We start from the raw sequence: 72,089 nt of genomic DNA, 5'->3' as shown, positions 1-72,089 counted from the left end.
TAATATGCGCAGGAAGCAGTTTTACAAGTTGATCAGGCGCTGTCTGCACTCTAGTCCTTGGCTCCGCGCATCAGCGGTAAAAGTAAACATCATCCACCCATCTTCTCTTCTCCACACATGGGAGGGGCAATTTACACACACACTTGACATCAACTTTAACATTGGATAATAAATATAATCTTAGCATTAGAGTCATTTCAGACGTGAGACATGTTTCAATAGTTTTCTAATATTCAATAACACTTTTTAAACCTTTATTGCGACAAATCTGACAATTATCATTTACGCATGGCGCACAGTTGATATGAATTACGCGTAAAAGCTGCATTTATTCTATAACATTTTAGCATTCCATTTGATATTTTATTGGCACATATTAAATGTAGGCCTGTGCCCAAGGTTCAGAGTTGTCAGACTGCTGCTCGGCCTGCTCGCGACAAGACATGATCAGGGGAGATAGGACACGTACAGTGGAATGTCAAAGGGTTGCAGCACCATCTCCTGGTTATTCGTAAAGTTTACAGTCACAGTAGTGTTCCTTGGGGTCGTCTTGTACCAGGGGGCTCAATTCAATCAAACCCCCATTACAGACGAATGTTCGATTTTTTTCTCTCTATGATCAAAGCACACGGGTTTGGGTATAAAGGATACTATAAGCCTGAGAGTTCACAAAAGAAAACCGAAAACGTTTTTTTTTGTTGGCTCCATTAGTAGCTTTAGGATTAGAGTTAGATGACAAGGCACAAACCATTTAAAGGGCAACTCCGCCACTTTTCAATCTCATATTCATTATCTCCAGCGACAAGCCAGGGCCTATGTGGAAACAGCACGTTTCTTTGATCTGTGGTTAAAAAGATAAAGAAACATTTCAAAACCTGCAATGAGTTTCTAGCCAGAGGGACTTTTTTTTCTTGCTCCCCATATCACCACGAATCTCCTGGTGTTTGAAAATCACAGTTTTTAAACTTTTGATGAAGTCATCGATATAACTTTTTCATGTTATATATGTTTTCTACAAAAAGTAGAAATGTGTCGTTTTCACATGTGTAGAAAGTGGTTTGGTGCTGAAGATAAGGAATATGAGGTTGAAAAGTGTCGGAATTGCCCTTTAAACTATGAAGTTTAATCAACAAAGGTCCGTTTTGGCCAAAGAATCTAAATGGATATCAGAAACACAATGGTGACAGACACGTGACAACAGCATTTTGCAGACTTTCCCCCCAGAATCACCCTGATCAATAAAATGGTCAATCACTGTTTGATTAATTTGGCCATTATTTGTTATAAACCTTGAAGACCATTTTACGTTATCCAAGTAAACTTTGTACAACAATAATAACAATACGGTGTTATTACATCCTACTCTATGTTTATAAACACATCACAAAACCTGAAACGGAATTATGTTCTGCTGCACAAATCTTATTGACTACTCATTGCCAACTCAGCGGAATGATGCAGGACCATCAACTACAAACACGACGACCAAACCCTACATAACCCAGAATGCATACTGCAGCGCGTACGTCATTGCTTAATGTTCAGGGTAAATGATTTGTGTAGGTATGGGGGTGTGGAAGAACTGTTAGTCTTACTGACACCAGCAGGTTTGGGGCTACAGTCTGTCCAGTGAAGACAGTAGCGTCTCAACACAACGAAGACAGCTAATTGCATTATCGAATTGAAAATATTGCTAATAGGCGCCCGGCTGATAGAACGGCGCGCATGCAGCTTTCATGAAGGAGGATGGAGATAGAGGACAGGACGAATGGGTTCGATTACCCAGAGAGAAACAATACGAAGTCCGTTAACGGTACGTGCCGTCGGTGCTATCCTTGTTCCAATTCTATTGGGAATGAATAGTAAACATCAGCATTACATTTGACTACAGTAGTATAGGCTTCCTAGTCTAAAGGCTACATTTGATGAAGTTTATTATTTTTTTGTATCAGGTTTTATGCACGCGAATCTATTCATGTGGAAAAAACATTTACAGTCATTGGGAAAACACAAACATGCATATCCATTTCCCTACATTCTTGATATATTGTTATACAATTATTGTAACATAGTTAATAATGCTGTTTATAGGCTACTTAATATTTTACTTATTCTAAGTGGGGTTTGATAAGGTGAAAAAAATACAGTAGCCCACCTTGTGCATGGGCTGTCAATTGCCTTTCAAAATGTGTCTTACCTATGGGAATTATCTGATCATGTGGGCTCCCTGCCAACTTTATTTTGTTTGTCAGTGTTGATTCTTGCATATTTCACACTGTGATTGGTTTGAGTGTCGTTTGCTGAGAACCAAGGTAGGAATGTTTTTATTTGGACGTGAGAAGTCAGTGGTATTTTGGAGATCGTAAAAGGTGAACTTTTGAACTTGGAGAACGCCCTTAAGCTATTAGATTTAGTCCCAAAATCCTATGTTGGCCACCACAAAACATGGAAATTGAAATGTTTTGTGGTGGAGAGAGCAAAAGCATTGCGTTTTAACTATTAAATGGATCCAATTGATTGGAATGACTACTTGGCAAAATGTCTTAGATCTGTTATTAGACCACTTCTCAGAAGAGCGATAGACAGGCTATGCGGCATTGTTTTAAATCTAAAAAATATATTTATTTCGAGGCTATTATAGAGTAGCTATAGACCTATATTGTTTGATACATTTTGGTGAGAAGATTGCATCCATAATTGCACCACGTGTGACTGTCGTACATGTTGGGGACACAATTCACTCTTTCTTATAAAGCTATACATCATACATTTGGTTATATTTAGTTTAATAATGATTTCTCTCATGCACATTTATTTGACAAATTACAAATATCGACGCGTTATTTCAGGGGAGGGACATTACTGTCTCATCCATGCACCAGGGCCATGTATCGTGCCCCCGTGTGGGTGTGAAGATTTATTGTCATTTCAAGGATTACAATTCCTTACGCATTGACGAGGAATAGTAATTGAAAATGATTGATCGAAGTTAAAGTTTATATCACAGTGGACCGTCAGCTAATATATGAATCATATTTTGGCAAGCATAAGGCCACTGTGCATTAATTAATGGTTTAGCCTAATGCATGTTAAACCGAGTACTTGAGATTTAATCAGTGACATTTCTATAAGATTTGGATCTTTTTTTGTGTGCAAACATTTCAATGACAAATGTAGAGACTCACCAAATAGCCTACAATAAGGGAAAAAAAGCTCATTTAGGGCGGGTTCTGTGGCACTTTGATATACATAAATGTACAAATGTTACATTTAAGGATTTAACTTTATTATAAGACAAGTTATAATATGTTATTAGAACTTGTGCTTATAAAATGATCATAAACATTATTACATAGTTTGAAGTAAAATAAAGTAGCTCATTTAAATAAAATTAAGAAAAAACTAGTTTAAGGCATGTTATTCGTGTTCCTTTGATTAAGCATAGGCCTTTACCTCATAATAAATACACTAGTAATGTAAATACATGTACATTTTTACAAGTGATTTACAAATAGTTTTCCTATGGTTAATTCACTTTTTAATTATGCAAATGTCAAACACTTTTAACTGAGTATATCATATACTTTGAAAAGAGAAATATAAAAAAGGTGTCCAAAAATACATAGATTTTCCTGACATGTCCCTGTAGAATATTTTGTCCCTCCCTCAAATAGTTATTAAGATTTTTGGTTTCCTCATCAGAGTATTTGAAATGACCCTAAAGGAATCTCACATGTTATGTTATTTTACTTTAAAGACATACATGTGTGTGTTTAGAGAAAGTACATGTTATATTCCAGGAACATTTTCCTCTCAAATGAAAATAGAGAAAAGGAAATACTTTTGAGATACTATTCAGTTGCATACATTTCCCATGATCATAATTACTATGAATACTTAATTTTCGTTTTTTTTTTCAAGATTGTTTTGAAGACCTAATTTTGTAATTCCCTCTCATTTTCCATTGACAATTTCACACTAACACAATATTAGCCTACTGTCCAGTATAGAGCTACAGTGCTTTCAGAAAGTTATTCATACCCCTTGACTTTTACCACATTTTGTTGTGTTACAGACTGAATTTGTCACTGGCCTATACACAATATCCCATAAGGTCAAAGTGTAATTAGGTTTTTCGAAATTTTTACAAAGTAATTAAAAATGAAAAGCAGAAATGTCTTGAGTCAAGTCTTCAACCCCTTTGTTATGGAAAGCCTTAATAAGTTCAGGAGTAAAAGTGTGCCTAACAAGTCACATAAAAAGCTGCATGGACTCACTCTGTGTGCAATAATAATGTTTAACATGATTTTAGAATGACTACCTCATCTCGGTACCCCACACATACAATTTTATGTAAGGCCCCTCAGTCTATCAGTGAATTTCAAACACAGATTCAACCACAAAGAACAGGGGTGTTTTCCAATGCCTCACAAAGAAAGGCACTTATAGGAAGGAAACCGCTCAGGGATTTCACCATGAGGCCAATGGTGACTTTAAAACCGTTACATAGTTTAATGGCTGTGATAGGAGAAAACTGAGGATGGATCAACAATATTGTAGTTACTACACAATACTAAACTAATTGACAGAGTGAAAAGACAGAAGCCTGTACAGAATACAAATGTCCCAAAAACATGCATCCTGCCTGCAACAAGGCACTAAAGTAATACTGCAAAAAATGTGACAAAGCAATTAACTTTTTGTCCTGAATACAAAGAGTTATGTTTGGGGCAAATCCAATACAACACATTACTGAGAACCACGCTCTATATTTTCAAGCATAGTGGTGGCTGCATCATGTTATGGATATGGTTGTTTTTCAGGATAAAAAGAAACGTAATGGAACTAAGCACAGGCAAAATTATATAGTAAAACCTGGCTCAGTCTGCTTTCCACCAGACACTAGGAGATGAATTCACCTTTCACCAGGACAATAACCTAAAACAGAAGGCCAAATCTACACTGGAGTTGCTTACTAAGAAGACAAGGAATGTTCCTGAGTGGCCGTGTTACAGTTTTGACTTAAATCTACTTGAAAATCTATGGTAAGATCTGAAAATGGTTGTCTAGCAATGATCAACAACCAATTTGACAGAGCTTGAATCGTTTTGAAAAGAATAATGGGCAAATGTTGCACAATCTAGATGTGGAAAGCACTTAGAGACTTACTTAGAAAGACTCACAGCTGTAATCACTGCCAAAGGTGCTTCTACAAAGTATTGACTCAGGGGTGAGAATACTTATTTGAATGAGATATTTCTGTATTTCATTTTCAATAAAATAGCAACTTTTTCCAAAAACATGTTTTCACTTTGTCATTATGGGGTATTGTGTGTATCGATGTTGTTTTTTAATCCATTTAGAATTCAGGCTGTAACAAAACAAAATGTGGAATAACTCAAATGGTATGAATACTTCCTGAAGCCACTGTATGTCAGGTCCTCACTGTGCTGGCTATGCTGCACCTCTTGATTATAGTGTATATCCCTCTGGTCAAGAACCCTGTGGCACAACATGCTATACTACAGTACTACCAGTCACCACTGACATGAAGTGAAGAATGTCAAAATATACTTATTTACTGCTTATCTAATAGCTTGGCTTATCTCTAAATTCATTCCATGAGAAACTCAATTTCCATTGATCTGTATTGACCAAGTGTCAGGACTTCTACTTTTGCCTCTAATCAATGGAACAGGTCTGTTTTAATGTAATTGTCTTCACATTAAGTTAAATAGGAAAATATGTTTGTGTGGATCTGTTGTGGTTTAGCCTCAGGGTGGTGAGAGAGCCTGGTAGCTTTTTTTCTGATGCAGTGAAAGAGAGTGCTTTGTCAGCCCTCCACTGTGGTAAAGGCCGGGGGTGGGGGGCAAGGGACCATGCGGCTTTCTTTTCTCTGGGGGTCAAGCTGTGTTGTGGGTGGAGATGGAGGAAGGGCAGGATACGATCCCTGTGGTGCTGCTGAATGATGATTAAAGAGTACAGTAGAGGAGGTGGGGTAGCAGAGAGGGGGAGAGGGGCACAGCAGGCAGATGTGATCCATCAGTCCTTTTTACCAGAGAGATTTTTAACTCGACTCCAATATCTTAACTTCATCTCCAATCTCCCAATCTATGTCAACGCCACCATCACAAGACACAAAACGCTGAAACTCCCTCTCCCTTTTAGTGTATTTCATTAAACAATATATTTAGCTATGAGTCAATATCAAGAAGTGCTCGATTAAGAAATTGCTCAGATTAAGACTAATTAGAATGAGTCTTCACAGAGATCTGAAAAAAATCTATGTTTAGGGCAGAATTATAGGAAAGGAATGACAGAGTGTGTTACATTGTTTGGTACAATGGAATAAAACAAAAGGATTGAAGTAATTAGAGAAACAGATCTTTATGAAAATAATGGGCATAATGGGCATTTGCTCTAAGGGAGATCAGCTACGTCAGTGCTTTATTACACTGTTAAATGAGATTTATGTGATATACTATGTAGAAGATTATTTTAGAAGACACAATACACATTTAAAGTATATTTGTGCATAAATGTGAGCAATCTACCTTTTGAAATGAACAAACACCACCAAAAATATTTTCAGCAACTTTTGAGATTTTACTGATATTTTACAAATATCTAGAAATATATTTTTTGCTTCAGTATTATACAATACTGATCATGATATGAGCATCACAATCTGTTGATTCTTCACTGTCTTTAAAGAGGATGCTTTGGCAGGAGATAGCCAAACAATGACAGTGACCCAATGATGACCATGTACCGCCTCAGCAGAGCTGTTAGGAAGGACACAATGTAATGCTGCTCTCTTGGGTGCTCCTCCTGGCCCTGGGCACTGACAGTAGTGCCGTTACCAGGCAACACATTCCTCTGGTCATCCCTGTAATGATGCAGAGAGCAGAGAATAGGTCCACATGCATCAACCAGCAGCCCTCATGTATCAACACCACACACTAGTCAATGCAATACACGTACCATACTGAAATCACAGGACACACCATAGTTTGAATATGTCAATCACAGGACACAATCAAGTATCATTCTGCGTGATCTGCATCTGTATTGCGGTCAACACACTGGAAAGCTAATTTATTTGCACCTATGTGCAGGTACAGTACTTGAGTTTATGGAGATATTAAGAGATGAAGCAAGATGGTGAATTTTAGGAAAACGCTACCGAAGTTCTATCAATACATTGACTGTAGTACTCGCGCTGCTAAAACACTCGACCACTGCTACTCCATTTTCTGGAATGCCTAGAAGGCTCTCTCCCGCTCTCCCTTCGGCAAAAAAAGATCATGACTCAATTTTGCTCATACCTTCCTATAGGCAGAAACTCAAACAGGAAGTACCCGTGCTAAGGTCTATTCAATGCTGGTTTGACCAATTGGAATCCTTGCTTCAAGATTGTTTTAATTACGCGGATTGGGATACGTTCCAGGTAGCCTCTGAGAAAACCATCGACATATACACTGACACGGTGACTGAGTTCATCAGGAAGTGTATAGTGAATGTTGTTCCCACTTTGACTATTAAAACCTACCCAAATCAGAAACCGTGGATAGATGGCAGCATTTGCGCAAAACTGAAAATGCGAACCACCGCATTTAACCGCGGCAAGGTGACTATGGAATACGGTTGAAGACTTACAGTGTAGTTATTCCGGCAGGTAGCTTAGTGGTTAGACTGTTGGACTAGTAACCAAAAGGTTGCAAGATTGAATCCCCGAGCTGACAAGGTAGAAATCTGTTGTTCTGCCTCTGAACAAGGCAGTTAACCCACTGTTCCTAGGCCGTCATTGAAAATAAGAATTTGTTCTTAACTGACTTGCCTAGTTAAATAAAGGTAAAAAAATATACAGTATATATATATATATATATATATATAAATTCAAAATAATTCCCTCCGTAAGGCAATCAAAGAGTCAAAATATCAGTACAGAGACAAAATAGAGCCGCAATTCAAAGGCTTAGACACAAGACGTATGTGGCGGGCTCTACAGACAATCATGGATTACAAAGGGAAGACCTGCCACGTCGTGGACACTGACGTCTTGCTCCCGGACAAGCTAAACATCTTCTTCGCCTGCTTTGAGCATAACACAGTGCCACCGACGCGGCCTGCTCTCAAGGACTGTGGGCTCTTGTTCTCCGTGGCCGACGTGAGTAAGACATTTAAACGTGTTAACCCTCGCAAGGCTGCCGGCCCAGATGGCATCCCTGCCGCCTCCTTGCGTGTGCAAACCAGCTGGCTGGAGTGTTAAAGGACATATTCAATCTCTCCCTATCCCAGTCTGCTGTCCCCACTTGCTTCCAGATATCCACCATTGTTCCTGTACCAATTATATGCATATCCTAGCTTCTGGGCCTGAGTAACAGGCAGTTTACTTTGGGCACGCTTTTCATCTGGATGTCAACATACTGCCCCCTACCCCAGAGAGGTTTTAAGGATCATATCACCTCTACCTTACCTGACATCCTAGACCCAATTCAACTTGTATACCATCCCAATACAACCACAGACGATGCAATCGCCATCACACTACACACTGCCCTATCCCATCTGGACAAGAGGAATGCTTATGTAAGAATGCTGTTCATTGAATATAGCTCAGCATTCAACACCATAGTACCCTCCAAGCTCATCAGTAAACTCGGGGCTCATCAGTAAACTCGGGCCCCCGCCCTGTGCAACTGGGTCCTGGACTTCCTGATGGGCCGGCACCAAGTGGTGAAGGTAGGAAACAACACCTCCACTTCGCTGATCCTCAACACAGGTGCCGCACAAGGGTGCGTGCTCAGCACCCTCTTGTACTCCCTGTTCACCCATGATTGTGTGGCCACACACGCCTCCAACTCAATCATCAAGTTTGCAGATGACACAGGAGTTGTAGGCCTGATTACCAACAATGGTGAAACAACCTAAAGGGAGGAGGTGTGGCGTGTGGTGCCAGGAAAATAACATTTCCCTCAACGTCAACAAAACAAAGGAGCTGATCGTGGACTTCAGGAAAAAGCAGAGAGAGCACGCCCCTATCCACGGTGGGACCGTAGTGGAGAAGATGAAAAGTTTCAAGTTCCTCTGCCTACACTTCACCGTCGATCTGAAATGATCCACCCACACAGACAGTGTGGTGAAGAAGGCATAACAAGCTCTCTTCAACCTCAGGAGGCTGAAGAAATTCGGCTTGGCACCTAAGACCCTCACAAACCTTTACAAATTGAGAGCATCCTGTTGGGCTGTATCACTGCTTGGTACAGCAACTGCACTGCCTGCAACCTCCCAACGCATCACCGGGGGCACACTGCCTGCCCTCCAGGACACCTACAGCACCCGATGTCACAGGAAGGCCAAAAAGATCATCAAGGAGACAAACCACCTGAGCCACAGCCTGTTCACCCCGCTAACATCCAGAAGGCAAGGTCAGTAGAGGTGCATCAAAGCTGGGACTGAGAGACTGAAAAACAGCTTCTTTCTCAAGGCCATCAGACTGTAAATTAGCCATCACTAGCCAGCTACCACCCGGTTACTCAACCCTGCACCTTAGAAGCTGCTGCCCTATATTCATAGACATGGAATCACTGGTCATTTTAATAATGGAACACTAGTCACTTCAATAATGTTCACATACTGCCTTACCCATTTCATATGTATATACTGCATTCTATTCTTCTATATTTTAGTCAATGCCACTCTAGCATTGTTTGGGCCTCACGAGTGGCGCAGTGGTCTAAGCACAGCATCTCAGTGCTAGAGGTGTCACTACAGACTCTGGTTCAATTCCAGGCTGTATCACAACTGGCCGTGATTGGGAGTCCCGTAGGGTGGCACACAAATGGCACAGTGTTGTTAGGGTTTGGCCAGGGTAGGACTTCATCACAAATAAGAATTTCTTCATAACTGACTTTCCTAGTTAAAATATTTATTTTTTCTATATTTCTTAACTCCATTATTTTACTTTAGATTTGTGTGTATTGTGAATTGTTAGATGTTACTGCACTGTTGGAGCTAGTAATACAAGCATTTCGCTACACCTTCAATAACATCTGCTAAATATGTGTATGTGACCAGTCAAATTTGATTTGATTTGATCTTGAGGCAATAATGACCAAGTCTCTGGTGACCCCAAAACAACCCAGGAAAGTATTTACAACCTCCACTTGAGCCATGAGCTAGAGGAGAGCCACTGAGCCGGCCAGGAGGAATAACGAGGCAGGTTACTGGCAGGCGGACAGAGATGTTTTGTTCATTCATCCAGCTAGCAGCCCAACAGAAAACAAAGCAGAACCCTTAGGGGATGGACAGGGAACTAACAGCTGGTATTGAGATGCAGGGGGGCTGATGTGGGGTGTCATAAAGGCTTTTTGGGGAGGAGGCAGTACAGTAAGTACATCAAGGCAGTTGGTACAGTGACACCGCAGATGCGTGAGTCTAGGGGCAGGCTTTTGTCAGGGCTCTGTGATATTCAACACGTTGGCCAGCCAGGAGTCATAAACGTCTTCAATTTGAGTTTGAATTTGGGTGAAGGATGAGTTTACAGGGAGCTGTAAAACACTGAACTTGGTATGTAGAGTAGGGATGCCTTTCCTGTGGATCTCACAATCAGAGCCAGGGTAATGCTACAGGAGATAGAGGTGTTACTGGCGATGAAAGAGCAGCTTCCCCTGACTGATACATTTATTCCTATTAGCCCCTCAAACTAAGTGCAATCAACAATAGAGTAGTGACGGATGTTTGATATAAATCTCTGTTGATAAAGATACACTACCGTTCAAAAGTTTGGGGTCAGGCAACAGATACATGAACCTGTTGCCTGAACCATCTGCACTGATTTAGGACAGCACAGTATATTACTGACTCAGACGCCACAGTCATTTCACAATCAACAGCAAAGACACACAGTCACATTCCCAATGACTGTTTTAGCAGGAATCTGTTAACAATCTGGACTTTCTAAACTTTCGTCCTCAGCTCTCCTCATAATTTCACAATCCCCACACACTATTCTACAGTACATGGTTGGCCAGTGGAGAAGCCTGGAGGACTCAGAGAGGCCCAAAAGAAAGATCAAGAAGATAACATGTTCCTTATAGTGTCACATGGTTGATCCCATAACTTTTATCTTAGTTGTTCGCACTCATGTAATAAGATGGTTATTATCAGATGCCTCTGAGCCATCAGTGTGTGTGTGTGTGTGTGTGTGTGTGCGTGCGTGCGTGTGTGTGTGTGTGTGTGTGTGTGTGTGTGTGTGTGTGTGTGTGTGTGTGCGTGCGTGCGTGCGTGTGTGTATTTCGCTATCCAGCCCAGCGCGTGGTAGTAAAACTCTGACCCCTGTTATGATGAAAGGGAAGTTGATCCTTTGAGCGTGTCGGTCGACCAGCACTGAATGACCCCCCCACCCCCCACCCCCAAGATCTTCTATGGCCCTGACCAGGGCTTGACCTGAGAGCTGAGCTGAAGGGCCTGGCAGGATTATGGCAGATAAAGACATACACTCAGCACTTTCAACTAAATCACCTTCTCTAACAACATACAGTACATGGCTAGAGGACAGAAAAATGCATGTTGAAATGAGCTCGCACCTCTTTTGGGGGGACATTTTTATTCCAGTAATATAGTTTTTAGATTCTCATATCCACTGAAGACTGCATTTCATGGTAATGGGTTGTGTAACTTCTAATTTGTCTCTTAGCCCTAATATCTGTCTCCTACTTTAATAATAATACATGCCATTTAGCAGACACTTTTATCCATTGTGACTTACAGTCATGTGTACATACATTTCACAATGAGTGGTTCCAGGAATCAAACACACTACCCTGGCGTTACTAGCACCTTGCTCTACCAACTGAGCTACAAAGGTTACTGAACTTTAGGATCCATCTTAGACTGAGAGCTTGACTTAGTGGAGGATGCTGCTCTGAACTTGAGTCCCTGTTGAAGAGAGTGAGCCGTCCATCCAAGAGTAGCCCTGAGGGAGCAGAGGGGAGGACAGAGTAGACATTGTGCTGTGTGGTGTTACATACAGGGGTCAAAGGTCAGGTGTTGAGGTCATAGGAATGACCGCAGCGCAGCCTGTGGATCTAACACGAGTTCCTCCACAATCTGTCACATATATCCACTGTGTTCTGGTGAATGGTCTTAGCCTCTTTGTCGTGTTGGAGATGAAGGTGAGGGTGCTATTCTGGCTCTATGCCAAGTCCACAGTGAAGGGTTGTGTTGTGACTCCCTGAGGAGAAGGCAAAAATAAGTGCTTATGAGTGGGCATAGTAATTTGGGGATCCGTTGCAGTCTCAGACTAAGTGTTGGGTAGCACTCCTTGTAGATTTTGTAAGCACTATAGTGGCAGCAGGGTAACCTAGTGGTTAGAGCGTTGGACTAGTAACCGTAAGGTTGCAAGTTCAAACCCCTGAGCTGAAAAGTTACAAATCTGTCGTTCTGCCCCTAACCCACTGTTCCTAGGCCGTCATTGAAAATAAGAATTTGTTCTTAACTGACTTGCCTATAAAAATCAAATGTAACAGCCCCAGTCAAGTAACAATGACCCACTTCAGCCAAATTACCCTCTGTGACCCACCCCAATTTAGGAAGCACTGACCCTCTTAATTTAATGTCATGTAATACAGACTGAGACTACTAATATCAGGTAACAGTGTATCACGCTACCCATCTGCTTCTTCAAGCCTTTCTACAGCAGGGAGCTGAGGGCAAACTGAAACTCTCCTTAAAGACATGCTTCACTGTCTCTAGGAACAGGATGAATTGAACACTGCATACAGGCTATTGGTCTGTGACACTACACATAGCAGGTGATTCATTTGCACGTGTAATGTAGTAGAAACAAAGATCTATCTGTGGCTGCTTCCTCCCATCAATATCCTGTCACTGTGGGCCGACAGATATCACATTCAGCTTGAGGAAGGTCATCTGTTAGAAACTCAAGACATTTTACTGTACAAAGGGAAATATTTATTGTCCATCCCTTTCTGACATTCCAAGTTGGCCATGTAACTAAAGCACACAACTGTTTGTAAAATAGGAATGAAATTAGGTTAAATTGTACTACATCATAAAATATATATATATATATATTCTACCAAATTCGACTTAAATTCTACCAATTGTAATTCCACTACACCAAAGTTGGTAGAATTGAAGTCTAATTTTAGTAGAAGGTATCTGTTTTTCATGTAAGCCTCACTTCTGTTCTAGCTCTGGAATGTGATCTGTGGGGAGGCTGTCACTAGCCTGGTATAACCTAACATACTATAGCATGTATACTAGGCCAGTGACAGCCTCCCCACAGAGTGAGGCTAACAAGAAAAACAGATACCTTTATACAAATGGCCGTTCCTATGGACCTTACCATTAACCGTGCTCTCTTATTCCCAAAACTGTCTTCTTCATTAAAAAAACAAACATTCATCTTCATTGGTCAATACAAATTCAGTTTAAATGGACATCTGAAATATTACTGGCTTAAATTCAAAGAGGGAACATTTTTAATGAATGAATATAGGCTACATTTCCTAATAATATTGCAGGCCAATAGTTGCAAAACATATTGCTAAATGGAGTGTGTGCATGGGAGCCGTTAAATCAAATAAAATCAACGTTTTTTGTCACCTTACAGGCTCTAACCAACAGTGTAAAAAAGGTATTAGGTGAACAATAGGTAAGAAATAAAAACAGTAAAAAAAGACAGTGAAAAATAACAGTAGCGAGGCTATAACAGTAGCTAGGCTATAACAGTAGCTAGGCTATGAACAGGCACCGATTAGTCGGGTTGATTGAGGTATGTACATGTAGATATGGTTAAAGTGACTATGCATATATGATAAACAGAGAGTAGCAGTAGCGTAAAAGAGGGGGAGGCACACAATGCAAATAGTCCGGGTAGCCATTTGATTACATGTTCAGTTCAGGAGTCTTATGGCTTGGGGGTAAAAACTGTTGAGAAGCTTTTTTGTCCTAGACTTGGCACTCCGTTACCGCTTGCCACGCGGTAGTAGAGAGAATAGTCTGACTGGGGTGGCAGGGGTCTTTGACAATCTTTAGGGCCTTCCTCTGACACCGCCTGGTGTAGAGGTCCTGGATGGCAGGCAACTTAGCCCCAGTGATGTACTGGGCTGTACGCACTACCCTCTGTAGTGCCTTGCGGTCGGAGGCCGAGCAATTGCTGTACCAGGCACCAGGTAGTGATGCAACCAGTCAGGATGATCTCAATGGTGCAGCTGTAGAACCTTTTGAGGATCTGAGGACCCATGACAAATCTTTTTAGTTTCCTGAGGGGGAATAGACTTTGTCGTGCCCTCTTCACGACTATCTTGGTGTGTTTAGACCATTCTAGTTTGTTGGTGATGTGGACACCAAGGAACTTGAAGCTCTCAACCTGCTCCACTACATCCCCTTCGATGAGAATGGGGGCGTGCTCGGTCCTCCTTTTCCTATAGTCCACAATCATCTCCTTAGTCATGGTTACGTTGAGGGATAGGTTGTTATTCTGGCACCACCCGGCCAGGTCTCTGACCTCCTCCCTATAGGCTGTCTCGTCGTTGTCGGTGATCAGTTACGCACAGACATGACAGACACACGGTGACATGGAGCTCTGAGACACGCCAATTACAAACAAACATATCATTACTATAAACAGCAAGTGTTCATGTCCACCTGAACATCACATCCACTTGGAGGATTGCAAACGGGTAAATTACTGAATTGAATGAAACCGAAATGCATCAATAACTTGACCAAACATTTCCTTGATGCATGCTTAACCTTGTGCTCAGTAAAAAGGCCCAGTCATGATCCTGGCAAAATAGGTTAAGAACAACAATATACTGTATACATTGGGGAGAAATTAATGACAAAATACTGCATATGGGGAAAACTAGCACTCGAAAACCCTTCCCTGTATTTAGGGTTTTCAGCAGTTAGCTTCACCCAGGGTTGGCTCCATGTGAACTACAATTCCGGCACTGTGCTTTAACGTTTAAAAACGTCAATAATCAACGCTTTCAAACCGGTTTTCGAAACATATGCTGATATGCCGCTTATCTTTCATATCAGCAAGAAAAAGTATTTTAAATAAAAAGATACACTTACTGTAGCGGTTTTGCACAGATCCACAAGCTGTGTGCCTCCAGTTGACGAACTACACCAGATATGCTTAAACACAGGTGTTCGGAGCAACCTAGCAATGTTACACGAAGATATGGCCGTGTGGGAACACTAACCCTAAGCCTAAGCCTAAGCCTAAACCTAAGCCTAAGCCTAAGCCTAAGCCTAAGCCTAACCCTAAGCCTAAGCCTAACCCTAACCCTAAGCCTAAGCCTAAGCCTAAGCCTAAGCCTAAGCCTAAGCCTAAGCCTAAGCCTAAGCCTAAGCCTAAGCCTAAGCCTAAGCCTATAAAGGTGTGTTGTAATTGAACCTTTTGTTTTTTGAAAATGATTTCTTGCTGATATGAAAGATATGTTCCTTATGTTTCCAAAACCGTACCACAACAAATGCGTGTTAACGTTCAGACCGAGCATCAGGGCTCTTAACAAAACTCTCCCGACCAGAAGATACTATCGTCAATAGGGATTAAAGTTAGTGTCTATGAATGGGTTAGGGGAATACATGAACGCAGCAAACAATTTGTAAGGGGTTTTAAATAATGTGTTCATGACTGAACCCGCTTCGTCAAATCTAGGCCCACCTCCCTCATTATGCAACTAACATGATCAGTCAATCACTCTTTCACTTCCTCCATCCTTCCCTCCTTCCCTCCTTCCCTCTCTCTATGCATCCCTCCCTCCCTCCCTCTATGCCTGGCCTCCCAGTGTGACGTGATAGATGTGACTGTGTGTATTGGTGAGATAACCAGGACCAGGCTGACAGGTAGGTAGGGGCCAGGCCACTCTACTCAGATGACAGGGTGGCGTGCCCCTCCACTGGCCAAGCGGAACACTGGCCATCTGGGACAGACGATCTGGGACAGTGATGGAGTGATCTAAGGGCTAGGTGGATGTTAGTGGGTAGAGGCAGGGTGCTGAGATGGGATGGGGATGGACTGACATGGGGGACATAGTAATGTGTTGGGGTAGAGGCAGGGTGCTGAGGTGGGATGGGGATGGACTGACATGGGGGACATTGTAATGGGTTGGGATAGAGACAGGGTGCTGAGGTGGGATGGACTGGAGGGACATAGTAATGGGTGGGGTAGAGGCATGCTGAGGGGATGGGGATGGACTGACATAGGGGACATAATAATGTGTTGGTAGAGGCAGGGTGCTGAGGTGGGATGGGGATGGACTGACATGGGGGACATAGTAATGGGTTGGGATAGAGACAGGGTGCTGAGGTGGGATGGACTGACATGAGGGACATAGTAATGGGTTGGGGTAGAGGCAGGGTGCTGAGGTGGGATGGGGATGGACTGACATGGGGGACATGTAATGTGTTGGGGTAGAGGCATGCTGAGGTGGGATGGGGATGGGACATGGGGGACATAGTAATGGGTTGGGATAGAGACATGCTGAGTGGGATGGACTGACATGGGGACATAGTAATGGGTTGGGGTAGAGGCAGGGTGCTGAGGTGGGATGGACTGACATGAGGGACATAGTAATGGGTTGGGGTAGAGGCAGGGTGCTGAGGTGGGATGGGGATGGACTGACATGAGGGACATAGTAATGGGTTGGGGTAGAGGCAGGGTGCTGAGATGGGATGGGGATGGACTGACATGGGGACATAGTAATGGGTTGGGGTAGAGGCAGGGTGCTGAGGTGGGATGGGGATGGACTGACATGAGGGACATAGTAATGGGTTGGGATAGAGACAGGGTGCTGAGGTGGGATGGACTGACATGCAGGGGTGCTGAGACAGGGTGCTGAGGTGGGATGGACTGACATGAGGGACATAGTAATGGGTTGGGGTAGAGGCAGGGTGCTGAGGTGGGATGGGGATGGACTGACATGGGGGACATAGTAATGTGTTGGGGTAGAGGCAGGGTGCTGAGGTGGGATGGGGATGGACAGGGTGCTGAGGTGGGATGGACAGGGTGATGGACTGACATGGGGACATAGTAATGGGTTGGGGTAGAGGCAGGGTGCTGAGGTGGGATGGACTGACATGAGGGACATAGTAATGGGTTGGGGTAGAGGCAGGGTGCTGAGGTGGGATGGGGATGGACTGACATGAGGGACATAGTAATGGGTTGGGGTAGAGGCAGGGTGCTGAGGTAGGATGGGGATGGACTGACATGGGGGACATAGTAATGGGTTGGGGTATAGGGGGTGCTGAGGTGGGATGGGGATGTACTGACATGGGGGACATTTGGGGTATAGGCAGGGTGCTGAGGTGGGATGGGGATGGACTGACATGGGGGACATAGTAATGGGTTGGGGTATAGGCAGGGTGCTGAGGTGGGATGGGGATGGGCTGACATGGGGGACATAGTAATGGGTTGGGGTATAGGCAGGGTGCTGAGGTGGGATGGGGATGGACTGACATGGGGGACATAGTAATGGATTGGGGTATAGGCAGGGTGCTGAGGTGGGATGGGGATGGACTGACATGGGGGCATAGTAATGGGTAGGGGTATAGGCAGGGTGCTGAGGTGGGATGGGGATGGACTGACATGGGGGACATAGTAATGGGTAGGGGTATAGGCAGGGTGCTGAGGTGGGATGGGGATGGACTGACATGGGGGGCATAGTAATGGGTTGGGGTATAAGGGGTAATTGCTGCATGACACTTACTGTTACACTCTGTTGTACATGATCATATTACCTCTGCACCACCATGGTCTCACACACTTACCCTAACCATATGGCTCATGTTGAAAATGAATATAATGTCTCTCAAACGTGTTTTGAATTTGATTTACAGTATGTTGAGACCCTAAATGTGTGTACTACACATATTCCCAATTGTCGTTGTTTTTGAGTTGAGTATGGTACCAAGAGGTTGTTCAATAGGTTGTACTGTGTTTCCATTAATGGGGACTGCAGGGGGAGAGCTGAAGCCGTGGGTTAGCTTGTGTTCCCCAGTCTGTAGCCTGTAGCTTGGTTAATGTGATTAACATTAGCATTGGCCCTGCTGGAGTCATGGAGCTGGTTGCCAGAGCTGAGCAGCTAATCAGTATGTGTACTGATGGTGGTAGACAAAACATGCCCTGGAGGGGATGCTTTAATCCCTGATCTCACAGGAATACAAGAGCAAAAGGTGAAAGATTTGTGGAATAAGTAGTTCTCTCTATAAGAGGACATGGTTTTTATAATGTAGAAACTACAACAGTAGGAATCATAAATGGACTTGGTCAAGGTAATATGACAGGTACACCCTCTGGACTACAGCATGCTGTTCTTATGAGTTATTTCGGAGATGAGATTTCTGAAGAAATACTGAAAGACTTACAGTATTTCGATGACAGGTTTGAGAGCTCTGTTGAGCATGCCTGGCCTCTTATCCCTGTGGAGGGAAGAGAACGCTTAAGAGCCCGTATGTTATTATGATTGTGTGCTCCTTGTGCTAAGGTTGCAGAGGTTTTAGAGGTTAAAGACGGCCCTTCTTTGTCAACACACAATGGGCTGCAGCGGAGGAGGCTCAAGCTGCATAGTATAAGCTGCTGCTGAATCCCTCACAGCCCCAGGCTATCAGTCGGGTGACAGGAAGATTATCGAAGGAACCACACACAGGAGCTCCATTCTTTTCTATTCTCTGGGACTGTCCCATTCTTAGCTAAAACACAAGTGTTTCAGAATTTGTCGTTGAAGTTTTAGCCAATCTTTTTCTTATATTATGTTTTTAGTACTGTTTATCGAAGCTTTTTTCTTTTAATGGTTGTTCACAATGTAAAGAGCTTTGTGATTTATGTATGTAAATGAAAAGTGCTCTACAAAATGCAATTTAGTATTCATATTTATTATTATTATTATTAATTATAATAACTGTTGGCAATGTATGGAGTGAGAATGAGTTTGAATGAGTTAACTCTTGTTTGTGCTAACCATGTTTTGGGTTATACTGTATGTGCTTGTGCGTATACTGCAATTCAGTGCTGTGTGTGTGTGTGTGTGTGTGTGTGTGTGTGTGTGTGTGTGTGAGTGAGTGAGTGTTGTTTGTGTGTCTGAGCCTGGCATATGTGACTGTGTGTCTGTGAGTCTGAGCTGGGCATGTGTGTCTGCCTGTGTCTGTGTTGGTGCAGTGTGTTTGCTCGAGGGACACCATATGCCAGTGTGTTCAGTCGAGGGTACAGGGGGCGGCTAGCGTGTGTCGGGTCAGGGGTCTACAGCTGTTGATAGCAGGGTGGTGTGCTGACACGTGCGGGGTGGGGGTGTACTATAATGGTGGTGGTGGTGGTGGTGGTGGTGGGGGTGGGGGTGGGGGTTATATAGTATACTGACAGGGCGCTACTGTGTTGTGTTTGAATGATGGCTTGTCATTGAGTGTGTAAGTGAGAAGTGGACTGGCGTCTAGACCAGGGAAGAATGACTCTGCCCCCTGTCATTGTCAGTCATTGGTCTAGACCTCTGAGGTATACAAATAACTGGATACTGTCCAAGATGTCTGACCGTTATTTCCAAGGTAATCTACTCATGTTCGCTTACGCCGATTCATGGACGGTCCATATTCGGGTTGCATCCGGTTTGTATGGACCAACATCACATGCACACGAATGCTCAGAGCACACAGGGAGCGGCGCGAGCAGCAACGACGTCATCGCGTAATCCAAAAATATGGCAGGCATTGGATGAATATAAAATGTGTATATCTTTGGCTCTGAGTGATGTAAAAAAAAATCTGCTTCAGTGACATTTATTTGAATAATTATATGGATGTTTTGTGCACAAATAAGTGTCTTATTAGGAATGTACTAATCTGACTTCTCTATGTGGCCGTCTATGGAAATTGTCCTCTGTGCCGGGCGTCAGTTAAAGGAAAAGGGGATACCTAGTCAGTTGCACAACTAAATACAGTAAACTGAGATGTATCTTCCACATTTAACCCAACCCCTCTAAATCAGAGAGGTGTGAAGCAAAACTGTTGAAACCGTGCTTCTAGACCAGAACCCTGGCCCTTTGGTGTAGACCCAGTGCACAGCATAGATGGTACTGATGGACTAGGCACATAAATGGTCTCACTTCATAGTCCACATGAGCAATTAGTGGCTACAGCAAGAGTTACAACACATAACCTAAAGTATGTGGACACCTGCTCGTTGAACATCTCATTTCAAAATCATGGGCAGTAATATGGAGTTTGCTGCTATAACAGCCTCCACACTCCTGGGAAGGCTTTCCACTAGATGTTGGAACATTGCTGCGGGGACTTGCTTTCCATTCAGCCTCAAGAGCGTTAGTGAGGTCGGGCACTGATGATGGGCGATTAGGCCTGGCTTGCAGTCGGCGTTCTAACACAGAACCCAAACCGGCTGCGCACGTGCGCCATCGTGCATGAATTTATTTTGTCCCCCCATACCAAACGCGATCACGACACGCAGGTTAAAATATCAAAACAAACTCTGAACCAATTATATTAATTTGGGGACAGGTCAAAAAGCATTAAAAATTTATGGCAATTTAGCTAGTTAGCACTTGCTAGCTAATTTTTCCTATTTAGCTAGCTTGCTGTTGCTAGCTAATTTGTCCTGGGATATAAACATTGAGTTGTTATTTTACCTGAAATGCACAAGGTTCTCTAATCCGCCAATTAATCCACACATAAAACGGTCAACCAAATCGTTTCTAGTCATCTCTCCTCCTTCCAGGCTTTTTCTTCTCTTGACTTTATATTGCTATTGGCAACTTTCATAAGTTAGGTGCATTACCGCCACTGACCTATTTCGTCTTTCAGTCACCCACGTGGGTATAACCAATGAGGAGATTGCACGTACCTGCTTCTATAAACCAATGAGGAGATGGGAGAGGCAGGACTTGCAGCGCGATCTGCATCAGAAATAGAACTGATTTCTATTTTAGCCCTTGGCAACGCAGACGTTCATTGGCGCGCACGAGCAGTCTGGATGCAATAATTGAGTAACATAGATTTTGAAATGTATTTTGCAACGCTTGTGCACGCGACGCGAGTGGTGTGGTCAGCCTGTAATTTATCCCAATGGTGTTTGTTGGGGTTGAGGTCAGGGCTCTGTTCAGGCCAGTTCTTCCACACCGATCTCAACAAACAATTTCTGTATGGACCTCGCTTTGTGCACGTGGGTATTGTCATGCTGAAACAGAAAAGGGCCTTCCCCAAATTGTTGCCACAAAGTTGGAAGCACAGAATCGTCTAGAATGTAATTGTATGCTGTAGCGTTAAGATTTCCCTTCACTGGAAGTAAAGGGCTTAGCCCGAACCATGAAAAACAGCCCCAGACCATTAGTCCTCTCCCACCAAACTTTACAGTTGGCTCTATGCATTTGGCAGGGAGCGTTCTCCTGCCGTCCGCCAAACCCAGCTTTGTCCGTCAGACTGCCAGATGGTGAATCGTAATTCATCACTCCAGAGAATGCTATCCCACTTCTCCAGAGTCCAATGGCAGCGTCTTTTACTCCAGCCAACGCTTAAAATTGCGCATGGTGATCGTAGGCTTGTGTGCCGCTGCTCGGCCATGGAAATCCATTTCATGAAGCTCCCAACGAACAGTTCTTGTGCTGACGTTGCTTCCAGTGGCAGTTTGGAACTCGGTAGTTAGTGTTGCAACCAAGGACAGATGATTTTTACACACTACCGCTTCAGCACTCTGCGGTCCCGTTCTGTGAGCTTGTGTGGCCTACCACTTCACCGCTAAGCCATTGTTGCTCCTAGACGTTTCCACTTTACAATAACAGCACTTACAGTTGACCAGGGCAGCTCCAGCAGGGCAGAAATTTGACAAACTGACTTGTTGGAAAGGTTATATCCTATGACGGTGCCATGTTGAAAGTCACTGAGCTCTTCAGTAAGGCCATTCTTCTGCCAATGTTTGTCTATGGAGATTGCATGGCTGTGTGCTCGATTTTATACACCTGTCAGCAACGGGTGTGGCTGAAATAGCCTAATTCACTAATTTGAAGGGGTGTCCACATACACTATGCATACAAAAGTATCTAGTGATATCTGATTGTCCTTCTGTCTTCACGTCTCTTTTGTTTTTCAGGCTTCTATGGTGACCATCCCTTGGAAGTTGAACAGAATGATGTCGTAGGTGAGTTTACTTGTATTTTAACATCATGATAGGACAAATACACGTCTAACCACTATCATTAGTGATAAAGTCATTCATGTATTTTCCTGTTCTTCTGTAAATTTTCAGTTGAGTTTGGAGTTTATTGTGAGTGGTGATATTCAAATCAAATCAAATCAAATTTATTTATATAGCCCTTCGTACATCAGCTGATATCTCAAAGTGCTGTACAGAAACCCAGCCTAAAACCCCAAACAGCAAGCAATGCAGGTGTAGAAGCACATATTAATTTCACACATCATCTAATGTCAGGTTTGTAACATTCACCCAGCAGCAATACGTTGGGATGGCAGTAAAATTGGCTCAATGACGCTCTCTAGTGGTGAGATAGAATAGTACATGTACTGGTCCTCGGTGTAGGGCAGGGGTGTCAAACTCGTTCCATGGAGGGCCAAGTGTATGCAGGTTTTGTTTTTTTCCTTCAATTAAGACATAGACAACCAGGTGAAGGGAGTTCCTTACTAATTAGTGACCTTAATTAATCAATGAAGTACAAGGGAGGAGCGAAAATCCGCAGACACTCGGCCCTTCGAGGAATGAGTTTGACACGTAGTTTAAGGAGTTACCTAGCCAGGATGCCACTATTCCCCCAGTTTCTGAATAAACATTAATCAATGTCAATATTGTGTTAAATGTAACCCATATAGTTTAGGATACGTCGATTTAACAAGACAACACTGTACTAGACCTACAGTTGAAGTCGGAAGTTTACATACACCTTAGCCAAATACAGTGCCTTGCGAAAGTATTCGGCCCCCTTGAACTTTGCGAACTTTTGCCACATTTCAGGCTTCAAACATAAAGATATAAAACTGTATTTTTTTGTGAAGACTCAACAACAAGTGGGACACAATCATGAAGTGGAACGACATTTTTTGGATATTTCAAACTTTTTTAACAAATCAAAAACTGAAAAATTGGGCGTGCAAAATTATTCAGCCCATTTACTTTCAGTGCAGCAAACTCTCTCCAGAAGTTCAGTGAGGATCTCTGAATGATCCAATGTTGACCTAAATGACTAATGATGATAAATACAATCCACCTGTGTGTAATCAAGTCTCCGTATAAATGCACCTGCACTGTGATAGTCTCAGAGGTCTGTTAAAAGCGCAGAGAGCATCATGAAGAACAAGGAACACACCAGGCAGGTCCGAGATACTGTTGTGAAGAAGTTTAAAGCCGGATTTGGATACAAAAAGATTTCCCAAGCTTTAAACATCCCAAGGAGCACTGTGCAAGTGATAATATTGGAATGGAAGGAGTATCAGACCACTGCAAATCTACCAAGACCTGGCCGTCCCTCTAAACTTTCAGCTCATACAAGGAGAAGACTGATCAGAGATGCAGCCAAGAGGCCCATGATCACTCTGGATGAACTGCAGAGATCTACAGCTGAGGTGGGAGACTCTGTCCATAGGACAACAATCAGTCGTATATTGCACAAATCTGGCCTTTATGGAAGAGTGGCAAGAAGAAAGCCATTTCTTAAAGATATCCATAAAAGTGTTGTTTAAAGTTTGCCACAAGCCACCTGGGAGACACACCAAACATGTGGAAGAAGGTGCTCTGGTCAGATGAAACCAAAATTGAACTTTTTGGCAACAATGCAAAACGTTATGTTTGGCGTAAAAGCAACACAGCTCATCACCCTGAACACCATCCCCACTGTCAAACATGGTGGTGGCAGCATCATGGTTTGGGCCTGCTTTTCTTCAGCAGGGACAGGGAAGATGGTTAAAATTGATGGGAAGATGGATGGAGCCAAATACAGGACCATTCTGGAAGAAAATCTGATGGAGTCTGCAAAAGACCTGAGACTGGGACGGAGATTTGTCTTCCAACAAGACAATGATCCAAAACATAAAGCAAAATCTACAATGGAATGGTTCAAAAATAAACATATCCAGGTGTTAGAATGGCCAAGTCAAAGTCCAGACCTGAATCCAATCGAGAATCTGTGGAAAGAACTGAAAACTGCTGTTCACAAATGCTCTCCATCCAACCTCACTGAGCTCGAGCTGTTTTGCAAGGAGGAATGGGAAAACATTTCAGTCTCTCGATGTGCAAAACTGATAGAGACATATCCCAAGCGACTTACAGCTGTAATCGCAGCAAAAGGTGGCGCTACAAAGTATTAACTTAAGGGGGCTGAATAATTTTGCACGCCCAATTTTTCAGTTTTTGATTTGTTAAAAAAGTTTGAAATACCCAATAAATGTCGTTCCACTTCATGATTGTGTCCCACTTGTTGTTGATTCTTCACAAACAAATACAGTTTTATATCTTTATGTTTGAAGCCTGAAATGTGGCAAAAGGTTGCAAAGTTCAAGGGGGCCCGAATACCTTCGCAAGGCACTGTACATTTAAACTCTGTTTTTCCACAATTCCTGACATTTAATCCCAGTAAAAATTCACTGTCTTAGGTCAGTTAGGATCACCACTTTATTTTAAGAACGTAAAATGTCAGAATAATAGTAGAGAGTGATTTATTTCAGATTTGATTTCTTTCATCACCTTCCCAGTGGGTCAGAAGTTTACAGACACTCAATTAGTATTTGGTAGCATTGCCTTTAAATTGTTTAACTTGGATCAAACGTTTCGGGTAGCCTTCCACAAGCTTCCCACAATAAGTTGGGTGAATTTTGGCCCATTCCTCCTGACAGAGCTTGTTTAACTGAGTTAGGTTGTAGGCCTCCTTGCTCGCACACTCTTTTTCAGTTCTGCCCACAAATGTTTCTATAGGATTGAGGTCAGGGCTTTGTGATGGCCACTCCAAAACCTTGACTTTGTTGTCCTTAAGCCATTTTGCCACAACTTTGGAAGTATGCTTGGTGTCATTGTCCATTTGGAAGACCTATTTGTGACCAACCTTTAACTTTCTGACTGATGTCTTGAGATGTTGCTTCAATATATCCACAGAATTTTTCTCTCTCATGATGCCATCTATTTTGTAAAGTGCACCAGTCCCTCCTGCAGCAAAGCACCCCCACAACATGATGATGCCACCCCCGTGCTTCACGGTTGGGATGGTGTTCTTCGGCTTGCAAGCCTCCCCCTTTACCTCCAAACATAACGATGGTCATTATGGCCAAACAGTTCAATGTTTGTTTCATCAGACCAGAGGACATTTCTCCAAAAAGTATGATCTTTGTCCCCATGTGCAGTTGCAAATCGTAGTCTGGCTTTTTATGGCAGTTTTGGAGAAGTGGCTTCTTCCTTGCTGAGCAGCCTTTCAGGTTATGTCAATATAGGACTCGTTTTACTGTGGATATAGATACTTTTGTATCTGTTTCCTCCAGCATCTTCACAAGGTCCTTTGCTGTTGTTCTGGGATTGATTTGCACTTTTCGCACCAAAGTGCGTTCATCTCTAGGAGACAGAACGCGTCTCCTTCCTGAGCGGTAGGATGGCTGCATGGTCCCATGGTGTTTATACTTGCGTACTATTGTTTGTTCAGATGAATGTGGTACCTTCAGGCATTTGGAAATTGCTCCCAAGGATGAACCAGACTTGGAGGTCTACAATTTCTTTTCTGAAGTCTTGGCTGATTTCCCCATGATGTCAAGCAAAGAAGCACTGAGTTTGAAGGTAGGCCTTGAAGTACATCCACAGGTACACCTCCGATTGACTCAAATTATGTCAACTAGCCTATCAGAAGCATTTAAAGCCATGACATAATTTTCTAGAATTTTCCAAGCTGTTTAAAGGCACAGTCAACACAGTGTATGTAAAACTTCTGACCCACTGGAATTGTGATACAGTGAATTATAAGTGAAATAATCTGTCTGTAAACAATTGTTGGAAAAATGACTTGTGTCAATGCGCAAAGTAGATGTCCTAACCGACTTGCCAAAACTATAGTTTGTTAACAAGAAATGTGTGGAGTGGTTGAAAAACAAGTTTTAATGACTCCAACCTAAGTGTATGTAAACTTCCAACTTCAACTGTAACATTTACATGGATTTAAAAAATTTATGTCAATAGGAAAAATAAAAATAATAACTCATAGCAATCCTTTAACTGGAACACAAAAATATTAAATACTTAGGATGGTTAATAAGTGACAAAAAATATATAAAGATGATTCCATTACTTAACAATATTAAAGCAGATCTAATTCAATTGAATGATCTTCCCATAAATCTTACCTCTTTAGAATAGCACGGCTGCTAAATTTCTGTATTTATTTTTGGTAATACCATTTGCCCCACCAAAGACATTCTTTAAAACAGTATACTCGGTCATAACAGACTTTATGGACAAATACAATTCATAGAATAAAAAGGAACGTTTTACATCTTCCTAAGTCTTGCTACACAAGCATTTTAATTGCGACATATAGTTAAATGCACTAAAGAGGAACATTTTGTACATATTGAAGATGCGCATGCTCATCCCCAGAATCTTTTTAAGTGTCTATTTTCAAAGAATAAAACTAAGAACATGAACAACTTCATAGTTAACACTATAGAAGAAGACGTTTTCAAAAAGAACCGATATCACTCTCTAAAAACACAACCGTATGGAATAATCCTTGGATAGCTTTTCAGAATTCACTAATAAATTGGTCCACATGGAAAACTAAAGGCATAAAAACTGTAAATGACTTGGTGACCCGGAAGTACATTTATTTCCATGAGAGAATTACAAATTAATTTTGGACTGACCAATGTACATAGTTTAAAATACATGCAACTTAAAAGTTACATATCACAACATTTAGATTTGACATCTTTTGGACATCAGAGCAACCTTGAGGGAATGTTATTTGAGTCAGAAAAGGATGTTCATATGATAGGGTACAGTTTACAAAGACTTACAGGGAGCCTATCCAACCTTCAATCTCTTAGAAAAAAATATAAACTTTTGGAACCCAGACTTAAAAATAACAGATGTTGGCACAAGATGAGGGCAAAGTTGGAGCATAACTGACAAAATTACAGTAAACAAAAATGTACGCTTAATCCAGTATAAACTAATGTATAGAATTTATTATACAAGAGACAAAATGAATAAGTTCTACAGCACAAATGCAGAATTTCTTAAGTGAAAAACGAATAATCACTCAATAATCCATGCGTTCTGGGAATGCTATGGTCTGGATGTTGTGGGCGGAGCTAGAAGGTTTGCTGTCAGAAGTATTACAATGTAAACATACTTTTAATCCATCTGTCTGCATATTTCAAGACATGGCATATGGGGGTGTAGTGAGATACCCAAATGGGCTGGACAATTCTCTTCTCATCTTGAAAAAACATATTCCAAAAACTTGAAAATCAATCAATCCGCGATCATTAACACAATGGAAAAATATGATTATTTATTATTTAAATATTGAACTGGCATGGGTGGCAGAGAAAAACAAATTGATACAATTTAAGGCCAAGTGAAAAACAATAGGGATGGGGGTGTGAGCATGCGGGTCTGGGCAGATGAGATGTAGTCATTGTTTGTGTGCGTCTGTACATTTTTGTTCCTATGTATAAGTTTGTATATGGAGTAAAAAAAAATACAATGAAGAAAAATATATTTATATGAAACGAAAAAAAACATGCAGAAAATAATTTTAAAAGCTTTATGGTTCATATGGCCTTTTTTACTAGTGCAAATATCTCAGTTTGCCGGCATCCAAGTTCCCCCTGAAATGTAAAATCATTCCAAGTTCAGGAGAAAATAATTGATACAGGTTTTGCTGTTCCTCTTGCCTTCCCATTACTGGATTGGCATAATAAGCATGTCTTCAATGTAGCATGTGACTCCTTCCATGTCCACCAGGGGGACATGTTCAACTGAAAATAGAACAGAAGCTGGCCCACAACATTGTTTGTGTACAGCCTCTGTCTCAGATGCAGCAAGATATGTGATGGAATTGAATATTTGCAGAGAATAGTCTCAATGTGTCCATTGAACAGACAAATGTTACACACATACACTTACACACATACAGTAAATTAAACACCTGCCCAGTTTTGTAAGGGATATAGTCTCAGTTCCCCCTAAAACTGTGTTTGTGTGTTTGTTGGCTACTGTGGTACAATGTGGTTGCAGGCCCTCTCTCCTCTCACCGTGGGGCAACAGGCTGGTGGAAGGGGCATGGGGCAGGGGTGGGGTGTTTGTCCAATGTTAAGGTCCAGGTTCAGGTGAAGTTCATTTGAGATGCTCCCTTCACTTCATCCTGGCTGTGGAGCCAGGTGGCACCATCTAGAGGTCAGAGGTTAAACTCAGTTCAGAAACGTCTGACCTCGCCGTGACTCCACGTTGACCTGATTGTTGCAGCTCTCCTGTGGACTAGACTTTCTCAGCAGCCTCTGTGTCCTGGCCTCTATAAACCTGTGGGAGTCAGTAATACTTGGAAGGAAGCTTGGGGGAACTATTAAACCTGTGCACAGAGAAAGACTGGCATTGTTGCCCCCTATGGGAGGAGGCATGGGTTTATGAGGCAAAACCTGATTGGATTGTAAACTTGAGGAGGCAGGATCAGAGAGTACCCATGGACAACACTACTCTCCCTTGGCCTATTCAAGACCCAGGATGCCTCATGCATGGAGTGGGCAGGGGTAATGTGGGGGTCAAGGGGCTGTAGAGGGTGGAGGGGTGGGGGGGTGCTGAAGCAGGGCTCCCTGAGCTTGTAAATGCTGTGACAGTGATGGGAATCCAGAGACCCCCATTCAGGGACCAAAACACAGGTCAGGGGGCAAATAGCCGACTTTGCAACAGCTGTTTTCAACACTATGCAATAGATGAAGTCCTAATCTTGCCACCACTCAGTCCCCTAAAACACCAGAGAATTAGAATCTGTGATCTCTCTATTTCCTTGTAAAAGCTACCGTCGTCATCTATGTGCACCTGTAATTGTTGGTGTCAAGCTTTCTTGTAGATAATTATTGTATATGTGGAATTGTGTAGTCATATTGCCTAAATTTGTTAGAGCAGATAAAGAATGGTTAATGACGTTTTATTGAAAAGGTGGACAAGTGTTTTTTCCTTTCTGATGGGAAAGTGTTTACAACCATGAGCTTGTCTATGGGTCACGTGTCACTCAAAGGGATGGCTCCACCCCCTGGTCACCTCTACTCTGACCTGCCTCTGTCCATGGGTCCAAACCACCACCCCCCTCACCCTCTGTACTCAGCCCAATGGACACAGTTGACCAATCACTGCTGATTCAGCCATTTCAGAGGTTTTCAGGTGCTTAGAGTTTCTCCCTCTGTCCGATGGTCAATCATTACCAGGTGTCCATTCATTACAGTGAAATTGGGCCAGGAGAACTTTCATTGTTTAACTTTGCCTTGAAAGGGTGCAACTGATTTGTCAGTTGGTCGCATTGATCATTACACTATCACTCACTGTAGCTACTTCAATATAGCTTAGAGATGAATGATCAGATAGGTATTTAATTTGGCAATATTCATGATAAGGATGAAATACATTGTAGAATTTATTTTATAGCTGTAGAAGCAGAATATTAAACGGTGCTATGTAGGATCAGTAGTGGCTTTAAGTAGTTGTCCTCCTTGAAGATGAGGAAAGATGAAAGATCCCTGAATCTCACAGGGACAGATGTTTTTAGCTGTAAGACTGCGAGACAGCGTCCCTGAGGATTTAAGTGCAATCCTGACAGTGCATTTAAGTAAGACCTACCTATTTATGTCTCCACTTAATCTGAGCTGCATGTTCTGTCAGCTCACTGTGCCATCCCAGCGGTTTCCACGGATACCTGTGTTTGTATGGTAATGTCAGCCCCCAGTAATGGCGTGACTAGTTGGATTATGAGTGAGAGGGTTCAGCAAGTGGGATGTGGCCTAGTGTTACAGCTTAGACCTGACTTGTTGTTCTACTCTCCGAGCAAGGTGCTCAGTTTACCTCAGGACCTGCAACTGGGGTTTTGTGTCCATTTCATGGTTGTATTGTTACGTTGATGGCTTTTGTCACTCATCAACCTCTCGATGGTTTGATGTGACATCACCGTGCAGGAACAGCCTAAATATATTTAATAACGTAATAATACTATTTGTTTGACTCATTATTTGATATTGGAAAATACCATTTCTATTATATTTTTAGTTGGGCATAAAAAACACGTAATTTTATTGATTTGTATTGCATTGTTTTCAGTGCATTACACGGTCTGTCCACCAATGTGTAATGTGGAGTTCTATCCACAAGGGGGTAGTAATCACATAATATTGTTTTCACAGGATCTATGACTCCAAGTTGTAGGTTGGACTTGGTGAGCTCAAAACTCTTATGGAAATACTTGGCCCTGTCCCAAAACATGTTTTTCCTTTGTCCTCACATAACTGGGATAAAGTTTGATGTTCTTTTCCAAAAGTAATTTAAGAACAGACGTTTTTAATTTCCATATCTTTAGTTCATTTCAGAATACAGCCCAACACTTACTGTTGTTTCTGATTCCTTCCTTTATGCCTTTGAATTACATCCCTTCGTGAAATGGAGTTAATTTACAGTGAGCAGTGTATTTGAAAGTGAGGTATTCTTATGTGAAATCTGTGTGCTAAAGAACAGAAAGAGTAAGGTAAAGAGTAAGTGAAAGTAAATGTAGCTAGGTGAGGGATTTGTTTTGCACTTGATTGTTGAGCATCTATTTTTCCTCTCACACATTGAGCCCATGTTACCTTTAAAATACTGCCATTTTGTGTTAGAAGTCTTTTACAAGTGCACCGTAATTTAAATAATGTATCTTTGTCAATGTAATGTATGTTTGTGCCAGCCATTTTACTCAGCAGTCTTGGTGTGAATGTGTAAAGCATCTGAGTGCTGACCTCTGTTCCATCTCTTCATTTTCACATTTAATAACTTTTGATCAGCCCAGATTGGATTAATTCCCAATTTTGTTTAACCTCTGCTTGATGCCACTTGCTTTGGCGTGAGACTGGGCGTAAAGCCTGCGGAGTGTTTCCAAGTCAACCAGAAGTGGGTCATGCTGTTCCCAGTGTCAGTCCCTATAACTTCACTGTGTGTGATGACAAAGCCCAACTCCAGCAGGATAAACAGGCAGGCCTTTGTGTTGGTGACTAATGTATGTCACAAACTGTCCCTTCTGAGTAGAGACAGTCTACTCTACTTACAGTACACCAGCCTCTGATGACAGTGCATTTACTGTAATTCAAATCCAATTTTATTCGTCACATGTGCGGAATACAACAGGCGTGGAACTTACAGTGAAATGCTTACTTACAAGTCAATAACCAACAATGCTGTTAAAAAAATATGGATAAGAATAAGAAATAAAAGCAACAAGTAATTAAAGAGCAGCAGTAAAATATAGAGACTATATACAGGGGGGTACCGGTACAGAGTCAATGTGTGGGGGCACCGGTTAGTTGAGGTAATATGTACATGTAGGTAGAGTTATTGAAGTGACAGTGCATAGATGATAAAAACAGAGAGTAGCCACGGTGTAAGGGGGGAGGGGCAATGCAAATAGTCTGGGTAGCCAATTGATCAGGTGTTCAAGAGTCTTATGGCTTGGGGGTAGAAGCTGTTTAAAAGCCTCTCACTCCGATACCATTTGCTGTGCGATAGCAGAGAGAACAGTCTATGACTAGGGTGGCTGGAGTCTTTGACAATTTTTAGGGACTTCCTCTGACACCGCCTGGTATAGAGGTCCTGGATGGCAGGAAGCTTGGCCCCAGTGATGTACTGGGCTGTTTGCGCTACCCTCTGTAATGCCTTGCGGTCGGAAGCCGAGCAGTTGCCATTCCAGTCAGTGATGCAACCTGTCAGGATGCTCTCGATGGTGCAGCTGTAAAACCTTTTGAGTATCTGAGGACCCATGCCAAATCTTTTCAGTCTCCCGAGGGGGAATAGATTTTGTCGTACCCTCTTCACGACTGCCTTGGTGTGCTTGAACCATGTACGTTTGTTGGTGATGTGGGCGGCAAGGAACTTGAAGCTCTCAACCTGCTCCACTGCAGCCCCGTCGATGAGAATGGGGGCGTGCTCGGTCCTCTTTTTCCTGTAGTCTACAATCATCTCCTTTGTCTTGATCACGTTCAGGGAGAGTTTGTTGTCCTGGCACCCAACGGCCAGGTCTCTGACCTCCTCCCTATAGGCTGTCTCGTCATTGTCGGTGATCAGGCCTATCACTGTTGTGTCATCGGTAAACTTAATGATAGTGTTGGAGTCGTGCCTGGCTGTGCAGTCATGTGTGAACAGGGAGTACAGGAGGGGAATGAGCATGCACCCCTGAGGGGCCCCTGTGTTGAGGATAAGCGTGGCCGATGTGTTGTTACCTACCCTTACCACCTGGGGGCGGCCCATCAGGAAGTCTAGGATACAGTTGCAGCTTTGAGGGCACTATGGTGTTGAACACTGAGCTGTCGTCAATGGATAGCATTCTCACATAGGTGTTCCTTTTGTCCAGGTGGAAAAGGGCAGTGTGGAGTGCAATAGAGATTGCATCATCTGCGGATCTGTTTGGGCGGTATGCAAATTGGTGTGGATCAAGGGTTTCTAGGATAATGGTGTTGATGTGAGCCATGACCAGCCTTTCAAAGCACTTCATGGCTACAGATGCAAGTGCTACGAGTCGATAGTCATTTTGGTTGGTTACCTTAGTGTTCTTGGGTACAAGCACTATGGTGGTCTGCTTAAAATATGTTGGTATTACAGACTCGGACAGGGAGAGATTGAAAATGTCAGTGAAGACACTTGCCAGGTGGTCAGCACATGCTCGCAGTACACGTCCTGGTAATCCATCTGGCCCTGCGGCCCGGGGAATGTTGACCTGTTTAAAGGTTTTACTCACATCGGCTGCGGAGAGCGTGATCACAGTCTTCCGGAACAGCTGGTGCTCTCATGCATGTTTCAATGTTATTTGCCTCGAAGCGAGCATAGAAGTAGCATAGCTCGTCTGGTAGGCTTGTTTCACTGGGCAGATCTCTGCTGTGCTTCCATTTGTAGTTTGTAATGGTTTGCAAGCACTGCCACATCCGAAGAGCATCAAAGCCGGTGTAGTACGATTCGATTTTAGTCCTGTATTGACGCTTGCCTGTTTAATGGTTCGTCGGAGGGCATTGCTGGATTTCTTATCAGCTTCCGGGTTAGAGTCCCGCCCCTTGATAGCGGCAGCTCTAGCCTTTAGCTCAGTGTGGATGTTGCCTGTAATCCATGGCTTCTGGTTGGGGTATGTACGTACGGTCACTGTGGGGACAACATCATCGATGCACTTATTGATGAAGCCAATGACTGATGTCATTAGCGGCAGGGTAGCCTAGTGGTTAGAGCGTTGGACTAGTAACTGGAAGGTTGCAACTTCAAATCCCAGAGCTGACAATGTACAAATCTGTCGTTCTGCCCCTGAACATGCAGTTAACCCACTGTTCCTAGGCCGTCATTGAAAATAAGAATTTGTCCTGTTGGGGCTAGGGGGCACAAGGAGTTCCCTAAAGGGAACACCCCCCTCCCATTCAGCTGAAATAAATATTCTTTAGAAATATTTAACTTTCACACATTAACAAGTCCAATACAGCAAATGAAAGATAAACATCTTGTTAATCTACCCATCATGTCCGATTTTTAAAATGTTTTACAGCGAAAACACAACATATATTTATGTTAGATGACCACCAAATTCAAAAACAGACACAGGGATTTTTCACAGTCACAAAAGCATAAATATAGATAAAATGAATCACTAACCTTTGATTATCTCCATCAGATGACACTCATAGGACATCACATTATACATGTATTGTGTGTTTTGTTCGATAATGTGCATATATAAAAAAATCTCAGTTTACATTGGCGCGTTACGTGCAAATCAAATTAAATTTATTTATATAGCCCTTCGTACATCAGCTGATATCTCAAAGTGCTGTACAGAAACCCAGCCTAAAACCCCAAACAGCAAGCAATGCAGGTGTAGAAGCACGGTGGCTAGGAAAAACTCCCTAGAAAGGCCAAAACCTAGGAAGAAACCTAGAGAGGAACCAGGCTATGTGGGGTGGCCAGTCCTCTTCTGGCTGTGCCGGGTGGAGATTATAACAGAACATGGCCAAGATGTTCAAATGTTCATAAATGACCAGCATGGTCGAATAATAATAAGGCAGAACAGTTGAAACTGGAGCAGCAGCACAGTCAGGTGGAAGTTGAAACTGGAGCAGCAGCATGGCCAGGTGGACTGGGGACAGCAAGGAGTCATCATGTCAGGTAGTCCTGGGGCATGGTCCTAGGGCTCAGGTCCTCCGAGAGAGAGAGAGAGAGAGAGAGAGAGAGAGAGAGAGAGAAAGAGAGAATTAGAGAACGCACACTTAGATTCACACAGGACACCGAATAGGACAGGAGAGGTACTCCAGATATAACAAACTGACCCTAGCCCCCCGACACATTAACTACTGCAGCATAAATACTCGAGGCTGAGACAGGAGGGGTCAGTAATGTTTTGATTCCAAAACATCCGGTGATTTTGCAGAAATACTCACAATAAACATTGATAAAAGATGCAAGTGTTATTCACAGAATTAAAGATAAACATATCCTCTATGCAACCGCTGTGTCAGATTTTTTAAAAAACTTTACGGAAAAGGAATAATCTGAGAACGGCGCTCAGAACCCAAAGAAATAGCCGCCATTTTGGCGTCAACAGAAGTTACAAAAAACACTATAAATATTCACTTACCTTTAAATATCTTCATCAGAAGGCAGTTCTAGGAATCACAGTTCGACAATAAATGACTGATTTGTTCCATAAAGTTCCATAAAGCCCACCATTTAGCCACTTGTTGTTAGCTTGTTCAGCCCAGCATTCAATCCTCAAAAAGCACAAGCAATTCCTCCAGACAAAAACTCAAAAAGTTCCGTTACAGGTCGTAGAAACAAGTCAAATGATGCATGCAATCCATTTTTAGGATGTTTTAAACATTAATCAGCAATAAGGTTCCAACCGGAGAATTTCATTGTCTGAAGAAACCCATTGGAACGCAAGAACACTCTCTCGTGACCGCCCGCAATGAGACCGAGGCTTTCTGCCAGGCCATCCACTCAAAGAGCTATTATGAGCCCCGCCTTTATAGTAGAATCATACAACCAGAACCTATCACGTTGACATCTTGTGGAAGCCCTAGGAAGTGCATAAACATCCATATCTAAGCTGGACTTCAAATGGCACTGTTTTCTAAATTGAGTTCTCACTTCCTGTTTGGATTTCTTCTCAGGTTTTTGTCTGCCATATGAGTTCTGTTATACTCACAGACATAAATAAAACAGTTTTAGAAACTTCAGAGTGTTTTCTATCCACCAGTAATAATAATATGCATATATTCCCATCTGGGAAAGAGTAGGAGGCAGTTTACTATGGGCACGCCTTTCATCCAAAAGTGAAAATGCTGCCCCCTAGCCCCAACAGGTTTTAACATGCTAATAGAAATTTGGTCAAAACGGATTTAACTTTCCCTGCATTAAAGTCCCCAGCTACTAGGAGCACCGCCTCTGGGTGAGCGTTTTCTTTTGCTTATGGCGAAATACAGCTCATTCAATGCTGTCTTAGTGCCAGCCTCTGACTGTGGTGGTATGTAAACAGCTACGAAAAATACAGGTGAAAAATCTCTAGGTAGATAATGAGGTCTACAGCTTATCATGAAATACTCTATCTCAGGCGTGCAATAGCTTAGATATCATGCACCAGCTGTTATTTATAAAAATACATAGTCCACCGCCCTTGTCTTACCAGACGCCGCTGTTCTATCCTGCCGGTACAGTGTATAACCAGCTAGCTGTATGTTGACAGTGTCGTCGTTCAGCCACGACTCATAAGATATTACATAAGATATTACAGTTTTGAATGTCCCGTTGGTAGTTTGATCTTGCGCGTAGGTCATCAAATTTATTCTCAGATGCAGCTCGCCCTCTGGCCCCCTTTCCTCCGCTTCCTCTTCACGCAATTCACAGGAATCTGGGCCTGTTCCCAAGAAAGCAGTGTATCGTTCGCATCAGGGTCGTCAGACTCGTTAAGAAAATAAAGGATTCTGCCAGTCCGTGGTGAGTAATCGCAGTCCTGATGTCCAGAAGTAATTTTTTGGTCATAAGAGACGGTAGCGGCAACATTATGTAGAAAATAAGTTACAAACAACGCAAATAAACGAACAAAAAACACAATTGGTTGGGGACACGTAAAACGTCTGCCTTCTTCTCCGGCGCCATTTTGATGTGTGTAATGTGTATCCCATATTTTTATACAGTGAGAGGCATTTTATTTTCAATAAATAATTTGCCACACTGTATTCAGGGTACATTAAAGGTGGACAGAGTGAAATAATATACTATAGAGTTGCCATAGTGGTGTGCTGTGTGTTTTAAAAGCTAGTTGAGAGAGGAGAAACCCAGGCTGGTTTCCATTGTTCCCCAGACATTTTCCCATTGTAAATAAATGATCAAATATGCATTGGGTCTGGCCTGGCTGGAAAACATCAATGTGTTTGAAATTTCCCAGCATGTTAACATAACCTTACAGGGCAATTACTGGCATATTATTTCCATATGTCTCCTCCAATTACAGAAAGAAAAGGGGAAATTAACTTTCCAAGAATTAAGCATGCTGATTGTTTCACTTTTTATTTGAGAAGGTTGACTTGAACCGAAACTGAAAAAATGTGTGGAAAAGTGTTGCTCTGTTTCAGCCCTGTGATTGTTCTTGCCACTGTGAGTTTGCTGAGTTTAAACTCTATTTCAGGCTCTTTTGTTTTGGCATAATGAAAGCGTGAACACTCCCAACGGTTTGGTGAGTGCTGCAGCCGGCCTTCTAATACTGGAGCTCTCTTCTTGGCCACTGGTCTCTGAAAAAGATATTCTTTATCTCAAAGGAACTTCCTGGTTTAAATAAAGGTTACATTAAAAAAGGAACTTCCTGGTTTAAATAAAGGTTACATTAAAAAAGGAACTTCCTGGTTTAAATAAAGGTTACATTAAAAAAGGAACTTCCTGGTTTAAATAAAGGTTACATTAAAAAAGGAACTTCCTGGTTTAAATAAAGGTTACATTAAAAAAGGAACTTCCTGGTTTAAATAAAGGTTACATTAAAAAAGGAACTTCCTGGTTTAAATAAAGGTTACTTTAAAAAAGGAACTTCCTGGTTTAAATAAAGGTTACTTTAAAAAAGGAACTTCCTGGTTTAAATAAAGGTTACTTTAAAAAAGGAACTTCCTGGTTTAAATAAAGGTTACATTAAAAAAGGAACTTCCTGGTTTAAATAAAGGTTACATTAAAAAAGGAACTTCCTGGTTTAAATAAAGGTTACATTAAAAAAGGAACTTCCTGGTTTAAATAAAGGTTACTTTAAAAAAGGAACTTCCTGGTTTAAATAAAGGTTACATTAAAAAAGGAACTTCCTGGTTTAAATAAAGGTTACATTAAAAAAGGAACTTCCTGGTTTAAATAAAGGTTACTTTAAAAAAGGAACTTCCTGGTTTAAATAAAGGTTACATTAAAAAGGAACAAAAGTGTCCACTAAACAATCAATCCTGTGAAATAGGGTCTCACAGTCCTCAGCTTCTCTGTACAGAAGCTCTAATCATTATGAAATGAATTATGAAGTACTGGCCAATTCTATGGAAAAAGATTTGTGCTGAGATCTGTCACTTAAAAAGTATGCCAAACAAACACCATTAATTGAAAAGTTTAACAAACCACACAGCTCTATGTACAAGGACAACTTTTAACAATTTACAATGAACATTTTACAAAAACACATTTACTGGAAGTAGGGCTGTCCCCGACCCCAAAAAATATTGGTCGACCAAGAATAATCTGTCAGGAGGTAATTGGAAGTCAGATATGGGGAATAAATTTGACTTGTTGTGGAAAATAGTGGAGATCAAGAAAAAGAAAGTAAGGAGCAAGCCGGTGTGCCGAACAGGTGCTGTTAGATTACAATATAATTTTTCTTATCGTTTGGAACAATGTAAAAAACACTGAATAAATTATAAGTGTACCAGAAAGTCTGTTGAAAGCCTTTACAGCAAAGACTAAAAACAGTCACATCCATTTGTGAATGCAATTGCCAACATGGAACGGTTTATTTATTGTTTATGCTCATTATTCAAGGTTCGCGTTGATATTTATTGCATTTCAAATCATGAATGACTCATGCTGTGTGGTAACATGAACAAATTAATGATTGATTCATACATTAGCCTGTAAACAGTAATTATTTAAATATAGGCCTTAGTAAGTTACTGTATTAAGACTAAACAGGATGCCCTCTTAGGCCTACAGATCGATGGTGGTTATACAAGGCTGCTATAGGCTACTGAGCATACTAATAATAATTACATTACTTATTCAAATGATGATCATAATAATAATACTAATAATAACAATAAGAAGGAGATCAAGAAAAAGGAGGGACAATTTTGGAAGTGTAAACAACACATTCTCCAATGAGATATCCACATCTCTCACTGCGTTCCAAAATGAACAGAAGCGACACAAGCTACAAAGGCTTGGAATAAGTATGAATGAGACACAAGGGACTACCAAGATGGCACCATCTATCCAGGTTGTATCACAACCGGCCATGATTGGGTGCGTGGCAACCAGCAGCAACCCGCGGGGAGACGCGGCTAGGTTGGAGGGGGAGGTAATCCACCCCCAGCCCACCTGAGGAGGTCCAGTTGGAACCGCAACAAGAACTTTGGGTGATCAACATATCACCAGGGCCTCTCAGGATGCCCAAGTATCAGACCAGAATAAAGGACTCTTTCTCACCCTGTAATAGGATGGCTTTGCCTCCTTTTGCATGAAAAGTTGACACTTTCAGATTTGTTCGCCAATTACATTTAAATAATTTATTCTGTGCTAATAGGCAACCATTGTGTAATAGCAATGCAGTGTTTAGAAACTATAATGCATCTGGTATTTCTGATGTGCCTTATGCTAATTTGAGTACCTCTGTTCTCACCTACAGTAGGCTGATAGAACAGGATTTTGCTAAATTGGCCCGCAACACTCCTAAACAAGCAGTTAGTCTCAGTAATGATGAACAAAATGCTTTGAAGGAACTGAAAGACAAATGCTGATAAGGGAGTGAGTCTACGCTCAACTTTCTGACCCTAAGTTCTATGTCCCTCTCCGTTCCAACCCCACAGGTAGAATAAAAAAGGATATATATTGCTTCATTGATAACGCTCTTTCAGAGGGAAACAGAGAAGGACTTTCTCATTATGCCACACTGACAACGGAAACTGTGAAGGACTTTCTCATTATACCACACTGACAACGGAAACGGAGAAGGACTTTCTCATTATGCCACACTGACAACGGAAACTGTGAAGGACTTTCTCATTATGCCACACTGACAACGGAAACGGAGAAGGACTTTCTCATTATGCCACACTGACAACGGAAACGGAGAAGGACTTTCTCATTATACCACACTGACAACGGAAACGGAGAAGGACTTTCTCATTATGCCACACTGACAACGGAAACTGTGAAGGACTTTCTCATTATGCCACACTGACAACGGAAACTGTGAAGGACTTTCTCATTATGCCACACTGACAACGGAAACGGAGAAGGACTTTCTCATTATGCCACACTGACAACGGAAACGGAGAAGGACTTTCTCATTATACCACACTGACAACGGAAACTGTGAAGGACTTTCTCATTATGCCACACTGACAACGGAAACTGTGAAGGACTTTCTCATTATACCACACTGACAACGGAAACGGAGAAGGACTTTCTCATTATGCCACACTGACAACGGAAACGGAGAAGGACTTTCTCATTATACCACACTGACAACGGAAACGGAGAAGGACTATCTCATTATACCACACTGACAACGGAAACGGAGAACGATTTTCTCATTATGCCACACTGACAACGGAAACTGTGAAGGACTTTCTCATTATGCCACACTGACAACGGAAAAACGGAGAAGGACTTTCTCATTATACCACACTGACAACGGAAACGGAGAAGGACTTTCTCATTATGCCACACTGACAACGGAAACGGAGAAGGACTTTCTCATTATACCACACTGACAACGGAAACTGTGAAGGACTTTCTCATTATGCCACACTGACAACGGAAACTGTGAAGGACTTTCTCATTATACCACACTGACAACGGAAACTGTGAAGGACTTTCTCATTATGCCACACTGACAACGGAAACGGAGAAGGACTTTCTCATTATACCACACTGACAACGGAAACGGAGAAGGACTTTCTCATTATACCACACTGACAACGGAAACGGAGAACGATTTTCTCATTATGCCACACTGATAACGGAAACTGTGAAGGACTTTCTCATTATGCCACACTGACAACGGAAACGGAGAAGGACTTTCTCATTATACCACACTGACAACGGAAACGGAGAAGGACTTTCTCATTATGCCACACTGACAACGGAAACGGAGAAGGACTTTCTCATTATACCACACTGACAACGGAAACTGTGAAGGACTTTCTCATTATGCCACACTGACAACGGAAACTGTGAAGGACTTTCTCATTATGCCACACTGACAACGGAAACGGAGAAGGACTTTCTCATTATACCACACTGACAACGGAAACAGAGAAGGACTTTCTCATTATACCACACTGACAACGGAAACGGAGAAGGACTTTCTCATTATACCACACTGACAACGGAAACGGAGAAGGACTTTCTCATTATACCACACTGACAACGGAAACGGAGAAGGACTTTCTCATTATACCACACTGACAACGGAAACTGTGAAGGACTTTCTCATTATGCCACACTGACAACGGAAACTGTGAAGGACTTTCTCATTATGCCACACTGACAACGGAAACGGAGAAGGACTTTCTCATTATACCACACTGACAACGGAAACTGTGAAGGACTTTCTCATTATGCCACACTGACAACGGAAACTGTGAAGGACTTTCTCATTATACCACACTGACAACGGAAACGGAGAAGGACTTTCTCATTATACCACACTGACAACGGAAACGGAGAAGGACTTTCTCATTATGCCACACTGACAACGGAAACGGAGAAGGACTTTCTCATTATGCCACACTGACAACTGAAACGGAGAAGGACTTTCTCATTATGCCACACTGACAACGGAAACGGAGAAGGACTTTCTCATTATACCACACTGACAACGGAAACGGAGAAGGATTTTCTCATTATGCCACACTGACAACGGAAACGGAGAAGGACTTTCTCATTATACCACACTGACAACGGAAACGGAGAAGGACTTTCTCATTATGCCACACTGACAACGGAAACGGAGAAGGATTTTCTCATTATGCCACACTGACAACGGAAACGGAGAAGATTTTCTCATTATGCCACACTGACAACGGAAACGGAGAAGGACTTTCTCATTATGCCACACTGACAACGGAAACGGAGAAGGATTTTCTCATTATGCCACACTGACAACGGAAACGGAGAAGGATTTTCTCATTATGCCACACTGACAACGGAAACGGAGAAGGACTTTCTCATTATGCCACACTGACAACGGAAACGGAGAAGGATTTTCTCATTATATCACACTGACAACGGAAACGGAGAACGATTTTCTCATTATGCCACACTGACAACGGAAACGGAGAAGGACTTTTTCATTATGCCACACTGACAACGGAAACGGAGAAGGATTTTCTCATTATGCCACACTGACAACGGAAACGGAGAAGAATTTTCTCATTATACCACACTGACAATGGAAATGGAGAACGATTTTCTCATTATGCCACACCCAGCCTGTCCAGTTTATTATGGCCTACCGAAAATACATAAAAGCGTGGATAAACCTCCTTTACGTCCCATAGTGTAAGGTAACAGTAGCCCTATTGAACCCCTGTCTCAGTATGTTGATTTGTGCCAGTATTGCCAGCCTTTTTAGGAGATACCAGGGATGTGCCCTCTTGAGCTTACTTGAGACGCAGACGTCCCACCTAGAGCTCTAGAAATGCACATGCGCGACGCTACATGCTAATAGTATTAGTTAAAACGCAAACGTTCATTAAAATACACATGTTTGGTATTAAAATAAAGCTACAGTCATTGTGAATCTAGCCACCGTGTCAGATTTTTAAAATGCTTTTCGGCGAAAGCATGAGAAGCTATTATCTGATAGCATGCAACACCCCAAAAGACCCGTAGGGGATGTAAACAAAAGAATTAGCATAGTCGGCGCTACACAAACCGCACAATAAAATATAAAACATTAATTACCTTTGACCATCTTCTTTCTTTGCACACCTTGATGTCCCATAATCAATACTGGGTCTTTTTTTGGATTAAATCGGTCCATATATAGCCTAGATATCGATCTATGAAGACTGTGTGGAAAACGGAAAAAAAGAGCGTTTCATAACGTAACGTCATTTTTAAAAGTTAAAAATTCGACGATAAACTTTCACAAAACACCTCGAAATACCTTTCTAATGCAACTTTAGGTATAACTACACGTTAATAAGCTATAAAAATCATCAGGAGGCGATGTAAATTCGATAGCCTGCCGTGTGGAAAAATGTCCGGAAAAACACAGAGACAATGCCTCGGGTCGGTGGTCGGAGAGAATCGGTTCCCTTTGGGCGGATCTACCAAGAATCAATTCAGATTCAAATGAGGAGACTCTATAGATCCTGTGGTAGCTGTAGGTACTGCAAGCTTGGCCTAATATATTACGGTTCACCTTTAACAATTCATGGGAGTGGCGCATGGATATTTTTTTCCATCTCCAGTGATCAGATTTTCCTGCGCTTTTCGATGAAACAGACGTTCTGTTATAGTCACAGCCGTGATTTAAACAGTTTTGGAAACGTCTGAGTGTTTTCTATCCACACATACTAATCATATGCATATACTATATTCCTGGAATGAGTAGCAGGGCGCTGAAATGTTGCGCGATTTTTAACAGAATTTCAGAAAAAGTAGGGGGGAAGCTTAACAGGTTTTAAGATCATCAATAACTATAGATGCCACACTGAAAGCATCTTGGTTACACTTGACGTTCAGTCTCTCTACACTAATATCCCACATGACACAGGCCTACGAGCGCTCTCACTATCGCAACACTAGACTGGAAGGTATCTTACCTCCGTCTAACTTTATTTTGTTGCTCATTGAAAAAGCCCTCACATCAAATGATTTCCAATATGCGGGCAGTTTCTACCAACAGATTCTGCGTACAGTGATGGGAGCTGGATTTGCTCAAATCTATGTAAATGTATTTATGGGACCACTGGGAGGAGACCTTCATTTATGATTTCCAGAAAAAAAAACACATTTCCAGAATGTGGCACTTTGGAAAAGATACATTGACGACAACTATTGGTATGGAAGGGTACTGACGCTCTCCTATCAGAGTTCATTTCTTATATTCATTTATCTGACCCCAATCTCAAATTCACAGCAGAGAGAAGTTGGGAGAAAGTAGACTTCTTGGATCTTACAATACACAAAAATAAAGAAAACAATTTGGAGTAGGAATCCACTTTTACACCCAGACAGGTGCAAAGTTAATGATATGCTCACCAGGTTCCTGCAAAGCGGGTATGATAAGGGTGTCATTGAACAGGCTTATACTCGTGCTCGAGAGACTGAATGTTAAAGTGTACTCACTGGCACTAATAGAAACCAGGACAAAACGCCCCCACGTCCTTGTTTTTGCCGGTCGCACATGGGTTGTGCCGGTGAGCGCAATCTAGCCGATTCCGTTAAACACAGCATGCATCGACCCAAGAAGCGTGACACTTGGCTCCCAGGCCCAGCCAATGGCAATTACAAGTGTGGCCACTGTGTACATTGTGACACCGCGACCAATACTTTTTTTTACCACCTGAGAACAGGTAAAGAATACAAAATCCAAAGCTTCATTAATTGTAGCACCACAAATACTCAAATGCATATGCAGGGCTATTTATATTGGTGAAAATAAACATTGAGACTTCGCATTGCAGAACATAAGGCTGCAATTTGAAATAAAAACACGGACTATGCTATTTGCGTGCCACTGCATCGATGCCAACCATGGCACACCTTCCTCCCTGCGCTTTGTAGCCATAGAACATGCCCACATTTCACCAAGAGGAGCTGATTGTATGTAAACTAAAACAAAGAGAGGCATTATGGCAGTATTCCTTAGACACTGTGGATCCAAAGGGGCTAAACGATTCACAGACACCCAAATATCACCTATGTATATTTTGACATGCCCTATTGATTAACGAGACCCTCGATTTCTCTTATTATTTTGCGCTATAATTTGTAATTTCCCATACAATTTATTATAATTATAATTTTGTTATTTTGAAAAAAATAATATTTAACCTTTATTTAACCTGGTAGGCCAGTTGAGAACAAGTTCTCATTTACAACTGCAACCTGAACAAGACAAAGCAAAGCAGTGGACACAAACAACACGGAGTTACACATGGGATAAACAAACGTACAGTCAATAACACAATAGAAAAATCTATATACAGTGTGTGCAAATGTATTAAGATTAGGGAGGAAAGGCAATAAATTGGCCCATGGTGGAAAAATAATTACAATTTAGCAGTTAAACACTGGAGTGATAGATGTGCAGAAGATGAATGTACAAGTAGAGATACTGGGGTTCAAAGGAGCAAAAAAGATGCACCTGTACACAGATGTGCTGTGTACAGGTGCAATGATCGGTAAGCTGCTCTGACAGCTGATGATTAAAGTTAGTGAGGGAGATATAAGACTCCAGCTTCAGTGATTTTTGCAATTCGTTGCAGTCATTGACAGCAGAGAACTGGAAGTTAAGGCGGCCAAAGGAAGTGTTGGCTTTGGGGATGACCAGTGCAATATACCTGCTGAAGCGCGTGCTATGGGTGAGTGTTGCTATGGTAACCAGTGAGCTGAGATATGGCGGGGCTTTACCTAGCAAAGACTTATAGATGACCTGGAGCCTGTGGGTTTGGCGACGAATATGAAGCGAGGGCCAGCCAACGAGAGCATACAGGTCGCAGTGGTGGGTAGTATATGGGGCTTTGACAAAACAGATGGTACTGTGATAGACTACATCCAATTTGCTGAGTACAGTGTTGGAGGTTATTTTGTCAATGACATCACCGAAGTCAAGGATTGGTAGGATTAACAGTTTTACAAGGGTATGTTTGGCAGCATGAGTGAAGGATGCTTTGTTGCGAAATAGGACGCCGATTCTAGATATCATTTTGGATTGGAGATGCTTAATGTGAGTCTGGAAGAATAGTTTACAGTCTAACCAGACACCTAGGTATTTGTAGTTGTCCACATATTCTAAGTCAGTACTGTCCAGAGTGGTGATGCTGGACGGGCGGGCGGGTGCGGGCAGCGATCGGTTGAAGAACATGCATTTAGTTTTACTCGCATTTAAGAGCAGTTGGAGGCCACGGAAAGAGTGTTGTATGGCATTGAAGCTCGTCTGGAGGTTTGTTCACACAGTGTCCAAAGAAGGGCCAGAAGTAGAATCTCAGACGATACGAAAGAGAGTTTGAATAGGCTAGTAATAGGGGTTGCAACAATTGCGGCGGATAATTTTAGAAAGAGAGGGTCCAGATTGTCTAGTCCAGCTGATTTGTAGGGGTCCAGATTTTGCAGGTCTTTCAGAACATCAGCTATCTGGATTTGGGTGAAGGAGAAGGTGGGGTGGCTTTGGCAAGTTGCTGTGGGGGGTGCAGAGCTGTTGACCGGGGTAGGGGTAGCCAGGTGGAAAGCATGGCCAGCCATAGACAAATGCTTATTGACATTCTCGATTATCGTAGATTTATCGGTGGTGAGAGTGTTTCCTAGCCTCAGTGCAGTGGGCAGCTGGGAGGAGGTGATCTTGTTCTCTCTGGACTCTACAGTGTCACAGAACTTTTTGGAGTTTGTGCTACAGGATGCAAATTTCTGTTTGAAAAAGCTAGCCTTTGCTTTCCTAACTGCCTGCAACTTCCCTGAAAAGTTGCATATCGCAGGGCTAATGCAGAACGCCACATGTTGTTTTTGTGCTGGTCAAAGGCAGTCAGGTTTGGAGTGAACCAAGGGCTATATCTATTCTTAGTTAAAAAAAATTTAATGGGGCATGCTTATTTAAGATGGTGAGGAAAGCACTTTTAAAGAAATACCAGGCATACTCTACTGACGGAATGAGGTCAATATCCTTCCAGGATACCCGGGCCAGGTCGATTAGAAAGGCCTGCTCGCTGAACTGTTTTAGGGAGCGTTTGACAGTGATGAGGGGTGGTCGTTTGACCGCGGACCCATAACGGACGCATGCAATTAGGTAGTGATCGCTGAGATCCTGGTTGAAGACAGAGGTGTATTTAGAGGGCAGGTTGGTCAGGATGATATCAATGAAGGTGCCCGTGTTTATGGATTTAGGGTTTACCTGGTAGGTTCCTTGATAATTTGTGTGAGATTGAGGGCATCTATCTTAGATTGTAGGACGGCCGGGGTGTTAAGCATATCCCAGCTTAGGTCACCTAACAGTACAAAGTCTGAAGATAAATGGGGGGGGGGGGCGATTAATTCACATATGGTGTCCAGGGCACATCTGGGGGCTGAAGGTGGTCTATAACATGCGGCAACAGTGAGAGACTTATTTCTGGAAAGGTGGATTTTTAAAAGTAGGAGCTCGAACTGTTTGGGCACAGACCTGGATAGTAAGACAGAACTCTGCAGGCTATCTGCAGGAGATTGCAACTCCACCCCCTTTGGCAGTTCTATCTTGGTGGAAAATGTTGTAGTTGGGGATGGAAATGTCAGAATTTTTGGTGGCCTTCCGTAGCCAGGATTCAGACACGGCTATGACATCAGGGTTGGCAGAGTTTGCTAAAGCAGTGAATAAAATAAACTTAGGGAGGAGGCTTCTGATGTTAACATGCATGAAACCAAGGATTTGAAGTTAACAAATGATAGCGCCTGGGGAATAGGGGTGGAACTGGGGCCTCAGGGCCTGGGTTAATCTCTACATCACCAGAGGAACAGAGGAGGAGTAGGATAAGGGTACAGCTAAAGGCTGTAAGAACTGGTCGTCTAGTGGGTTGGGGACAGAGAATAAAAGGAGCAGATTTCTGGGCGTGGTAGAATAGATTCAAGGCATTATGTACAGACAAGGGTATGGTAGGATGTGAGTACAGTGGAGGTAAACCTAGGCGTTGAGTGACGATGAGAGAAGTTTCGTCTCTGGAGGCAACAGTTAAGCCAGGTGAGTTCTCCGCATGTGTGTGGGTTGGGACAAAGGAGCTAGCTAAGGCATTTTGATTGAGACTGAGGGCTTTACAGTGAAATAAAACAGTAAGAACTAGCCAAGACAGCAGTAGACAAGGCATATTGACATTAGAGAGAGGCATAAAGCAATCACAGGTGTTGATCAGCAGAGCTAAGACAACAACGGGTAAATGGCAATGAATGGGCAGAGCGGGTCAGTTCGGTACATACAGGACCTGAGTTCGAGGCTGGGGCTGACAGGTAAACAAAATGAGGTACCGTGTTATTGAAACGGTCCAGGGGGCATCAGCTCTGTAGCCGAGTGATCATAGGGTCAAAAGAGCAGCAATAGGTGAGTCAGGGTGCCTTTATCACTACTACGCTAGGCGAGCAGGGGACACAGCGTTCAGAAAAGCTAGCGGGCCTGGACTAGTAGATGGTTCTTCAGCAACATTGTAACATAATAGCCTGTTGAGATCACATCGGGTGATCACGACGGCAGTCAAGTCATGGTGGATAGGCGGAGCTCCATGTCGACAATAAAGGATCCAGGTCAATTGGCAAAGGAGCTATTGTTGCCCTAGAATGTGCTAGTATATGGACCTAGCTCGAGGCTAGCGCAAGGCTAGCTGGTGCTTAATTTTGGTCAGGGGCGTTAGCTAACAGTAGCCACTCGTTTGCAGCTAGCTAGCAGCAATGATCCGGTGGAATGATCCAGAGCGGCAGGAATCCGGTGATATGGTAGAGAGAAGCAGTCTGATATGCTCTGGGTTGATATCGTGCTGTGCAGACTGGCAGGTGTTGTCCGAGCTAAGGCTGGCTGATGACGGGGAAAAAGGCGAAGACCGCTAGCCAAATATTGTTTTATTTTACTTTATTTATTTATTTACTTTATTTATACAGGTTTTTTCTCATTGAGATAACATCTCTTTTCCAAGAGAGACCTGGTCCAATAGCAGCAGAGGGAACAACGTTTCAGACAAAACAATTTACATACACTAACAACATTAAACAAAACTATAAACACACATACAGTACAACAAAAACATTTTACATTAAAATCACAAACGTCTTGACTAAAAACAGCTGGCCTAAAAACAATTACACTCTTCTATGATATATACATCGATCAAGTGTTTAAACTCCACCAACGAAACTAGATCATCACATTTTAAAATGTTCATGACAGAATTCCAGGACCACAGAGCTAAGTAACTAAAACTATTTCTACCATGTCCTGTTCTAATGTTTGGTACTGTTAGAAGCAAATCAGAATGGGACCGTAATTGATATTTATTTACTGACCTCACTAAAAAGAACAGAGATAAAATGGCATTTTACCCAATATGGCCTTATAAATCAGTGTATACCAGTGTTTAAGCCTACGCAAGGTCAATGACGACCAGTCAACAGCGCTGTAGAGATCACAAGGATGTGTTAGACATTTCTGATTTGAAATGAACCTGAGGGCTGCATGATACACTGAATAAAGTGCTCTCGGGTAGTGGTTGAGGCCTGCATATATATAACATCACTAAAATCTAAAACCAACAGTAATGTACATCGTACCAGCTCCTTCCTGGCCTCAAAAGAAAAACAAGCCTTATGCTGGTAATAAAATCCTATTTTCAGCTTGAGCTTCCTTATCAAGTTCTCTACATGCACAGTGAAGCTCACCTTATCATCAACCCAGACACCCAAATATTTGTACACTTTATCTTGCTCTATAGTCTGTCCAGATAATGTAGCAATGGCATGATTTGTAACATGCCTGGCATTTGAAAATACCATGCATTTTGTTTTACCTAAATTTAGAATCAGCTGTAAATCATACAGATTCTGTTGTATGATGTTAAATGCTCTTTGGGCATTTTCAAAAGCTAAAGATAAACTACTACCACTTGAATAAAGAACAGTATCATCTGCATAAAAATGAACATCCATTGTTTCAATAAGATCCCCAATGTTGTTGATATACAAAATGAACAACAGTGGGCCCAAAATAGAACCTTGCGGAACACCTGAGCACACCTCTATGGACTCAGATTTACAACCATCCGATTTGATAGGTAATTTATACTCCAATCTAGAGCATGACCAGTAATTTCACAACATTTTAACCTTTGCACTAACACAGCATGGTCCATGGTGTCAAAAGCCTTCAACAAATCAATAAAAACAGACACACAATGTAACTTCTTATCAAGAGCACAGTGGATGTCATTTAAAACCTTCAATGTTGCTGAAACAGTGCTGTGGCCAGACCTAAAAACCTGATTGCATTCCATTTAAGATGTTGTCTTCTTTGAAGTAGACCTTTAGCTGCCTACTAACTAAGGCCTCCAGTACCTTTGACAGTACATACATTTTAGATATGGATGGGTCGATAGTTGTCAAGTAGCGAAGGAGCTCCACCTTTCAGGAGAGGCAGTACAAAAGCAAATTTCCATAACTTGGGGATTTCCTTAACATCAAGCGTTAGGATAAAAATACATGTTAAGGGTGGAGCAATGATGTCTGTAGCTAAGTGTAGGAGGCGGTGGTCTAGTTCATCAGGGCCAGGGGATTTTTTAAAATACATTTCTTTCAGGGCTTTACACACTTCTGAAACAGAGAAGGATGAAAAGGTGAACCTGGTAAAGGAGTGTACAGGGGTGTCAGGTAAATTCATAGGGGGCTCAATTATACCTTTGACCTTTTCAAATAAACTGCCTTCATCTAAAAAAATGCGTATTCAAGGCTTTCAGAGTGGAGGTTCTCTCAGTTACAATCTGTGTATCGACCAACAATTGTTTGGGAAGCTGTGTATCGTTTTTGCACTCCAAACCCTTCACTACTTGCCAAAATTTGGATGGATTATTTAAATTTTGTGAAGTAGATTTCAGGTAGTGGTCTGCTTTCAATTTACGGATCATAGCTACACCCATATTTCGAAGATGTTTAAAAGCCATCCAATCATCTGCCAAAACAGTCCCTCTTGCTTTAGCTCACATAGCATTTCATTCCCTTATGATTTTTTAAGTTTTATGAAGTTCCTTAGTAAACCAAGGGTTCTCTCTGCCCTTATTCCTGAATTAATTAAAAGGGACATGCCTATTGCATACATCCTGGAATGCAACAATAACAATAATATGTTAATGATGAGAGAAGAAGGCAGTGTATTTAAGGCAGAAATATTAGGAACAAGACTGGATTTGTAATAGTCACTTAACAGTTAGGATGTTGATTATGGACCTAATTAAGTTGGATTTTCCTCTCTCCTCACTTTTCTTAGACAATTAAGGCAAGGGCTGTTTTCTCATCTCCTAACTCCTCTGCTGCCTCCACTGCATTGTTCTCAACACACATATGCTGGGTAACTTTGCTATTATGCACATAGCAACATGGTCTAGGAAAAGGCGCCAATTCGACAGCGCACTGATGTTTCAGAACCGAGGACAGCGACCGCTATCCAACGTGGGAGAAAGGGCATTTGCTATGAAATAATGTATTTTTTATTAGTGTTGCACCATTCCTTCTTATGTAATATAACCATATACAATTTCAGTAGAACATGTCTTAGAGTGATGGACTGTGCCATCCCCACGGCCTCCACAATGGATCAGTCCACTCAGACGTGTCTTATACACCATGATTACTATATCTTTTTTTCCTACTGCCTGACTAAAGAAATCTCGGCTTATCGAAACAAACAATCGACTAGTCGGCTAAATGGGTTCAGCCCTACCTGGAAGAGTTGTGCAGATTCAAAGTTTGGTAACAGAATTTCAGTAAAATCTCCCTCAGTTTTTTTATGTTAAACTCAGTTTTAAATATGTCTGCAGAAAGAATGGGGAGTCAGCTATGACATGACACCTTGAGTTTGTTATTGAACCACAGTAAGTGAAGTGGATTTACACTCAGTAACAGCATTGCGGTAACGGAATTTCATCATGGGTCCCTGATCTGTACTACACAAAAATGCATAATTATGGATATGAATGTCATTCTCTTCATGGTGATGTACCCTAAATCGGTACACAACGGTAGAAATATACCCTATCCTCCTTTGTATTATTCTAAACACTGGCTATTATTTTAATGAGCTCCCCCACCAAACAAGAACAAGAAAAATGTGCTGAACAAGTCATAATATAAGTTGCATGATCTCACTCTGTGTGCAATAATAGTGGTTAACATTATTTTTTAATGACTACCTCATCTCTGTGCCCCACACACAATTATCTTTAAGGTCCCTCAGTCGTGTTGTAACTTTAATGGGTTACCGAGTTAATGTTTAAAGTAATTTCACTGATGTATCTAAATATATTTTATTTTAAAGTTATTTACATGTGTACAATAGTAATTGTATTGGAATTCATGTGATGGAGATTGAGAGAACAATGCACATACAGTATTTCTGTTGTATTGGTTAGTATTGGATTATGCTATTGACTGCAAGTACCAGAATGCCTTGCGACAGGAAGTAAGAACAAACAAACGAGAATGCTCCAGTTATGTGAGAAGAGATTATCCTGGCTTTTGCTAGCAAACTTTATTTTATTATTTTGTAGAATCTAAAGTGGTAAAATGCAACGTGAACAACTATTATTACTAAAAATAAGCATTCATCTTATAACTGATGTCCCGAGTCATTACTTTGAACATAGTTATTCTATAAATGGTGACTTTACAGAGTTTAATGGCTGTGATAGTAGAAAACTGAAGATGGATCAACAACATTGTAGTTACTCAGCAATACTAACCTAATTGACGGAGTGAAAAGAAGGAAGCCTGTACAGAATAAAAATTATTCCAAATCATGCATCCTGTTTGCAACAAGGGACTGAAGTAATACTGCGAACAAATGTGGCAAAGCAATGCAATTTTTGTCCTGAATACAACATTTTATGTTTGTGGCAAATCCAATACCACACATTACTGAGTACCACTCTTCATGTTTTCAAGCATAGTGGTGGCTTGTAATCGTTAATTAAAAAGAAACTGTAGCTAAGCACAGCCAAAATCCTAGAAGAAAACCTGCTTCAGTCTGCTTTTCACCAGCCACTGGGAGATGAATTCACCTTTCAGCAGGACAATAACCTAAAACACAAGGCCAAATATACTCTGGAGTTGCTTACCAAGAAGACAGTGAATGTTCCTGAGTGTCTGAGTTATAGTTTTGACTTAAATCTACTTGAAAATCTATGGCAAGACCTGAAAATGGGTGTCTAGCAATGATCAACAACCAATTTGACAGAGCTTGAAGAATTTTGAAGGGAAAAATGGGCAGATGTTGCACAATCCAGGTGTGGAAAGCTCTTAGAGACTTACCCACAAAGACTCACAGCTGTAATTGCTGCCAAAGATATTTCTGAATGTCATTTTCAATAAATGTGCAAACATTTCTAAAAACATGTTTTCACAAAAACATGTTTTCACTTTGTCATTATGGGGTATTGGATGGATGGATGAGAATAAAACATATATTTAATCCATTTTGATTTGGGGCTGTAACACAACAAAATGTGGAATAAATCAAGGGGTATGAAAACTTCCTGAAGGCACGGTACATGTCATCCATTCTATTCCATCATGCTCTGCTGAAATAAAGGCCTTGAGGTGTTTGTACCGCAGTCTGCATTCATTGATCAGTGAGTTGTTCTCATGTAAACCCACCGACAGCAATGAATGTTTATTGCAGCCTTAAGAGTTGGGCCTCTTAACTAGTTCAGTATGGGAAGTAACTGAAGATTCTGTTCACCACAGGAGCAGGGAAGATTTAGAGAAAGTATTCATCTCTCTTCTTGCCGGGTGTCTCTTTAACGGTGGCCCACAGGGTACATTTAACGGTCGATGGTTTTGGACAGATGCTCAAACTCACCGACAGCGTTGAATGTTTACCGAGGGCACCAGCAGAAAGTTCTCATCCTTTAGTTGTCACTCTCATGTCCTTAGATCAGCAACCACTACACGCCATAATATAGGCTGCTGTTCCCAGCAGATATAGAAGGCTGCTCATTACAATGTGGATGCCCAGTTTGATATCACCCATGCTGGTGTTGATAGGGTGCCAGCAGGAGAGGAGTGGAGAGTCATGGTGTTAGGTTTCCCGAAATAGTCGTTCCTGCAGCTGTGGTGAATTCTATTATCATCTTCCTCTTCTGCTGCTGCGAACAAGACTCTCACCTCTCACTGAGCCAAGAGCAGCGCTCCCCTCTCCCCAACATCTTCCATCCTCACACTCCTCTCCTCCTCACGCTCCTCGCCTCCTCACACACCTCTCCTCTTCACACATCCCAGTCATCTGTGATGTGGGGGAAACAGACAGAGAAGAAGAAAGAGCGTGAATATACAATCCAATACAGCAAGTAAATCAATCCTTAAAGAATTTCTTGGAGATATGGGATTATAGCATGATGGTTATTTGAGCGAGTGTTGTAGAAAAATCCTCTACAGGCTAAACGGTTGCACTGCGGCGTTGTTAGTGGTTTGACGGCTGTTCCCGCTACCCTGCTCCTAACCCCAGCCACTGCTCTGCACTGCACAGGGAACGCAGCATCTTACTGTGTTATCCTCTTTGAGGTTGGAGAGTCATACAGTCATGTTTTATTAACGGACTCTCCAATTGGGCTGCTCCTCTTAACTATGCAACATGCAGCAGGGATTTTAGACACTTCTCTTGCTTTTGTTATTTCTTCTACTCTTTGACACATCTGGTATTCAGGATGGGTGGTCGAATACAAAGCCTGGTTAAAAAAGTATGGAATATTATGTAACTAATTAGAGGGATATTTTTGGCTTTAGAATGTGTTTTGGTATAGAGCACTGGATTAGAGGCTTTCTGTCTCTGTTTGTTCTATCAAACATGAAAGACTAATATAATTGATTGGTTCACCAGACCTCTGAGTTTGATACAGTAGCGTTGTCTCTACACCTTCAGGCTGCTGTAAGAGACCCACGATCATCCATACTGTGCAGAAAGAATGAATTGCTCAGTTGGTGGAATTAATAGACTATTAATATGTAGCATTCGGACACAGTTCACTGAGACACCACTATCACTACAGTATTCTGTTGTCATGTTTCTCACATTCAATCTAATTTCATATGTCCCATGCAAATTATTTTCTGTAGTTATTTTGATGATTAACCAAAAATGGTTGGAAAAGCATTTTTCTCTCATCCTCATTTTGTAGAGAGGATCTTGAGTTTCAAAGTAAGCAGTGATTGTTTTTCAGCCTGGTCAGAGATTATCCTGGTTTTGGGTTGGCTGTGGTTCCCTACTTTCCTATGCACTTGTACACTTTGGCTGTCTGCCACAGACACACAGGGGCTTTTCATTTAGGAATATCTCTTTCCACTCTTTTCGTTTGACTGACCTGTTCTGTTTGCACACAGAACACATGGGCAATCCCACAATTCGCACATATTTACTTATAAATAGGTTGGATTATGTACCACTTCTGTCTAAGACAACCCAGGCTGCTATCACTGAAACAATCTGTTTTTTTCACTGCACTTTGCATAAGTGTCAAGTTGGGAGATCAGAACTGAGTGTTCTGGACTGTTTGAGTGAGTTAATAACAGTGAACTAGGAGGCCACAGAGTGAACTGGATTTAACTGTAACACTCACTGAACCAACGTGAACCCTGCACTGCCAGCACATTCCAGAGGTCAGACAATGAGAATGGCACACTGTGTACTGTCTGACTGGCTGACGTCATGGTGCTCAAATCCATAAACAGGATCCTGGATTCTACCTATCTGACACTAAAAAACAAGGCTAGGCAATCTGTGTCTTATTAACATTTGATCTAATACAATCTACAGTAGACATGAGGAGACTGCATTTAAACACATATATTTGACGGTGGGAATGTGTGAGAGCATTTTGTCACATACTGTACCCACTTTTAAAGGGATAATTCAGGATTTTATCTACTTCCCCAGAGTCAGTTGAGCTTGTGGATACCATGTTTATGTCTCTGTACAGTATGAAGGAAGTTAGAGGTAGTTAGAGCCAATGCTAACTAGCGTTAGCGCAATGACTGGAAGCCTATGGGTATCTACTAGCATAAAAATGTATTATCCACAATTTCATCTGGGGATATAGATAAATCCCTTTAATCTGACACTTTTAACATGCCAGATCAAAAATCCTCTCCTGAGTCTCTATCGGCCTGCGACATGCTCTGACGTACACACTCCACTACGTCTCTGACTGTCTGTCAGCATTACACAATGACCTTGGACACTGTCATTTAATTGTATATCTTCTTAAAGACACATTTAATCACTTTATGGAGTGGTCTGAATTTTGTTAGAAAATTCTAATAAAATCCAACAAATATGCCTTAATTGCCATGTCAGTCAGAATATGTGCTCTTAAGTCAGATTTAACAAGTTATTAACTTATAGACATGGACATCCCTCTTCTAAATTAAGTATTTTTAATTCGATTTAGTGGTGCAGTGGGGCAGTATCATGTTAAGTGTCCCGCCATGGTGTAGTGATAGTTGATGTCTGTTACAGTTTCGTAGTGGAGTAGCTAGTGGTTAGCTAGCTGTACAGTTGTAGCAACTGGGTGTAGTATTATATGATCTGGTGTGATACTCTTGAGGCTCAGGTGGAAGGAAGGACCACCCCCAGCGCTGAGGAACTACTACTTGGAGATCTCTGCCAGGCAGAGCGCCAAGCCCCAGTCCGCCATGCCAAGCCTTCAGAACCCTCCACGTGCCACCGCTGACGCTGCCAATGCTCCGGGTGTTTCATTTCCAATGCTCAGCGCGCCAGCCATAGCCATTTCTTTCATCTTTAATGCCAAAAAGCACTTAGCGGTAACGCTCTCAGGCGGCTCTATCTAACCCTCCACGCTGTCGCAGTTAACCTCTTCCTTCACACAAAGGGAAGAGCTTAGCTAGTAGTGTAAGGAGACAAATAACTCTTTACGAAGAGAGTGTTTCAGTTTTATAAAATGGGACTAGATCACTTCTCTCAGTCCGTAGACTGGGCTGTTTCTTTTACGTTTCAATATCTCTCTTCTCACACACCCACTGCAGCTAGTTATCATTCTACCTTCTCACAGACTGGAATGCTCTCTCTCTCTCTCTCTTTTCTCTCTCTCTCTCTCTCTCTTTTCTCTCTCTCTCTCTTTCTCTCTCTCTCTCTCTCTCTCTCTCTCTCTCTCTCTCTCTCTCTCTCTCTCTTTCTCTCTCTCTCTCTCTCTCTTTCTCTCTCTCTCTTCTTTCTCTCTCTCTCTCTCTCTCTCTCTCTCTCTCTCTCTCTCTCTCTCTCTCTCTCTCTCTCTCTCTTCTCTCTCTCTCTCTCTTTCTCTCTCTCTCTCTCTCTCTCTCTCTTCTCTCTCTCTCTCTCTCTCTCTCTCTCTCTCTCTCTCTCTCTCTCTCTCTCTCTCTCTCTCTCGGATAGGTCCTGTCACCTCAGACTGGCTCTGTTAAAGTGATGAACTGAGTAGAGTTCAGAATATGTCACCGTCCACTTTCAGATGTGAAGCAGCACTGGCTCGTGTCAATCAGGAGTGGTTAAGCTGATGAATATGTATTTGAATCTCTTTCTCTGAGCAGTTCTGAAGATTACTAACATAAAAGGATGCAGCCCTTTGCTAGTGTCTACTGGAGTTAGCCGTGACATTTCTCTGGTGTCTGCTGTCACGTCTGTCTCAAGGAGACTCTTTTCATTGGTCAGGTCCACTGGCCCCTTAAACACTGGCTTTGTCATAGAGCTCAGACCAAAATCCACAACTGTGGTCCTATGATATATTGTTATCAGAGCTATAGTACAGTGTATTTGAAGATGTGTTAGTTAAGTCGTTAAAGAATGCATAGCAGACATATTTCTCTGAACACAGAAAAATGTTTCCTAGATTAACATTTGAATCATTTAGCAGACGCTCTTATTGAGAAATGATTTACAGTAGTGAGTGCATACATTTTCATACTACTTTTCCCCTCAAGGCTGACTCAAACAAAAGGTTACACAACACTTGTTTATGGCGCATAATTCATCTTTAAGATGCCGCGTAGACGCAGTGCAGTCATGGCATCATCTCCAAGCCCAGAGGATTAGTTTCTCCTCTGCTGACTGTTTGCACTCACTGCAATCTGAATCACAATAAATAAAGCATGCAGCCGCCCGCCATCTCTCCTTCCCCTCCATCTCTACTCTCGTCTTCTCCCACCTGCCTCTCCACCCCCCGCTGGTGGCTCAATGGAGGGGATGTCTCACACAGTGAGATTTAAAAAAGCAGGGAGGGGTGGGATCTCTGATTTCATGTTTCTGTTATCACTGAGAGCCAGTGCAGTGAGCCAGCATGGGAATGACCTGAATATAGATAGACTTGTCTTTTGTCCTGGAGCTGAGTTGCCTTATGGCAGGTATTGGCACGCCAAGTCCTCGTTCTCAGTAGAATGGACTTGGTTATTCCACATAAGGCATTACCTAGTCATTTGCACAACTGAATGCATTCAACCAAAATGTGTCTTCCACATTTTGAATTAGAGAGGTGAAGGGGGATGTCTTATTCAACATAATCCACACCCGGGAGCAGTTGTTGTTTTGGGTTAACTGCTTTGCCCAGGCAGATTCTTCCTCCTTGCAGGCTCAGGGATTCGAACTAGCAACCTTTCAGTTACAGCCCCAACACTCTTCACCGCTAGGCTACCTGCCACCCAGGGAGGAGCATGACGAATGTGGACGTTACCAGGAACCCCTTTGTCTTCTCTGCACGTCAGTAGTTCATGTGTGGGCCACTTCTTTGACCCATTGGCGTCTTATCGTCTAAGCTTCCTCTAGCAGACAGGAGTAGAAACTGCCACATCGTCCTGTGTAAAACTGTACCCATCAATCAGTGTAAGGAACTAAGCATTTCTATTCCTCAGTAGTCTGTCTCTGTGTCACAGCGTGAGCTCCGGTCCCAGCAGCACACTAACAACACTGTGGCCCCTGCCTCATCACAGAGTCCACTCTGCCCTGATAACTTAGTCTTTAACATTCTATGTATGCATAGTTGAGTTTGGGCATTGTCAGGTATTGGCAAGCCAATTGGCAAGCCAAGGCTCAATCAATGTCACTCATAATATCGCTGATTTGATTGAACTAAAGTAGCACATTACAGCTCTGATGTCCTGTGCTGTTAATAAAGCTCCATGCCAGGCATTAGATCAATGCATGGACTTCCTTTTGGCTCATATAGTACATCTGTTGAGGTGTAACCAGTCAGGGGAGCAGAGTTAAGAGCATCGATCCAGAGAGTTAGTTAGTTGCATAGAGTCTTAACCTCTCTTTCAGGCACTTTCCTCCTCTCTCCCTGCATGAGGAAATCTCAACTGGATTCATGTCTCCTTTCAGATTTCTAAGAGGCGTTTAACCTTTCTGGATTAAAGTAGGTAATCTGACAGGCAGAAGATTGTATTAACTGGAGTGTTGGCAGAGCTTTGAATTTTACTCTCCCCTTTCTCTCTCCCCTTTCTCTCTCTCCTTCTTGCTGACGTGGTAGCCAGCATTATTGTATTTTTCCATTTTAAATTACAGTAAAAACATCGGTAATGTTTCTTTCTCTTCCACTTTTTCTATCCTTCTCTCCAGCCTCTCCCTTTCAACCTTTCATTCTCCCTCTCTCCCCTCTCTCTCTCACGCTCCCCCCCACTCTCTCTCCCCCTCTCTCTCTCACGCTCCCCCACTCTCTCTCCCCCTCTCTCTCTCCCCTCCCCCCTCTCCCCTCTCTCTCTCTCCCCCTCTCTCTCTCCCTCTCTCCCCCTCTCTCTCTCACGCTCCCCCCACTCTCTCTCCCCCTCTCTCTCTCTCTCTCTCCCCCCTCTCTCTCACGCTCCCCCTCTCTCTCCCCTCTCTCCCCCTCTCTCCCCCCACTCTCTCTCCCCCCCCACTCTCTCTCCCCCCTCTCTCTCTGACACCCCCCCCTCTCTCTCCCCCTCTCTCTCTCCCTCTCTCCCCCCTCTCTCACTCCCCCACTCTCTCCCCCCTCTCTCTCTCACGCTCCCCCCGCTCTCTCTCTCCCCCCCACTCTCTCTCTCCTCTCTCCCCCACTCCCACTCTCTCTCTCTCTCACACCCCCCCACTCTCCACTCTCTCTCCCCCCCCCCACTCTCTCTCCCCCTCTCTCTCCCCTCCCCCCACTCTCTCTCCCCCTCTCTCTCTCCCTCTCTCCCCTCTCTCTCCACGCTCCCCCCCCACTCTCTCTCCCCCTCTCTCTCTCACGCTCCCCCACTCTCTCTCCCCACTCTCTCTCCCCTCTCCCCCTCTCTCTCTCTCTCCCTCTCTCGCTCCCCCCACTCTCTCTCCTCTCTCCCCCTCTCTCTCTCACACTCCCCCCCCACTCTCTCTCCCCTCTCTCTCTCTCACGCTCCCCCTCTCTCTCTCTCCTCTCTCCCCCACTCCCCCTCTCCCTGTCCCCCCCTCTATATCTCTAACTCTCTCTCTCTTTCTCTCTTTCTCTCTCTCTCTCTCTCTCTCTCTCTCTCTCCTCTCTCTTTATTTCTCTATCTCCCTGCCTCTGTCCCTCCCACCCCTTTCTCTCTCTGTCTCTCTCTCCCTCAGAGCACTGACAGTATACTTCTGTGAACACATGATTTATCATCTGCTAAGCCACGCTGATTATAGAGCTTTCCCCACATCCCTTGTCTGTTGCTGAGCCTGCTTTTCCCTCCATAGCCAATGATATCCCGGCCCGGACTGACGGCCTGCAAACTGATAGAAGGCTCGGGAATACATGTTATAGCTTATCAGTACACCAGAAATAGAAGAGTTATGGTTTGATATAGGGACTTGACCTCAGTGAGTGTTACTTAGGGTGATAGTTGAATAGTATTACCTTGAATCAGGCGATGGATGCCAGGAGGATGGTGATGGTGATGGTGTGACAGTGCTCGGTTATTTAGAGAAGAGCCTGTGGAGAGGGTATGTATTGTATGCAGATAGCAGCTCTCTGGCCTCTCAGCTGATGTAATGTGGCGTCTGATTGTAATGGGAAGAGACGTGCACATCAGAGCAATGTGGGTCTGAGAGGCAGATGACCAGCCTGCGGCCTGTATCTGCTACCCCTGTCTGGTCAGCTCTAACACAGCCAGACGGGACTTCTAATCCATCTCGATATTCACTGAGCACACAAACACACATTACGCTGTCTGCTCCCTGCTTCAGCATAGCGGAGGAGGAAGGAGGCTGCAGGATGGAGCCTCAGTTTGTGATATACAACATTTACATTATTTAATGATCAGTTTCCTGATAATGCAATGATGAGAAATTCTCAGTGCAAATACAGAATGATTCGTCTTCAAAGGAAATCCAGACCACATCCATCCCTTGTAAAACAGCCTAATAATAATTAAAACATGGATTTTAGAGTAGGTAGACAGACTGGAACCCTGTAGGAGAAGAATAGGAAGTTGAGCATCCTCCCTTTTTCTTTCGTGATCTCCGCTCTAGCACAGAGCGATGACAAGAAACCCTTCTTATCCACACAAAGTTCCTTTCAGGAAACTGAAAAGGCCATTTCGGTTACACTTAACATGACAAATTACTATCCACTATACGCATGCCAAATCCAGATTTCACACTTCAGAGTTATCTCATCATCTGAGCCCCTTTTACTTTGATGTAAGAAGAGCACTGGTTGGGAACATTCTCCACGGTCTTATGGGTTTTAAAATGTTCATGCACAATTTTTAAATTTGAACAGTGAAGTCTGCGTTTTTCCTACAGTAAGATATCTATGCAGGGTGCTGATGTCAAGTGAAAATGGGTCATCTAGACTAACCTGATTCCAACAGTGTGATCAGGGACGGAGATTGTGAGTGAGTGAGTGAGTGAGTGAGTGAGTGAGTGAGTGAGAGAGAGAGAGAAAGAGAGAGAGAGAGAGAGAGAGAGAGAGAGAGAGAGAGAGAGAGATACTAAATAGGAGACTTTTGTGAGTATTTGTACAGCCCCTGTGTAGGATCTTAACAGCCCCATCATGACCAGAACGAGGTGACAGAGGTGTGGGGACATTCTCTGCTCAGACAGGTTTTTACAGCTCTGGAAAGGCCCTGGAGGAGCCTCTGTGTCCCGTTTTAGGGAGCGAGAATCTGCCACTGCTTCATCAAAGCCAGTAATTTCCTGTCCATTTCATCCCCCATCCCCCTAGCCTGAGCCCTCGTCTGCTAATCCCACCCCCGCAAACCCTCTGGCACCCCTGCTGGCTCCCTGCCTGCCTGCCCGCCCCACTCTGCTCTGCTCTGTGCTATGCTGGCCTGCGTGGCTATATGCTTTGTTTCAGCATGATTCGCGGCTGAGCGCTAACAAATCCTCATTGTCCAGCGCGGGAGTGGTGACAGAGAGGGGGGAATCACTGTCTGGTTTCTATTCAAATCCAGGTAAAGGGGCCCGAGAGGGATCTGGAGCTACGGGCTTAAGCTCCAGCCTCAGAGCAAGGTCTAGTTCCTGTACAGGGTAGTCCATACTACACCCAGACACCCCAAGCATGCACTCATATCTCAGTCTCCAATACTCAAAGATCAACAAGTGACATGTGACTCAGAGTAACAAGACTCTACATGTCAAGGCATCTCTAAGGACTACTTGTACTGGGCCTTTCAGCACGTCTGTCTGAATCAGAGAGTCTATATCCTGGGGATGTGGTACACACATGCACATCAAATGCTGTTTTTCTGTTGACATTCTCCAACTTCAGAGCTGTTTTTAACAATGCCTATGGAGTCAAAAGCTGCCTGTCTTTAGTCCACAGCTGTGCAGCTATAACATTTGTTTTTAAAGCTGTTTTTAAAGCTGCTTTTCTAGTGTCGTCAGTGCAGTGTCCAGATATTATTGTAAATGTCTTTTTAATACTTGTTGTGGTATTTTGTTGTTGTTGTCGTAAGCCTCTGTAAGGTATGTTTTTCTCTGAGTCACCGTGCCGGTTTGTTCATGTGATTTGGTAAATGTTTTTGGTGTTATTAGTCCCTCTCTCAGACAGCTTTTGTAGTGGATTAAGGGCTTTGGACAAAAGCAGACACGACAAAAAAAGATAGCTAGCAACCGGCTGTATTTCCTGTCACTCAATACATTCCAACCCCTACGACCCCCCTCCCCACACACACACACACACACCGCCGGAAAAAAAATACACAAATACACTCTTCTCTCTCTTCCTCTTTCACTGCTGTTTATACATCTTCTTACAATATGCTTCTTACAATATTTTTTACTACGCTGCATGTTTTTTAGTCAGAGATTGGGGACCGGAGAGAGAGAGAAGTGGTTTGCTCTTTAAGAAGCCGCTGTTCCCGCGACGTCCGGTCCCACTCTAACCCCGGGCCAAGTGTCCCCTCCTCCAGCACATTGAGCAGCAGCTGGTTGACCTATCCTGTCCCCAGCCACTGTTCTAATGGCTGACCTGCCCTGGCTGTCTCTGTCTGGATGTGGCTGGATGCTTTTGTCCACTGTCTGGCTCAGTTCCTCACAGTCAAACAACAACTACTCCTGCTACTGCTACTGGGTGCAGCCAACATTCCCAGGAATGCATTATGAAACACAAACAGGGAAACATGCACTCATTGACACACACACACACACACACACACACACACACACACACACACACACACACACACACACACACACACACACACACACACACACACACACACACACACACACACACACACACACACACACGGTGTAGGCCGTCATTGTAAATAAGAATTTGTTCTTAACTGACTCGCCTAGTTAAATAAAGGTTTATTTATTTATTTATTTTTTAAACACACACACTCACACATACTTTGTCTACTGTACACAATCCCTCTGTTTCTTTCACACATTCATCCTTTTAAAAAGTGTCTGACACACAGACTCTCTGTTCAGGTCACACATGCTCTCTTTAAGACAAACTGTACCTAGCACGTATACTCTCACATGCCTATACACACGTCATAATAACCCCACAAATAAAGACAATATAACATTTATACTATCATCTTCTTTATAAACAGTCATTTTACTGATAGGTATGTGGAAAATAGGGTCATTAATTGCAATAACAGTACACTCAACTAAACCATCAGTGAACAAATACAGGAAAACATTCATTCAGAAATAATTTGTATAGAATGTGTTCTATATTCAGAGCCATGCAGAAATCATGCAGAGGAGAGAGACTGGCACAGTTGGCCAGAGGTGAACTGTTACAAAACACAGATTGTAAATGAATAGACACTGGGGGGAGAGGAAGGGTTAGAGACATAAAGGATACTCACCTAAATAATACTGGAAAGTTATTCAGTTCTCTTCTCGTCTTGTCAATGTTATTGCAGAATGTTGAAGAGTGTTTAGGTGGGGGAAAAGAAAGAAAAGCTTCCATAACTTCCCTCAAGTGCACACATTGAAGTGTTAGTGTGGAACTAACCTCGTCCCCAGGCTATTGCTAGGAATGAGATTAGTGTGGAACTAACCTCGTCCCCAGGCTATTGCTAGGAATGAGATTAGTGTGGAACTAAGGGGAACGGGTTCTCCTCCCTCCCTCTCTTCATCCCTCCCTCCCTCCCGCTCTCTCTCTCTCTCTCTCTCTCTGTCTCTCTGTCTCTGTCCCACACACACAAACACATATGCTAAAACACATTCACACAAGCTAACAAATGCTGTCTATCTGATCTTCTACCTGTTCCAGCCAGTAGTTAGCAAATATAAATGCCTTACAAATCCACCAATCTCTCTCTCTCTCTCTCTCTCTCTCTCTCTTCCACACACACACTCTAACTCTTTGTCTCTCCTTCCTCTTTCTCCCTCCATTCTCTCTCACTCTGTTTCTCTCCCTCTCACACACACACAGACGCACACAGACGCATAAAAACACACACATACACACTGGAGCTTGACTACGCAAGTTATTGAACTGCTCCACATTTTCTTGCATGAACTATATATATGAACCAGTTGATGGACAGGAGCAAATTTGTCATGTGTGGAAGAGGAAGATCAGTTATTGGCTGAGCCTTTGAGAGCCAGAGGCTAGGGCTCAGTGATTGGTCAGTGTTCAGACCATTGAAAGTAGAGCCCCTCTCTATTGAATGGCTGCTGGTGTGGGCGGGGCCTGTGTTTGGGTAACAGACTGGCTGCGAAAATACCTCCTGAGACTTCTGCTCCTCTGCCAGCCAGTGCAGCCTATACAGTACAGCCTATATAGAGAAGGTGTAATGTTTAGTATTTGTGAATCGAATGAATCTTCTCACCAGTATGGAGTTTTATCATTGGAAGTGTTTCTTATTTTTTGTTATGACACACTTAGAAGTATACAATGATGAATATCAGCCATAATGTCTTACCCAACTGTTAGAATTTAAAAAAATTATACAATATCTTTTGCATCATTGATGGTACATACAAATGCCAAATTCTGATCTGATATGGATGGCGGTTTCTATCCCTGCCATCCACCACCCAGTCACACAGAGTAGAGGCTGGCTAAACCCCCAGTGTCCCACAGAGCCTGACATCTATATATCTTCCTGTGATGCAGCCCCACACTCCACCCCCTCTCTCCTCTCTCTCTACCTCTCTCCCTCTCTCCTCTCTTTCCCCATCTCTCCTCTCTTTCCCCATCTCTCCTCTCTCTCCCCCTCTTCCTTCCCAGTGATGACGACAGGCTGGGCCTGGGGGCGCTGCCAAGAGCTTTCATTCACACCTGATTAGATCAGAGTGACCTCGATAACATCACTCTGCTCCACGCACTGCGCCACACTGGGACACAAGCTTTTTGTTTTGGTTTGAGAAAATACTGTCTGCACGAATCCACGCCAAATTAGATGAAAGTGATATTAAAGTAGAGATGTCTAAATGAGAATGTGCGCATAAGAGAAGATTGGATAGAATACCTGACAGTAGGGATTGTACAGTATTTAATGTAATTTGAAGTGGAATATGTATACTGTGTAGGTAGCTAAGCTAAAGGATTCATGGATATGGTAATGGCAGAAAATGGCTTCTAATTTTCCACAGATAGTCAGATCAGAGGAGAGTTTGGGAACCATTGGCTGTGTGTGTGTGTGTGTGTGTGTGTGTGTGTGTGTGTGTGTGTGTGTGTGGGCGCGAGTGTGTGTGTTTGTCTGTAAGGCACCTGCCTGACTTCTGAGACAGCGGTACATCCCAATGGAAATGAAAGCTAGTTCAGCACATTGGTGAGCGTCAGTGTTCTTTATGAGCATCAGTGTTCTTTATGTTATCCACATCAACATGTTCTCTACATTGATATGACTACACCTCTGTTGTTTGCTTCCTACACTGTTCATCTGTTTTTATGTTCCTTTAATGAGATAGTGTATTTGTAACAGTATAACTTTAAACCGTCCCCTCGCCCCTACCCGGGTGCGAACCAGGGACCCTCTGCACACAGACAACAGTCACCCTCGAAGCATCGTTACCCATCGCTCCACAAAAGGCGCGGCCCTTGCACAGCAAGGGGAACCACTACTTCAAGGTCTCAGAGCAAGTGACGTCACCGATTGAAATGCCACTAGCGTGCACCGCTAACTAGCTAGCCATTTCACATCTGTTACACTCACCCCCCTTTTGACCTCCTCCTTTTCCGCAGCAACCAGTGATCCGGGTCACGGCACCAATGTAACAGTATAACTTTAAACCTTCCCCTCACCCCTACCCGGGCGCGAACCAGGGACCCTCTGCACACAGACACCAGTCACCCCCGAAGCATCGTTACCCATCACTCCACAGAGCAAGGGGAACCAGTACTTCAAGGTCTCAGAGCAAGTGACGTCACCGATTGAAACACCACTAGCGCGCACCGCTAACTAGCTAGCCATTTCACATCCGTTACATATGACCTCCACATGTTCAGATAACCTCTGGTACAGAGCTGAGGTGTGGGGGCCAATGGGGAGGAGGGGGAGGGGGAGCACGTCCTGCAGCTCTGCCTCTGATGACAGGCCTGTCCTCAACCTGCCCTTTGTCAGACTAAACACAGACCTTAACCTGGAGGGGCTCTCTGTGCTGCTTGGCCCTAGCTGCTTACTGCCCCACGCCATCCTACAGCTCACATGGAACCTAAAGTATGCACACGCATGCACACGTGCACGCAAGCACACACACACACACACACACACACACACACACACACACACACACACACACACACACAGTCTCATGTTTTATGGCGATGCTCAGTTCTCTTTAACTTCTTGGCGCACCCATCCCGTTAGCAGGATCATTTTCGTCAACATCCGCTGAATTGCAGAGCGCCAAATTGAAATTATATTCCTAAAAATATTTAATTTTCATGAAATCACAAGTGCATTATAGCAAAACACAGCTTAGCTTGTTGTTAATCCACCTGGCATGTCAGATTTCAAAAAAGCTTTACAGCTAAAGCAAACCAAGCGTTTAGGTAAGGACATCTCTCTCAGCAGACAAAACATTACAAATAGCTAGCAGCAAAGTAGATTGCTCACGAAAGTCAGAAAAGCAATAAAATGAATCGCTTACCTTTGATGATCTTCGGATGTTTGCACTCACGAGACTCCCAGTTGCACAATAAATGTACCTTTTGTTCCATAAAGATACTTTTTATATCCAAAATACCTCTATTTGGTTGGCGCATTATGTTCAGTAATCCACAGGCTTGAGTGGTCACGACGGGGCAGACGAAAATTCCAAATAGTATCCGTAAAGTTCGTAGAAACATGTGAAATGTTTTTAATAATCAATCATCAGGTTGTTTTTACAATAAATGATCAACAATATTTCAACCGGACGGTAGCCTTTTTAATAGGAGAGAGAGAGAAAATGTCTCCAAGCTGTTGGCGCATGCAAAAACCCTGCTGGCACCCAGCCATCCACTGACGCGATGTGATCGTTCTCGCAAATTTATCAGAATAAATGGCTGAAACTATGTCTAAAGACTGTTCACACCATGTGGAAGCCATAGGGAAATGAATCTGGTTGATATCCCTTTAAATGGAGGGAAGGCATGCAATGGAACAGGGAGCTTTCAAAATAAGAGGCACTTCCTAGTTGGATTTTCCTCAGGTTTTCGCCTGCAATATCAGTTCTGTTATACTCACAGACAATATTTTGACATTTTGGAAACTTTAGAGTGTTTTCTATCCTAATCTGACAATTACATGCATATTCTAGCTTCTGGGCCTGAGAAATAGGCAGTTTAATTTGGGTACATTTTTCATCCAAACATCAAAATACTGCCCCCTACACTCATCAGGTTAATGCATCAAAGCCTTTGTGAGTGGGTGTGGCTATGAGGATATGGGTTAGTGTTGCGTCACATTGAGTTGTGTGTTTCAGGGAAAGGTGCAGTACATCTCTGTTGATTCAGATAGTGGACTGGTCCTCTGTGTATTCATTGGCCATCTGAATGGATGGTCCCAGCAGGATTTTGTGACCACAGCAGATCTCAGAGTGTCATCCTTGCTCTTTCTGGGCCACAGGGAAACTAGGTCACTGGGATGTCAGTAATAGGGCTTTTACATAAGAGTGGGATGGGTTCCACAGATATGCAGTAGGGCTGTTGCAGAGATTCTCTCACAATGCAGTACAACAACCTAATGAGAGAGAGAGAGAGAGAGAGAGAGAGAGAGAGAGAGAGAGAGAGAGAGAGAGAAAATTCTCATCCTTGGTTGAGATCCCTAAGAATGTCAGAAAGGCAGAATCTTATTATCCTAGGGAATGTGCAGAGTCGCAAGAGAGTGGAGGAGATTAGATGCTTCTGGCCTTTGAAGTACATTTTCCATTCAAATTCCATCAAGTGTTTGAGGGGGCACTGATAAGGGGCATCTCTTATCATTGCAGTGGCATTAAAAACCTTCATGTGAGAAATAATATGAACCTCTCCACCTCTTTTAGATGAAAACTTTCCCTCATTTCCAGGAAGTGTCATTCATTTGTGTGTCATTGTAAACCTGAAGAGACCAACATAACAATGAGCACAGAGTTATAGGAATCCATGTCCAAATATAACATAGAAAAGTCACAGTCCATAATCTGTACTTTTTCATAAATCCCTTTTACACTCTTCTCTCTCACACAGTAATCAGCAATGTACTATTTCGCCACAGTGGTGAAATAATTGTTGGTGTTTTCAGTGTTGGATTGAATAGTTCCACTATTTTCCCAATATCTAACTACTTTGTCTTATCTCTCACTTGTTTGGTAACTGTTTCAGTCAATTTAGTAATAGTCACTAGCCCTCTCTTGGAATGAGAATTGAAGGAGAAGACTTGTCTCGGGGATGTTGATGTTAGGGCAGTGACGGACCTTCAGAGTGTTGAGTCCCACAATCACGTCAGTATAATTTAGTGCCCTCTTAAACATTGTGTGTTTGAGCTACAGACTCTAGTTCGTCTATTTCTTCTGCATCCGCTGATACCAACCATTAGCCTGTGTGATTAACAGGGTCTGAGCTAGAGCAGTGTTTGTGACAAGGACGCATCCCAAAAACGTTTATTCTCACAAAAACGTCTGTAATGTCCAAAGCTACTAACTATTATGACCCCACTATGAAATACGGAGACTCACGTACACTCACATGTAATCTGTTTTGTTATATGACACTGACAAGCCACACAACAGTCGTTAGAAGGTAAGGGGATCTTCTACATAGAAGATCATAGAAAATCCCTGGACATAGTGTCTATAATACTGTAATAAGCTCACATAGTTGCTGTCACAAACTCCACTCCGTTGTCACTGACTAGTTGGATATTCATTTTCCACTGAGCAAACCATTTCTGTACTTACAGCATTCTTCTAAATGCATTTTGCTTGGCGGACCCTATTCTTGTATTGACATTTGTCAATAAAACTCATGAATGCCTCTGTTTATGTCAAATTGCTTTGTGTTTTAGTTTAGCTCTGGATGTCCTGGAAAGAAAATGGTAAAACATTTAATTGTGATGCAGATAAATGAAAGTAGTGAAAAAACACAGATTTTTGATGGGGTCCTTGGGACTGATGAGGTTAATAATGAGGCCGTGCTCAAAATTGTGGGGCTGGATGTCGTGGTGGTGCAACCATTTGATCTGCTGTGTTGGTGTGTGTCCTCTTTGAACTTCACTTTGTGCTCTTGGCTTCTTATGAGTGGCTGGGGTTGGGTGTCAGGATAGGGTTGCTCCATGAGTCCTGGCCTGGTGGGTTCACTCAAAGTGGGGTGAACCGGGGCACAGGGAGAGGACCTCCCCCCACCCTCCAGGACACTTCGAGAGGGGTCAGGGTGACTTGACGTCCCCAGGGCCCGAGGGGAGCACCGTGACAGGATGTCCCCGAGGAGCTGGCCGAGGAGTGACAGGCCAGGCCTGGCATTTAGCCCTCAGATCCTGTTGCAGGGTGATACGTATGTGCATCAGAGCAGCGCCAGACCAAACACTGCAGACCTCACCGAGGTGTCTGAACACGCTCGGCCTGCCCAAGAACATGTACTCACTCACTCACTCCCTCACCCAGCCCCTGCCTTACTCTGGTACCAATAGCTACCTTACTCTGGCACCATACCTGCCATAAAATCTCAAATGTACAGCTGCCTTACTCTGGCCTAAAAAATCTAAATACTCTGGCCCTGTACCTGCCTTACTCTGGCCTAGGGCTATGGTGATTCAATTTTGTCAAGCAAATAACTGCTGGTCTCACAATAATTGACTGTTAATTAACATCAACTGTCACACCCTGATCTGTGCTTGTCTCCACCTGATCTTTGCTTGCCTTGTGCTTGTCTCCACCCCCCACCAGGTTTCTCCCATTTGTCACCATAATCCCCTGTGTATTTATACATCTATACATATATATCGTCTTGTCTCGTCAAGCCTACCAGAGTGTTTTTGTTCATACTCCTGTTTTTGTAGTTCCTGTTTTCTAGTCCTCCCGGTTCTGACCATTGTCAGCAGCATACCACCCTGCATACAACTGCTTGCTTGCTTCTGAAGCTAAGCAGGGTTGGTCCTGGTCAGTTCCTGGATGGGAGACCAGATGCTGCTGGAAGTGGTGTTGGAGGGCCAGTAGGAGGCACTCTTTCCTCTGGTCTAACAAAATGTCCTAGGGCAGTGATTGGGGACACTGCCCTGTGTAGGGTGCCGTCTTTTGGTAGGCACGTTAAATCGGTCTCCTGACTCTCTGAGGTCATTAAAGATCCCATGACACTTATCGTAAGAGTAGGGGTGTTAACCCCAGTGTCCTGGCTAAATTCCCAATCTGGCCCTCAAACCATCATGGTCACCTAATAATCCCCAGTTTACAATTGGTTCATTCATCCCTCTCCTCTGTAACTATTCCCCAGGGTGTTGCTGCAAATGAGAATGTGTTCTCAGTCAACTTACCTGGTAAAATTACAGATAAATAAAAATAAAATTGCTTCCTGCCCTGACCCTGAGCACACCTGCCATACCATTCTGCCTGCCCTGACCTCTTGCCTGCCTGCCGTGCTGTACCTATCTGACTGACCCTGTTTACGAACTTCTGCCTGTCCTTGACCTGCCCCTTGTCTATTAATAAATATCAGAGACTCAAACCATCTGCCTCCTGTGACTGGAAGGACTCCATAATTTGGCAGAACGCCATGACCAGGGTTTCAAATTATTACTAGAGCAATTCCGGGGACTATCTATCAGGCAAAATGTCAGAACTGAAACCTCCAGGGCTCTCAATAATCATCCTACCAGTGGTGATCTTGTCCAGCCTACACCGGATTCCCGAGAACCCCGCTTACCACCTCTGGAGCTCTATGCTGGGGATCCTGGAACCTGCCGGGTGTTTCACTCCTAGTGCTCCCTCATTTTTGAGCTGCAGTCCTCTTCGTTTTGAAGATAGCGTATCTCATAATGCTGATGTCTGGAAGGGTGCTCACCTGGGCTACGGCCGTTTGGGAGAAACAATCTGCCATTTGCCTTCGTCTGGAGGATTTCGTGTCGGAGGTGAGGAAAGTGTTTGATTCTCCGGGACAGAGGGGTCCTGAAAGCTACTTTTACTACGTCAAGACTCCTGTAGTGTGGCAGACTACGCGATAGACTTTCACACGTTGGCCGCTGAGAATGCCTGGAACCTGGAGTCCCTGTTAGACACCTTCCTTCATGGATTATCAGAGGGGATTAAAGACGAGCTCGCAGCTCGGGAGTTAGCCTTGGACCTTGACTCCCTCATAGCCTTAACCATAAGGATCGATGGGTGCCTACAGGAACGTAGGAGTGAAAGGAGTTCTGTTCTTGGCCACACTTGCTCGTCCACGGCTGCTTTCTCGCCTCCAAAGAACCCGGAAGTTCCCGATGCCTGCATTCCCGAGAAGTTCCGAAGTCATCCGAGCCCCCTCAGGAATCATCGGGGATGGGCGACTCGTTGCCTCCAGAGCCTATGCAACTGGGCAGGGCTAGATTGTGGCCTAAGGAATGATTAGGCAGGCTGAGCTCCTATAGTTGCCAGTATTGTGGTGCTACAGGACATTACATATCCACCTGTCCAGTAAAAGACCAGGCTCATCAGTAGGTACGAGTACGCTGGTGGGCCATACTGGGAGGGTTTCTACTCATATTACTCATACCCCTTTCCATGTTATCCTGCTGTGGGGTGACCAGTCTAAATCTCTCCGGGTAATCATTGACTCTTGGGCTGACGAGATCTTCATGGATGCTACTCTAGTATCTGAGCTGTGTATCTCCACATAACTCCTCTCCGTTCCCATGGATGCCA

At 43.0% G+C, this 72,089-nt stretch overlaps 1 protein-coding gene across 1 annotated transcript in view; it reads right to left on the bottom strand.

The window, feature by feature from the left end:
* The window catches only part of LOC112248327 (olfactomedin-like protein 2A), a 16,763-nt gene extending 16,676 nt beyond the window's left edge, over positions 1-87 (bottom strand). Inside the window, exon 1 of the mRNA XM_024417242.2 lies at positions 1-87. This exon is cut by the window's left edge and continues 236 nt beyond it. The gene's annotated coding sequence lies outside the window, so the exon portion shown is untranslated.
* Between the last annotated feature and the right edge of the window lie 72,002 nt (positions 88-72,089).

Source organism: Oncorhynchus tshawytscha, linkage group LG04 (assembly GCF_018296145.1).
Source record: "Oncorhynchus tshawytscha isolate Ot180627B linkage group LG04, Otsh_v2.0, whole genome shotgun sequence".
NCBI lineage: Eukaryota > Metazoa > Chordata > Actinopteri > Salmoniformes > Salmonidae > Oncorhynchus > Oncorhynchus tshawytscha.
This window is presented reverse-complemented; position numbering and strand designations above follow the sequence as displayed.